Below are 72,089 nucleotides of genomic sequence, written 5' to 3'. Positions count from 1 at the left end.
ATAGTACACACTTTTAAATGCACACATTTTATCATAGCACACATTGTTAGACTCTCATCTGAGCACACAATTTAAATCACACATGTCCGTCTATTATACTGCAGACTACACACTGCTACCAGAGTATACTATCGTTATCTTGAATGTTATGTGCACAATCACATTCAAATTACACGTGTCTTAACACAAAAACATAGGAACACAGAACGTGAATATGTGTGAATATAATCCCACGTGCACAATCACATGCAAAATATACACATGCAGACACAGACACAATACAGTATATTTATGTAGAGGTAGCTCTTGACAGTGATCAGAAGCACATGTCCTTGGTCTCCAGCCAACTGGAGGGAGAGTGGAAGTGAAGGCACAGGGGCCCCCTGAAGGGGTCTACTGAGCCGGGGTGACCGGGTGGGGAGACCCCCCTCCTATCACCGTACCACTCACTCAAAATACACACACACAAAGCACACAAGCATATTTGCCACAGCAACATAGATCACAAATTCCATTACTAATGTATAACCTATGCCGCATGTTTGCCTCCCCCTCCTCAACCTCTTCCTACCCCTCAAGATGAGGCTAATAATCTCCCCACATTCAAATTTCCTCGCAGTTTGGCTGTCATCAAACAAGTCTAAAAGGTTTAGTCTCGTGGTGGGTCACGTTCTGACTTCTAGCCCCCTCCCCAGTCCGGACCTTGTACCCTCCACCCCACTGCGGTGTTTCCCCGTCGTGCTCTAGAAGTTGTGCCGATTACTAGAGACAGAGAGACACTAGAAACTATGCTGGGATGCATTGCGTGTAATGTAGGTGGCAAATAGAGACCATATGCTTTAATAGTAAGTCGACATATTTGATCGTGTAGAAAAGAGGCAACTGTATTATTGAACAGAGTAGAAGGGATGGCATATAATTTGTTTTGCTGACACATAGGGTAGCCATGCTATTGCTTGTTATATTATATTGTTATATCATTGTATCAGTCAATTTATTTTGCAATGCATCAGAGCCCTACTGCAGTGAGCGATCGCACTAATGCTTGTGCATAGTATTTCTCTGGCTTCTCTAGTTATCTACTTAGTAATTCATGTACTTAATAAAACTGGCACATATGTCAGGACAGAATAGGCTACTGTCAGGAATCAATAGTATTGAATATGTGCATTAATGAAAAGTAGGTGCAAATAGCAATTCATTTTTGCAAGGGATAAAGATAGACAGTGATAGACAAACAGAAGAATGTAGAACGACAGATGGTCAGAGAAAGTGTTGGTCGGATAGAGATTGACCGATGTGAAATCCTCATTGTCACCACAGAACGCGGGAAGTGACCCCGCAGTTAGCAGCACCGTCAACCCCATGATCACAAAGAGGTCGAAAGTCAAGACAGAGGCAGAGGGATCCCTGCCTATATCTCCGTCATCTCAGGTACAGTGAATACTATTAACGCTGTACTCAAAGTAATCTGACATTTTGGTTTTTAATGCCATGTACAAAGGTTACCATAGTGGTGGTGTAATGTTTGGTCTTTATCTTGAAACGAGCCTCATGGTTACCAAGCTTCATCAAACATATGTGTTAAATATACACATATAATATTAATATATACATATAATATAAAACAAAAGCAGTACCTGAACGTAGTACAACGCTCCAACTTCTTCAGAACAAGAAACCCACTACCCCTCTGATTAATGTGTCGGATTGGGCCCTGATTGATGTTCAATAAGGAATATCTTGCACCACGCCCAGTGAGTGGGATGAATGTGTTGAGATAGCAATGATCCAGTAACAGTTTACTTGGGTCAAGATAAGCAAAATGCAAAACAGTGTGACTTTATGTAGCGAATTGACAATAGATAGAGGTGATAGATTCAGCATTGGTTTGGGGTGTCTTTGTGTGTGCGTATGCAAGTCATATCTGTACACACAACCGTTCGCCACTCGTTTTTTTTCTCGTTTTTCGTGTGAAAAACACTTAAGTTAAAACAGTCAGTGTGCAATTCTAATTTTAAAGCCCCATTCCTGTGGCACATTCAACCATTTCTGATCCCTTACATAACATGTCACTCTCTTTCCCTCTTCTGACCATATCCCTGTGTCCAATAGTAAGGGTTGTAATGTTTTGTCCACTATTAAGTGTTTTCAAGGAACTGCTGTAATGTCCAAAAGTAACATGTCTAGTAACTGCTGTAATGTCTCCATAGTAACTGCTGTCTAGTAACTGCTGTAAAGCAACTGCTGTCATGTCTCAATCGTAACTGCTGTCTAGTAACAGCTGTGATGTCTCCATAGTAACATGTAGAGTAAATGTTGTCATGCCTCAATAGTAACTGCTGTGTAGTAACTGCTGTGATGGCTCAATAGTAACTGCTGTCTAGTAACTGTTTTAAGGTCTCAATAGTAACTGCTGTCTAGTAACTGTTGTCATGTCTCAATAGTAACCGCTGTTAGTAACTGTATTGTATTGGCCCCTCAGGAGGCGTGTGGAGGGATCCTGGACCTGAACGAGGAGCTGGATAAAGACGAGAGCAAACAGGAGCCAGAGGCCGTATATGAGACCAACTGCCACTGGGAAGGGTGCGTCCAGGAGTACGACACGCAGGATCAACTAGTGCACGTGAGTACTGAGCGCGGGGGGGGGGGGGGGGGGGGGGGGGGGGGTACATTGTTCCATTGTCAAATGTACTTCTTATGCCAGTTAACTGAAAGCCATTTCTGAAATCTGCAACATATCCTTCTTGAAAAAAGCGAAGGAGTGGAAAGAGTTTCACCAAAATGCTTCTGCTAATCATTATGGCCCTTGCTGACGGAGTCCCGGTACCAAAGCAACCCAGTAACCGATCTTTCACTGTCTGGCTTGACATGCGGCAGGTTAATGAGCCTGCCGGCTCTCCCCAAGCCTCAGCCCTGATCCCTGCAGCTGTGCACACCCCAGCCCTTTAACCCTTCCTCCCCCCGACCTCTCACCCCTAACCCCCCCTTCCCCGGCTCTCAGCAACACCCCTACCTTGTCCTCCACCTCCAAAGCCCCCCGAGGTCCGGCCGTAAATCCATCTTTATGCCAGCCACTCTAAAGCTCTGAAGAGACTCACGCTCCATTCTTTTTTACTGGCTGGCGTAGTCCATCCCCGTTTATGCATTCTACTCCTTGAAGCACCACATCGGCTGTTTGGTGATGATGGGGGGGGTTTCCAGCCCAGCTTTCAGGGTTTAGTCGAGGCTGACTTAAAACTCAGTCCAAGGTGAATTAAAAAATCAGGGTTGGAGATGAAAGGGTTTTTGATCCATTCTCGTTAGTCACTATACACTAGTCTCATCCAAGACTGCGCAATCCTTGACAGTTAAACTCCCCCTTCACCCACTCCAGCCATAAGCACAGACTTCATGACTACTCTGAGGACTGGGGTCCGGGACCACGTGCTAGACTACCTCTCCAGAAAGCACTAGACTCAACTTGTGGGGTAGTTCGGGAGATGGACTAGGTGAGACCACAAAAGTACCTCCCTCACCCCTTCCCACCTGGCTACAGGGAAGGCAGCCAACCAAACAACATAAATTGCCAAAAAATAAAGCCTGCTGTGACTATAATGTTGACAAATCGCTCCAATTCACGCTTTGTGAGCCAGAAGCACAACCACGTAATAGCGGACTGCTAACAGCCAGAATATCCCGCCCCCCAAAAAATAGTTCCTGATTGTGTCCAGAGTTAGACACAAGAGATTCACACCAGAAAATCAGCAAACTAACATACCTTAGCCACTGCTCTGGCTTTTACTTATCCACAATATAACGATTCCCCAACTGGCCCAAAATGATGGAGCCCCTTCAGTAGTGCGAGTGTAAAAACTGAAAATAGATGCTTGTTGCAAGGCCACACACTCCCTGTTGCCCTTGGATAAATAGATGGTTAGGATTCCACTTCTAAGCCAGTGGTGGAGGAAAGATGAATATGGCGGCCAGCTCACATTTGCATTGGTGAAGATCCGGTGCACATAAGTGGGGAATTGTGGGAGTTGGTGTCCTTAAGAGGACAATGCGCCCTCCGGATACAGAGAATATTTGCGTGTGGTGTTGGAGAATTCATGAGTGTGTGGTGGGTGTCAGCCATGGGATTTGAGGTAAAACCTGTAGTGCCTAAGGGCATAATTAAAGGCTCAGTGAAGATACAATGGCACTATGTGTAAGCTGCAATTGCCTTACATGCCTAGACTATGTCACTAAAGTGATTCACTCCCTTCGCTGTGAAACAACACATCTTTAAAGTATGTTGTCATATAAAACAATATTACAACAGGGTGAGTAAATATCACTTGTTTAACCCAACAAATGCACGCTTATGCACACACAGATAGACATACACACCAAAGTAATTCACACATTCAGACTATGTGAAGACTAATACAACTCCTTGTTAGTCTTCAGGAAACACCAGAGATGAGAATAGTTCAACTAGTGTTCAACCTGCTTGAGCATTGCCATCAACAGGAAGTAGATTCACTGACCCCAGACTGGTTTACAGATTGAAGAAAAGACAATAAAAAGGTAATAAATCTTAGAAGCATTTGTCTCAGGGAAGCCTCAGTCTCAGGATACAAGGAAGTACCATTTCCTTGTGAAACAACACACACACAGTCTGAATAAACAAACACATTATTGTTCTTTGTTAGTTGGATATTAACTAGTCAGCCTTGATGAATGGCACCGTCACTCACAGTATGTGTGTGTGTGTGTGTGTGTGTGTGTGTGTGTGTGTGTGTGTGTGTGTGTGTGTGTGTGTGTGTGTGTGTGTGTGTGTGTGTGTGTGTGTGTGTGTGTGTGCGTGCGTGTGTCGGCCTCACTCACTTTTCAGTGGTGGGAAGTTTCAAGCTTTTTTCCGATTCACTGCCTACACATGCAAAACCACAGGAATAAACAACAAGTGTGCAATGCCATTAACAAAAACAACAAGTGTGTTTCTGTTAGGCTTTGGGTCAATGTAGTTAAACACTTCCTGATACAACACTATCCAAACACACACAGAAGACTACATTAAAAGTTACCCTGATCAAAGTGGAAGAACCCGTGAAAAACAACCTTAAATCTTGACCTTCATGCTACACTTTTTCTATGTTCTAAAAATTCACATTTACCTCCAAGTCATTTTTCAGATGATTTGCATATTTCTGATTTTCAAGTGATTCTATGAGTCTAAACAAACTAGACATGCAGGCTAGGCCCTTTGGTTTGCCACACAATTCCCAACATATTGCCCTGTAACGCCCGGACAGATATAAAACAGTGTAGTATTCAGGGTGTTGGACTCCCAGTCCAAATTAACCGGAATGTCTGCAGTCTACCTGTAGGCGTCCTTTAGCTCTTATACAAAGATAATACAAATTGCTTTGGATTGAAGCATTGGTCGAATGGTTCAATAGAAATAGGAAAATAGTAAGTAATGCTTTGGCCTGTTCCTGTCCTCTCCGCAGCACATCAACAACGACCACATCCACGGAGAGAAGAAGGAGTTTGTGTGTCGCTGGGACGAGTGTTCGCGCGAACAGAAGCCCTTCAAGGCCCAGTACATGCTGGTGGTCCACATGCGCAGACACACCGGGGAGAAGCCGCACAAGTGCACGGTAAGCCCCACATGAGTGTACAGTGTGGCCTTATAACTAGTCTTCCCCCTTGAAATTGATTTTAATCATTCCTTACAGTCTGTGTGCATTCATCATCTCTGATAGCTTCCATGTTGATAGATCCAATGAATCTTTTGGGGGTTTGAAATGAGGCATTCATCTGCTGTTTGAAGATGAAATCCCGTGCCTGTTTTCTGGCGCTTCAAAGTCTTGACCATGTGAGCTCGTGGGGTCTATTAAAGTAAAGATGCGCGTTGCGAAGTGAGTTCAGGAAGCTGAGCGACGGCATGGGTTCATGATTAACATCTGAAGGGGAGAAGGGGGAGGGAGGGTACTTATTAACACCATACTGTATTGTCTGTGATCAAATCCCATGTGTATTATCTCACAGCATTCAAAGTCTTCTCACTCTCTCTCCCTTTATTGTCTCTCCCCTTACCGCTGTCTTATATATTCTAAGAAGAGTGGTGTTCAGAAGAAATTATATTTTACTTTCATCGCCACTTTCTGAACTAATCGGAGTTGATCCCCTTTCTCTTTCAATAGCAATTACATTCACAAAGCCCACACTAATGGAATGCCAAATTACAGCTTGTTCAGCGTGGCAGAAAACAAAGGCTAAGCAGACAACAGTGCACCACTCTGTCTGCCAGACAACAGGCCCTCTCCACACCTCACCCTTTGTTGGATATTTCATTAAATAAAAGGTGTTTTTTGGAAATATAACAGCACTTTGCTTTTTTTGTGTGGCCTGCCACAGTGTGTGGGCACGACTTAGAGACCCCGAAATTAAAACATTAGACCTTGATGCTTTCCCTTTCTGGTTCTGGAAAAAACAATACCACCATATGGTTGATGGGTTCAAATGACGGTGTTCCTCTGTCTGTCTCTCTGTCCGTCCCAGTTTGAGGGATGTGCCAAGGCCTACTCTCGTCTGGAGAACCTCAAAACCCATCTCAGGTCCCACACCGGGGAGAAGCCATATGTGTGTGAGCATGAGAGCTGCAACAAGGCCTTCTCCAACGCCTCGGACCGGGCCAAGCACCAGAACCGAACACACTCTAATGAGGTACGTTTTAAACTCAAATTCAATATCATCACCATTTTAATAATGACTTTACTATTTTGTTTATGGTGGAATTTTGCATGTAATGTTATCTAACATAAATGATTGTGTGAAATCCTAAATTGATACGCTAACTGGTGGTCTTTAGTCACTAACGTAAGTGAGATAAACAAAAGCTAAACATGGTACCATTGAGGTAAAAACTGCAACCCTTCCTTTATATAGAAACCGTACGTGTGCAAGATCTCCGGCTGCACCAAACGCTACACAGACCCCAGCTCACTCAGGAAGCATGTGAAGACTGTCCACGGACCAGAAGCCCACGTCACCAAGAAGCAGCGGGGAGATGCACCACCCAGACCCCAGCCACCCAGGGGGGCCGGAGAGAATGAGACAAACACCAAGTTTGGCGGCCGGGGCTTGGACGGCAGGGCCGAGGGCAACAACACCTCCAGAGGTGTTGAGGACTGTCTGCAGCTCAAGTCCATTAAGATGGAGAACTCCATGGTGAGAATCAACCAATGGGAGTGGGAGAGATCTCACTTAACAATCCATCTTCACTTATTTGGTTGCACCACCAAATGTTCTGCATTCTGGTGAAGTAAATTCAGTTATTACAATTTAGGTCCTAAATAGATTATGATCAGGAAAAGAAATCCAATAAATAATGAATACAACAATTCAGCCATGAATTTGTTGAATGGATCTGCATGTTAATTTTTCACCAAAGGTATCTGAATATATTTCCCTTTTTTACTAACCCATGTTTTAACAAAGAATATTGATGCAAACACAATCTTTGGTTTCTGCTTGAATGTACTCCTCTCTCTCTTTCTAACCTTCTTAATGGACAGACTTCTCTAAGGTGAGACTTTCAACTGCATATTTAAAAAAGCATGCAGGAGATGCTGTCATTTTCTTTTGTTTCATCATTGCTGTCGCATGAAAATCTTAATTTCTTTCTCAAAGGAAGATTCTTGTTTATTTTGCATGAGACTAAATGCAATTGTGCATGCAAACAGACACCTAGGGAGAAAGTATTTCATGAGGTTCTCCGACAGGACCAGATCTGACTGCAGGCGCCAGAACAGAGCTGATAAAAGCTATTGTCACATAAATATTGAAAGCCTGTGAAATGTATGTGCAATGAACAAATAGGGCCAATCCCACGCTGTGATCTATGCACTCTAGTTAATTTTAGGCCGGTTTGAATTGTTGTCGCTGGGCTTCGCAGAATTCATCCATTATCTACCCGTTTCCAACCGTCCATAAATCAGAGCCATCTGTGATCAGTGATGTTATAGTGCTTTTGATATTGCAAAAACCCTCCATTATGACAATCATAATTTGATGCCAGCTAAATGTATTAGTCAGGAGAGTGCTTTACACTTCACAAGCAAAGAAAAGAGAAGATAAGTTATTTGTTTTATAGCGTAGTGGTTTTCAGAATGGAAATCGTTGAACTGTTGAAAATGGTGTCTTTGAAGCTTTTCTTTAATTGTTTTACCGCTGGCCACTCTCAAATGTACTGAGTAGCAATACATCAGTTATTTTTACTTTTTTTAATTTCCTTTACACTGGTGCAAAGAAATGCATATTTTCTGTTTATTCTGAAAAACTTCATCATTGTCATCATCATCATAGCGACATATGACCCAAGTTTCACACACAGCTCATCCTGTCATCCTATAATCACTTGATTTCCTTTACCTACTCCCCCATTTTTTTAATGTTTGGTTACACATATTATGCAGACGTTCTGCATCTACGTCCTGCGTTCACCTTATTGTGCCACAGGTCCTCAATCCATTGTTTTGCAAACACAAAAGCACAAGAGAACACGAGATGAGATTTTCATTCTGCTTGTGATCCTCCTCCTACCCCCAGACATATCAGTCCAGTCCTGGTGGCCACTCGTCGTGTAGCAGCGAGCCGTCGCCTCTCAGCAGTAACAACAACAACGACAGTGGGGTAGAGATGGCCCTCCACAGCGGGGGCAGCTTCGGGGACCTGAGTGCGCTGGAGGACAGCCCCATGGCGGAGTCCAGGGTCCCCGGCCTCGGCGGGCACCAGGCCGGGGTGGGGCTCCAGCTGAGAAAGGCCGGCGGCCTTGGAGGTGGGGTCCACTTTAAGTTAGAGAACATCAAGAAGGAGAGGCTGAAGACCGTCCGGGACGAGTGCCCCTGGGCCAACTCAGCACCGCAGCCACCGCAAGGTCACCGTAGCAACAGCACCAAGCTGCTGCCAATGCCTGCCATTGGTAAGTCTGCGAGAGGCGAGGAAACGGATTTACTTTATACCCTACAGATGTTTGTAAGGAAGGCTATTATTATTTCAAAGCTCTTATTAAAGAGGAACCATGGCTAGTTCTTTTTTTCCTGTGTTCCTCACACATAAAATGTGTTTAAGGAGTATGCAACATTCGATTTGCTTAATATATATATATATATATATATATATATATATATATATATATATATACAGTGGGGCAAAAAAGTATTTAGTCAGCCACCAATTGTGCAAGTTCTCCCACTTAAAAAGACGAGAGAGGCCTGTAATTTTCATCATAGGTAAACCTCAGCTATGAGAGACAAAATGAAAATAAAAAATCCAGAAAATCACATTGTCAGATTTTTTAAGAATTTATTTGCAAATTATGGTGGAAAATAAGTATTTGGTCACCTACAAACCAGCAAGATTTCTGGCTGTCACAGACCTGTAACTTCTTCTTTAAGATGCTCCTCTGTCCTCCACTTGTTACCTGTATTAATGGCACCTGTTTGAACTCCTTATCAGTATAAAAGACACCTGTCCACAACCTCAAACAATCACACACCAAACTCCACTATGGCCAAGACCAAAGAGCTGTCAAAGGACACCAGAAACACAATTGTAGACCTGCACCAGGCTGGGAAGTCTGAATCTGCAATAAGTAAGCAGCTTGGTGTGAAGAAATCAACTGTGGGAGCAATTATTAGGAAATGAATACATACAAGACCACTGATAATCTCCCTCGATCTGGGGCTCCACGCAAGATTCCACCCTGTGGGGTCAAAATGATCACAAGAACGGTGAACAAAAATCCCAGAACCACATGGGGGGACCTAGTGAATGACCTCCAGAGAGCTGGGACCAAAGTAACAAAGGCTACCATCACTAACACACTACGCCGCCAGGGACTCAAATCCTGCAGTGCCAGACATGTCCCCCTGCTAAAGCCAGTGCATGTCCGGGCCCGTTTGAAGTTTGCTAGAGAGCATTTGGATGATCCAGAACAGGATTGGGAGAATGTCATATGGTCAGATGAAACCAAAATATAACTTTTTGGTAAAAACTCAACTCGTCGTGTTTGGAGGAGAAAGAATGCTGAGTTGCATCCAAAGAACACCATACCTACAGTGAAGCATGGGGGTGGAAACATCATGCTTTGGGGCTGTTTTTCTGCCAAGGGACCAGGACGTCTGATCCGTGTGACGGAAAGAATGAATGGGGCCATGTATCGTGAGATTTTGAGTGAAAACCTTCTTCCATCAGCAAGGGCACTGAAGATGAAACGTGGCTGGGTCTTTCAGCATGACAATGACCCCAAACACACCGCCCGGGCAACGAAGGAGTGGCTTCGTAAGAAGCATTTCAAGGTCCTGGAGTGGCCTACCCAGTCTCCAGATCTCAACCCCATAGAAAATCTTTGGAGGGAGTTGAAAGTCCGTGTTGCCCAGCGAAGGCCCAAAAACATCACTGCTCTAGAGGAGATCTGCATGGAGGAATGCTGGCCAAAATACCAGCAGCAGTGTGTGAAAACCTTGTAAAGACTTGCAGAAAACGTTTGACCTCTGTCATTGCCAACAAAGGGCATGTAACAAAGTATTGAGATGACCTTTTGTTATTGACCAAATACTTATTTTCCACCATAATTTGCAAATAAATTCTTTAAAAATCAGACTGTGATTTTCTAGATTTTTTTTTTTTTCATTTTGTCTCTCATAGCTGAGGTATACCTATGATGAAAATTACAGGCCTCTCTCATCTTTTTAAGTGGGAGAACTTGCACAATTGGTGGCTGACTAAATACTTTTTTGCCCCACTGTATATACAGTATGAATAAATACAGTTGATAGGACAATGTGGGTGATTTGCAATATCTCATATTTTCTTCCCCTGCTAGGTTCCCTGTTGGAGAGCTCCAATCTAAACGGCTCCTACCCTGGCCAACGCATCATCGACCCATCGTCATGCGAGGTGACCTTGTTGAACCAGCTGAATGAGCGCCGCGATAGCACAACCAGCACCATGAGCTCCGTCTACACACTGAGTCGTCGCTCCTCGGGTATCTCGCCGTGCTATTCCAGCCGCCGGTCCAGCGAGGCCTCCCAGTTTGGCGGCAGCAGGCACAACAACATTAGCTCAGCAGATTCCTACGACCCCATCTCCACGGACATGTCTCGGCGTTCCAGCGAGGCCAGCCAGTGTGGAGGGGGTGGTGTTAGTGGCGGAGGAGGAGGTCTGCCTAGCTTGCTCAGCCTGACCCCGGCGCAGCACTACCGTCTCAAGGCAAAGTATGCAGCTGCTGTTGGCGGCGCGCCACCAACCCCTCTACCTAACATGGACCAGATGAGCCTGAGGACACGCATGGCGCTGTACGGGGATCCACAGGACGCCCCGCCTTACCAGTTCAACCACCCACCTGCAGGAACCGCCCCGCGGCGTCGCAGTGACTTCAGCCATGGGTCCCAGAGCATGATGCCCCATGAGGTGCCTATGAGCCTTCCCCGACGCGCCAGTGATCCCGTGCGCAGGCCAACCCTGGAACCCCTGTCTTTACCCAGAGGGCAACGCTACAACAGCATGAACAGCATGAACCCCATGAACCCTCCCACCATGCAGGAGCACTACCGAGGCCTGGGATCGCAAGTCTACACACGGTCCGACGGGAGCCTGCAACGTCACCCATTCGCACCCAGGCCCCCCAGTATCTCTGAGAACGTGGCGATGGAGAACATGGCTGTAGACGGAATGATGGTGGGTGGAGATCAGCCAGCAGAGGATGACATTGTACTCCCCGATGATGTAGTGCAATACCTTCGGTCACAGAACAGTGTTCCCTCAGGTCAGAATGTCGGCCAGACCCAGGGCTATCAGCCAAGCACAGCCCATCAGCAACAGACCTTATATGGGCAACGGAGAATTGCCATGGTGAGTGCCAACATGCCCCTGACAGGACAGGATTTCCAGTCCTGCCAGTTGAGTCCTGGAAGTTCCCAGCAGCCCTTCCAAACACCATCAGACCGCATGAGCAAGAACAATATGCCGGTGCAGTGGAACGAGGTGAGTTCTGGCACCATGGAAACATCAGCTAAGCTCAGCAAACAGCCACATCCTATTAGGGGGAACCTAGCGGTCGTACAACAACGACCGAATTTTGGTTCATTCCAGGGACATGGTCAAGGCCTTGGAAGCAACCAGCAAGTGATGCCTATGAGTCAGAATATGGCCATTCAGGGTTATACACACCGCAACAACCAGAGGATGATCAACAGCTCATTACAGCAGCACCAGAGGCAGTACAACAATGTGAACTTGAATGAGCAGATGAGTCCCCAGCAAGGCTTTGGCCAAGAGGGGGCACCAAATTCTGTACCTGGAAATGCCAGCATGAGACCGCCATTTAATGGTATGATGGATCAGAACAATCCAGAAATACTGGGGTTCAGATCATCAAGGACTCAGTTTGAGGGCTATCCTCATGGGAATCTGGCTGAGCCGCAGCAGAGCTTCCATGGTATTCACCAGCAACAAGCAGGCCTTCAAAACGGAGGTAGGGGAGCGCTCCAGCCCAGGCCTCCGATGGAACCTAAATCCGTTGGCAGACAGCATTCCGCGTCTGGTGCCGTCATGCAAAGCCGGTTCCCCCAGTCCTCTGAATTCATTTCAAGCAATGCTAACAACACTTCCGAGGCAAGCCCAAAGAGGCCCATCGTCAGCTCATCTGAGAACCCCAACTCTACAATGTGTTACACAGGCCAGATCCACATGTTCAAACCCAATTCAGGCAATTTTGACATCCCAATGTCTCCCTGTGCCAGTCAAGTTGCCAACACCACCAGTACTGCAGTTGCCAACATGGCGTCTCCCGGAGTCAACCAGGTCACCAGCAGCACAGTAGATTCATCCACTGGTGGACAGGGTGCCGCAGAGCATGCCCAGATCGACTTTGATGCCATGCTGGACGATGGGGATCACTCAAGCCTCATGTCGGGCACACTGAGCCCCGGGCTGCTCCAGAGCCTTTCTCAGAGCTCTTCGCGCCTCACTACCCCACGCAACTCTGTAACTCTGGCCTCCGTACCGGCAGGCATCAGCAACATGGCAATCGGGGACATGACCTCAATGCTCACCGCCTTGGCCGAAGAGAGCAAGTTCCTCAACATGATGAGCTGAGAGGGCTCAAGAATGCTAGGCCTTCGATGCATTTCTTACATAAATTCATCCACCTCTCATTTTGACATCAGCAATATCATGACATTTCTTAAAAAAAGGCACTGAATCAGCAAAGCATAAGTTGTAACATAAATTAAACTTTTTTTTTAACAATCTGTATCTTATGCTTATCCTATAATATTTGCTTGCGATGATAGTATTTGCATTTTTGTTTTGAATACACAGGGGGTACTGAGATTATTATATTGCTGTTTGAAAGCCATACTTTAAACAATAAATACTTCGATAGACCAGAGTATGAAATGCATAGTGAAGCAAAGGTAATGGATCATGATTGTGTTAATGGTGTTGAACAAATAAATCCTCTTGAAAGCAGTGCACTGAAAGCAGTTCTCATAGTGCTTTACTGAAATCAAGTTTGTGCATTCAAAACCTAATGAACTGAACTCTGAATGACCACAACACCACCAATGCTGAACGGAAATATTACATAATCAGTTTTTTATCAGTATCTTAATGTCATTTAGATTATGTTGTATGGTCCCCGCTTTAAATTATGTAAAAGACATGAGCTTCATGTTTTACATTGATGTAAAACATGGAACCAAGATTCTCGATGCCGTGAACATTGACTATCGAATGCTTGCCGGGCACTTACTGATTGCACAGTGCACTGCAAAACCAGATCTCCTTGGGTTGCCCTCTGAAATAGAGGAGATTTCTATTAACATACCCCTTTTATAACATCACTGACTGAATGAGAATGCCCCAATGCTCTGTGTCAAATCTGTTGTGACGCATGGAATCCCTTTAAAGACTGGAAAGCATCAGAAGGAATATACAAGTACCTCCTTTTTTTCTCAATGGACATCCAACTCTTTATTAATTCATTTGTTGGAAAAAATAATGTTCCTCTTTAGCTCAGCAGTGCAGGGAGCTTGGGATAACGTGCAGAAGGGGTTAGCAACTAAACTGGTATGGTATGTTTAGGGACAGAGCATCAGTCCTGGTGTCCTTTCAGTTTTATTGTGTTTCTTTAAATCCGATAGTATCCTTTAAAAAAAATAATGTTAAAGAGTTTGTTACCATTGATGTTTACTACTCTTGGTGTATGTGACCTTGTGTATGTGTGAGTCTGTGTATATAGCTTTTGTACATTTCAAATACAGTATCTCTTCTTTTTACCTGTTTAAATTCAATGACTTGTGTTGTTTCTTCTTTTAAATCCTGAGGGCTTCGGTGGACCACCAGGTCAACATAAAAGTTTGGGAGAAGGGGTTCAATCCCTCCAACAGGCAACGAAAATATCTTGGCCGTAGGGAGAAGAACATCTAGTCAAATGGTAGAATGTTCACATGGGTACAGAGGTTGTGGGATCGCTGTTATAAAACAGACCTAATCCTCCACATTTAATATTTATTGATACTTTTACACAAAAAAGCACTTATGCCTCTCTGCCACAAATAACGACAGCACACAGAACAATGAAGTAATAGAAGAGTAGCATTACATTTCTTGTTTTTACACTTGTCATCCTGAGACTATCCGTTACGGCATGGACAACTTTTCCTCTTCATAGCCAACTTCAGTGTATTCCTTCATGAAGATAATTTCCTGAAAAAGGAATGTACATTGTTGGAGGTCTGTGTAGTTGAGGTTATAATATCATAATGTATTTGCTCTACTTGCAAGTTTATCAAAGATGGGGGAGGAACTATGCCCCTGTCTAAAAACCCATCAAAAACGGAAATGCATACGGATAACAGCCAAAAAGCCTACATAGCTGTTTCTAAAGTTAGCGGACATGTAGTCCAAAATTAACAATGTCAGACGATCTCTAATGAAACCAAGCGAGAATAACAACCAGTGTGTGTGTGTGTGTGTGTTGGTTTGAGATTCTGCAAGAGCGTGCGTGAATGTATTTTGAATAGCACGTGTGTGTCCAAGCCACCCGCACATATTAGAGAGAGGGGGGAGGGTGGGAGGACTTTGGGGTAAGACGCCCCAATGAGTGCTTCAAGAAAAATATAAATATGTTTTTAATTGGACAGCAACACCAGTGGAGGTCCCCGTGTGAAGTGCATCCCGCTGGAACTCCCAGTTCACCCAAAGTGGAGGGGCCCGCATATAGCCTGAGGGCCCCTGAATGGCCTGAGGGCCCAGAGACCCAACCAAAGGGAGAAAGAGAACACAGCCCAACTGATTAGAAACAGAAATGTTGGTTATTATTAAAGGAGCGCATGTGATTTGATGCGATAAACTAACAGAACAGATGAGCTAGCTGATGGCTAAATTAGTCAGAGGAATAAATTCAAACAGTTTTAGTAAAAGTAAAATCATATACTCTGCAAGTATGATGTTGTTGCTGCCTACGTCCTAATAACTTGCAGTTTAGCCTGGCATCAAGTGCATATTTGCCCATCTCCATTTCTTCCCTGTGCTGCTCTAACCATCCCTAGTTTTAGCCTTGTTTTCTAACAAAGTTTAAGGAGCTGTAGGTACGCTTTGAAAGCGGAGAAGCAAAAACAACCCAAAAAACGTCCACTCCCTCTGTGATCCCTCCGTCCCTTAATTTCTCTGCCATGGATTTCCTGTTGCATTCACGCACCTGTGACCAATCCCTGTCCCAACCAGAGAAAATAACCCCGGATTGGTCAGAAATTCAGCCAGGAGCGAATGGGCCAGTCTAAAATCTAGATTCTCTCATGCGGAGGCAGTCAACTCAAAATTGACTCAAGATATGTTCACTGATAGCTGAGAAATAACACAAAGAGCTTTAGAATTTAAGAGCTTTTCTTATGTCCCTTATGCCTCATTTCCATCGAGCGGTGCGGTTCGCTTCAGTGCGGCTTGGTGGAGTAGTGAAGGTGCGGTTTGATGCAGCTCAGTTACGGCTCACGTTTCCACCGCCGACAGTACCCTTATGGTAGGGCGGGGTTAAAGCCGGATGGCGATAGCCGCGGTAGCTACGTAAGCATTGTAACCTTATAGCAGGCCGACACTGTGTAGCCTGCTAATAAATCCAAGGAAAAAGAAAAACGCGACACAATGAACAAAGAGCAACAATGTAGGACCTCCAAGAAGGACGGCAAAGTTTTTCCTCAATAAACAAAGGTACAGTGTTTGTTTGTTATTATCCCCCTGACGCCCGGGAGTGACGATTCTGTCAACCAATCAACCGACGGCGACGGTGTGTGTAGCTCGAACTTGCCGGCAGCATTTCGGGCATCTCAGTACCCCAACGGAGGAGTACTGCTAGACGAGTACGGCTTAATATGGCTCAGTCCGGATCACACCCACTTCTCGCGGTGGAAACTGAACCTTGCCGCACCTTTGCATACTAAACCGACCCACACCCTCAGATGGAAATGCTCCATTAGTCATTTGGAGGCCTGAAGTGTTTAATGCCAATTACCCAACCCTTGGACTCAGCGTCAAGACAGAGCAGCAAGATAAGGAGGGAGGACCATCCTATTCTCAACTCCGTCCTTGGAATCTTCCCTGGCCAGCTGTCATCTCTCAAAGCAAAGCTGTAAAAGCAAAGCCGTCTCTATGGCAACAGTGACCCTGGTCAGCTGTTGCATGTTGAAGTATGCCTGCTACAATATTAAACCAGTAGACAAAACAACACACAGTGTGCACTGGCAGAGAGGGGTCCGGTTGTATGAGATTTACATTTTCCAACAAGAGCCTCCCCCTTTAACAGCCATGTTTGTTATACCATTAATTCTACCTGTGGCTTTCAGATTCTACAATATAAACACAAGGCATACACTAAATGGCGGAGTATTAATACATACATTTGTCTACAAGAAAACAATTGTTTAATGGATGAGCCATCGGCAGGGCTGTAGGAAGTGAAAAACAAATAATCTCTATAGAACAAAAAATCTAAGACATTTTAAGTCTCATGTTGTCAACGACCGAAGTGTGTCATGTTCTGCTCTTTGACCTCTAGGTCGTCATAATGAAGCCATTCACAACACTGAAGGGCCCTCTCTCCTTGTCCCTTTCCTCACATTGGGCTCCACTCACTTTCTGTCATCGAAGACTTCAAATGAAGCCCCCATTCCCTGACACCAGAGGGGCTGTAACCCGTCCCGTCCATGCCAAGGTTACTTTCTCTCTCTCCCCCTCAGAGTTATAGGCCCCTATCCTCCTGCGGGCCCCGGAAGAACTAGGGTTATGATCCACCCACGCACCGCCCGGAGCAACGCTCTTCTATGAAGGGCCCTATTGTGGCCCTGGCGAGGGTTAGAGGGACCCCGGAACTGCAACCTTTTCCAATAGCCCCCTCCCCCCACTTCCATCAACCAGCCTCACCCTTCATCACCCAGGCTAGGGTGGAGGTCAGAAGCTCAGGGCAGAGCGAGCCCTGAGGAATGCCATTAAAGTCGTGCCCGCGAGAGCAAGTGAGATGTTTCTGATGTTCTCAAGAAGGGCTTTATGAGTCAGTGGGAGTTTGGATCGACTGACCTCTGAGCAGTTGGTCAGTCGGGGGGAGCTCCTCTTTTCATTCTCATTCCTTTTTCCTGTTTCCTGTAACTGGCATAAGAATGTACAGGGCGTACATTCTTGCCTCCCTCCTCCCTCTGCATTCTCCTTTTTGAAATTAATGGTGTGTCACTCTTCTATAAGCAGGGATGGATCACAATGTCCCCGGTAACAAATGTTCACCACTGAATCCCTTAATGCCATTACTAATCATAGCTATCAGACATCAATCTTATTTAATAAATAAAAGTATTGCTTTCTTCAGTACATTCCAGCTTTTCCGTCTAAATCCTTTTTTGGTACATCTGCTTGTGTGGTAAAGTAAATGTACTGGGCAAAAGACCACAGAGTCAGCACAGGTTCTGTTTCAGACTTGTGGGTTTGGCTTGTCTTTCTCTCTGGACTCCTGGCCTTCCAAGAAACCTCCCAAAACCTTGAGAAAATAAATCAATGTTGCATGTACCATGATGAACCCATGCATGCTGGAGAGCCGCTGCACTTGCATCTTCAAGCTCCTGGACGAAGGGGTAATGGAGCTGGTTCTAAGTCGAGGGAGATAAATGAAGAGAAAGAGAGAGACACTGGTATATGGATAGATAAATATGAAGAGGTAACGATAGATATATGGATAGATTTATATGGGTAGGTCGAGGGATAGATAAACAATAATGGATGAACGATAATGAAATATAAGAAAGAAACAAGGTCACAAGGTTGTTTGATACCATCACGACTTTCAATCAGATGCAGACTTTGTTTGGGGAAAATCTTGAATGAAATGAAAACATGTCACAACGCATCACACACCAACATATACAAACACCTGGTTATGAAGCATGCATCTTAGCTCTGCAATGGGCTTACACAGATACTGTGTGCCTGCTTTGTCTATCTCATTGTGCACCAAGCTCACATAGCACGCTTTAGAAGGAATGCTAAATGAAGCTGCACAGCCACCGCTGCACATTAAACCAAGAGGGCTCCAGCTGGAGTGCTGTGCTTCCCAGCTGCAGAGCCTTGCTCTTTGGCACTACGGACAACCCCTAGCTGAGCTGACAAATCCTCTGAAGACCAGAGAGTCAAGTCCCCCCAACAGACCCCAACCTAAGGGTAAGCCTGGCACTGAACCAAGGCTTCACAGAGCTGGCACTGAGCCAAGTTAAAGGTTAGCCTGAATTTAACCAAGATTGTGAGTAAGCCTTGCATTGAGCAACAAAAGGTTAGGGAGAAAACCTTGAATTCAATTCAATTTTAATTGCAAAGCACTTAATCACAGGTGCAGTCTCAAAGGTTTTAACTGGCCATATATTTATGACACTATTCATTAACAGTTTACTGAGGCATAGGTCGGCGCCTGCAGTGAAGAACATTGACATTCACAAATAACTATTATTTGGAAATATATATATTATACAAGATACACATGTCAAATGGGTCATTGCAATGAGAATGAAAGAAACTCTTCCACACCAGGCGATCTGGTCGTCAAAAAAGAAAAAAGTCAATATTACTCATCAGCAAATTCATGCCATGTCACATGCACACATTCCCAGATGCTTGACGTGGGTCACATGGCCTGCTGGTCTAAGAGGCTCTTCGCAAGGTATAGTGGCCTTCACAACAACAGCTGTTTCTCAGAACCATCTGGTCAGCAATTGTTGTGGGGATTTTGTACAAAGAAAATATGCTTTGTTGAAAGCTTTATTGTGAAGATTATTCAAGGGCCCATGACTACCATCTTTGAATTTAGACAAATCTATCATGACTATTCAATAGAACAAATCAATTATTGCCACAATTGCCATTTCTGTACGAAGGAAGCAAAGTATACGTTGTTACTGCATGACCCAACACAACAGTTTATGCATCTACACAGCAGAAGTCATGAACAAAACTGATTTGCAAATTTTTCAATCCTTCACAGGATCTGTTCACTGTCCATGCTGTTTACAGCATCTGACGTAAGACAAACATGGCATTGCAATTGGTGATGCTGTGTTATAACAGATGAGCCAAGTGGCAATGTTATAACACTTAATTTAAAAGGGGATCCTTTGCATCTCACAGCGACCAGCACCCCCACAGCCTCGGCCTAACCGCACATCTTTTACTTTCAGCGCTCAGGGTGTCGAGATAAGACTCTGCAACCAGGTCAACGTCAACGTTGAGATCTCTGCTTTTAGCACCTGTGGAAGTGACAAAATGTCCCATTTTAGGTGGCAAAGCATTAGCACCCATGGCATCTCCCGCTACATGGGTTGGGGCGTGGGGCCGTGACACTTGTGCTACAACACGCTTTCTCTATTAAAGTTCTTTGATAGATGGTGTCCACCCCTGGCAAGCCCAAGAGCGACCATGGCAAAAAACTAAAACACAAATATATACACCCACACAGATATCATTCAAAAATAACGTTTTCCAGATATCATTCTGAAAGTTCATATTTTTAGCAGACACAAACACAGCCTCATGTCCTTTTGACCAGTGGCCAGAGTGGAGCACCAACCCCATGATTAGTGGACCTGAGAGTAGGAGAAAGTGTGACTGGGACTGTTTAAACTCTGTCCCAAGCGGGAGAGGAAAGGGCTCTCTGAATCACAGATTTTTTCAAACTCTTTTTCAAACAAACGTTCCATTCTCACATAGACTTCTGCTACAGTTGTTTCTGGAACCGCAATACAGCCACCTCCCTAGATGTTGTGCCATTGCAAGCATGGATAGGGATTTCCTGTAGCTCCAAACAGGCAAGCAACCAACAAAAGCACTAGAGATCCATCTTTGAGCCCTGGGTGGTGTGGGTTGAGCCGGGGCGAGGGGGGGGGGGCTTTGGGGAGAACTACTGCGTGAAATAATTGCGAGGGAAACAATTTCCAGCAGATGCCTGTTTGGACTTGGCTCCGGACTCGTGTCCCTTTTAAATACAGTGATTTGATTGGAAAACAAGCAGCATGACATGGGCCGGCGGCCAGCGGGACCATTCAGCCTGGGAGGGGGCCCTCTGTAATGACCCCCAGGGGTCGGTGGGTCAGTGGAGTAAAAGCAGATCAGAGAGGACGCCGGACCTCGGGGGCCAGGACAGGCCTCATAAATCCAACCCCAGTCTCACAGGAACACATCTTTTATTTTTTTTCTCTTGTTTTGCCATCAGAAATGAAACACTATCACAGCCGCCGCATTGTGCCCGGGGCCGGCGTGCGAGAGGTCGTAACTCACTGCTGCTGGCAGAGGCGGAGTAAGGACATGGGTCCGGACCGCGGGCAGGAAGGTCGTCGGGTCATGTATTTTAAGTCCCGCCGACCACTGCGTCATGGGAGGGTTGTGGGAAGCTGTGCTAGTAAAGCAGCCGTCCATACATTCAAATACAAACTCAAGCCTTGACATGGAGACCATCCCCTTGTGTCTTTTTTCTCTGACTTCATCGGGTGAACGCAGGAGTTTCTTCTTTTCTTTGACTATGAAAGCAAAAAAATAAATAAATGTGCTTCTCATGTAGACATTTGTAGTCAGAGTTAAAAAAATAAATGTACACAACAGGGCCAGGATTGATAGGTTAATATGAATCCCAGATGGCGATGTCTCAGCAGAAAACGATATTAGCAATATACATTTGTCACAAGATATATATATATATATATATATATGTATATATTTTATAAAACAAATGAAGTATAATGTCATCATTAGTTTATAGGCAAAGATAATCAAATCATCAAATAATCATTCAGAGTACAGGATAAGGGAGAGACAGGAAATAATGCAGTTAGTTCTGGGGGTTTAGGGTATGAATGAAGCTTAAAAGATCTCATAAATAAAAATCGGTTAACATTTCATCCACAGCAGGCTAAACTGAATACTGTTTGCCCTAGTCTAGTGCGCCCTCTGCTGGAGAGATATTAACAGAACTGTCAAGATAGATTTTTTAATTTTTTGTTGTAAAATAGGTTCCGCTGTCTAGGAAATGTATAGATATTCCTAGTTTACTTTTGACAGTTAACAGAGTTCAATTGTATTAATAATTTACTTTTGTAATCAACGTGTTTCATTGGGGTTTTTTTTTAGCATGTCTGGGGGCTAGTTACGTCACTCTGAGAGTTGAGCATTGACAGATTTGGTAGCGACACAGCCTATAACGTATTTGTGAAAACCAAATCTCACACATGATAAGTTATGTGTGAGAGGTAATTCTTCCTCCTGAGTGTGTATTGACTATTTCTGTTCATTATAATGCTCATTGCAAGCCACATATTTATGTCTATACGACTCTTAAGCAGAGATTATATCAACAGGTGTATCACATTCAACAGGGGACTAAAAGTTACTTTAAATCGCATCCAGAATATCCAGAATGCAGCGCATCCAGAATGCAGCGCATCCAGAATGCGGCAGCGCGCCTCGTGTACAATGAGGTAACCTTTCCCTGCCCCTCTTCTAACCATAAACTTTCCATACCCTTCTCCTAACCATAACCTTTCCCTCCCCCACTCCTAACCATGACCCTTCCCTCCCCTCTCCTAACCATAACCTCTCCCTTCCCCCTTTCCTTACCATAACCTTTCCCTCCCCCTTTCCTAACCATCACCTCTCCTTTCCTTGAAGTGCTTTTATCCCCCTTCCATTTTTTACATTTATTAAAATAAATTATTTTTAGAGTATGTTTTTTGGTTACGCATTTATCTCTGGTTACGTATTTTGCAAAAGATACACGTTTATTCGAGTTGCTTGTGCCCGTGCCCTTCTCCTCTGTCGCCACTAGACAGCGTCAAGAGGCCATCCTTTATCCCTAACCCTAACCCTTTAATATACATTCTTACAAAGACCTACCATTACACAGCCTTCTATATCACACCCCTCTTACACATAACCTCCTCCCTCTACACACTATCACCCACCTTCATTACATAGACATCCTTATCACATCTTACACACCTCATTACACAAAGTCCTCGATCACCCAACTACACCACAGACCTAGTATTGATCACACACACCTTATTAGTGTGGTTACAAAGCAAGCCACACTATTGATATCATGTGACTTATATTTCTTACTATTCTTCCTTCCTATTTTGCGTAATTATCTAATCCAACATTTATTTTTGGATTTAGACCAAACCCCTACCAACAAGTCGGGCATATATCATTGTAGTGCGCTGTTACTTTCAGAGACAAATTATTGAAGACTTTTCTTATAATAAATTTATAATATTATATAATATTTGGCTGGTTCAATCCCCATAAGAAAGAACCAGCAAATACTCTAAGTGTCTCACAGCCTCTGAGCCTACGCTCATTGACCCAGCGCATCGTCAGCCTCAGCAAGGTAATCCTGCTGCCTTTAACAGTGCCACTCTAGACCTCTTCAATGGTGGTCTCAACAGGACGAGATCACATATCACAACACCCAGCTAGTGAAGCCAGACCCTGATGGTAACCCTCAGGGTTTCTACCCCATGAGGTTGTATCAACCAGTCTCGTCCACTCTCCACAGACAAGCTCCTCATACCGCTCCTCTGACCGTACAGGGTTTGGCGATATCGCTAGATTCCTTGCTGAGCTCAACCGATCAACCTGAAAGCTACTGAGGATGGAGGTGAAGCTTCCTTTACGCCATTGAAGGAACAGAACTTACCTGCAGTGAAGAGCTCGATCTGCTAACTAAGTGGTTAGGCCCGCAGTGTTCAGCACAGATAAAGAGGAGCTGTCCACGTCAACAACTCTGAAAATGGCGTTGTCTCGTCTTCAGGATTGTTATGGGTTGCCAGGGATGATCGAGAAGGCTCTCTTTGACAGGGTGGAGAAATTTCCTAAGATCAACAACAAGTATCCTGAGAATCTCAGAGAGCCCGGTGACCTGCCTAAAGAGCTAGAAGCAGCACAGCTACAGGGCAATTTACCTAGGCTTACTTGCCTAGACACCGCTAGAGGCCTGAACCCCATAGGGGAGAAGTTGCCATCCAGTCTCCAAGAAAAATGGATCCCTAATGGAAGTAAGTACAAGCAACACCACAAGGTGCATTTCTCAACATTTGCCTACTTTGCCGAATTTGTCTGCAGAGAGGCCCACATCCGCAATTTTCCAGTTTTCTGTCTTCTGCAGCTGCATCAACTACGAGGCCAGACAATGCAGTAAATATGATGAGTAGCTCCAGAAACATTATCTCCTAGCACAGGACAGAGGTCTCGTCTATGTCTGACTCTGAGACTACATAGACTCACGGTGCTAGGCTGGATGTCAGTAGGCAATGCCCTATCACAATAAGCCTCCCCCTTAAACATTACAGAGGCTTTAGAAAGCTGGGATATGTTTGAGATGTTTTTCTTGAAGAAAACATCTCGCCAAAGATTGTAATATCACAGCTCAGTGTAAAGAGTGCAACAGCGACAGGAACACATCAGCTCTTCCCCCTGAACAAGCTCCATGGAATAGCTGGACCCCTGAGTCAGAGAACGGCAGGGAGGAGGAGCGTGACCCATCTGCTTCAAGTGTGCAGAGTTCTGTGGAGAAAACAACGGCCCACACTCCTGCTCTAAAATCTGCCTCATCACAGTGCATCCCAAAGGAACAACCGGACAGGTCAGAGAGACTCTACTCTATCTTAAACAACCAGAGCAACCGATCACTCGCCAGATCTGAGTTCTTCGACCTCTTTGGCCTTGAAGGCACAGATGCTCTCTACACACTCTGGACGTGTGGTAGTCTCACTGAGATGTCTGGAAGGAGAGCCAGAAGCTTCATTGTGCAACTGTTCGATGCAAGTCTCAGCATAAATTTCCCAACTCTCATAGAGTGCAACTACATCCCTGAAGACAGGCCAGAGATACCTACTCCAGAAGTGGCGAAGTATCACACTCACCTCAACTCCATTGCGCGGCATATTCCTACACTGGACCCAGAGGCTCAGATCCTACTTCTCCTTTTCCGTGATGTCCTACAGGCCCACAAGGTGAAAGATCAGCACCATATGTCCAACACTTGGATCTCGGGTGGGTCATCATCATTGAAACCTGTCTTGGCACAGCTCATAAAACCAAAGGTGCAAGCGTGTTCCGCACTCACATTCTCGAGAATGGGCGCCACTCTCACTTCACGCCCTGTGTGGCGCAATAAGTCTGTTGACGCTCATTAAATGAGTATCTCTTTAATTCAATGTGTGTATACATTTTCCACCTGTTCATATGTGTTTACGGATAGAGAGTCATTATTTTGAGTTCAAATACAGTGTACAGTGCAAATGCGCTACAGTAGCAGCAGAGTTGCTGGAAAGTAACAGGGTGAAAATCTCGCGTGATTACGTCAGACAATGAGATTCCCTGCAGATGAGTACAACTGAAGTACTGTGTAGTCATTGTCACTGACAAGTTCATTTTCTTGCATTTTGCAGGTAAGCTGGTGATATTAGGCTAGAACGGGGAGTGGAGAGAATGGTTGCACTGTATGATGATAACACTGTGTTATGTTATAAGGTGTTTATGAGTGGCTCACCGCATCACCGTCTTGATTAGCCAGTTAGCAGCTAATGTGGTGTTGCGGCCGCCATGTTAGGATGGTGGTACGGGCACGTGGCGGATGCCTTGACAATGAGCCCTTACGAGGGAGCCCGCTGCTCATGTTATGATTCTGGAAACTGTTATGGCCGTTTATGAAGGTTCATTAAGAAACTGGTGTTTTACTGTTATAATATCTGTCTGTAAATACGAATGGGTCTAAACTGCATTTCACCATTGTGTCCTATTGTATTGATTTTGTGGGCAATAGCATAATGTTATGGATTTATTTTTATGCATTGTTATTTTTGTTATTTTGATTACGTCAGACAATGAGATTCCCTGCAGATGAGTACAACTGAAGTACTGTGTAGTCATTGTCACTGACAAGTTCATTTTCTTGCATTTTGCAGGAACCCAAATAATAAATGTGTAGCACCAGACTGAGCCTTTGGGTTTGCATTCTGTGGCACGCTACACCTGCCCGAAATATCTTACCCTGATAGCTCCTTGTGAACAGCCAAAGGTCTTGCATGACCTTCAAAGCTTACAGGTGGCATGCGTTCCAGCTCGACGCACTGAAGATGGGAAGTAAATCTTCCAACGCACAGTTGATGACAACAAGGTTGCCCCCTCTGTCGAGGACAAGCAGTTCATCGAGAAAATGGATAAGGAGACATTCATCGATGAAGGAAACAGCTTGGTAGTCCCACTCCCCTTTCGCACATCAAGATCACGTCTGCCTTACAACAGAGAGCAAGCTCAGAATCACTTTAACTCTCTTTGTCATACTCTTGAAAGAAAGGCTGAGATGGAGAAACACTTTGTCACCTTCATGCAACGGATCTTCGATCAAGATCATACAGAGCTGGATCGACCATTGGCAGATGTAGAAGAGTGCTGGTACCTCCCCACATTCGGAGTGTATCACCCCTGAAAGCCAGGTCAACTCCATATTGTATTCGACTCCAGTGCCAAACATCATGGAGTGTCCCTTTAAGGATGTGTTTCTGATCTGAACAACGGTTTGCTGGGAGTTCTGATGTGGTTTTGACGTGAACAGATTGTTGTCACTGCAGACATCAAACAGATGTTTCATAATTTCATAATTAGGGAGGATCACAGGAATTTTCTCTGATTCTTATGGTCAGGGACGTGCACAGGGGGGTTGCTCAGGTAACCCGGGCAACTGCCCATATGCCCTCCTCGACTCACGTTGCCCTTCCGAGGAAAAAGAAAAAAAAAAAATTAAATCGTACAATGGATGCAGAATTTCATGTAGGCCTTTCGCCACACGAAACAATTCATAAGTAAACGTAGCCTCATTCACTTCCATTCCGGAACAGCGAGTGAAAGTCAGTAGGGGGAGGGCAAACTCTGTTTACATAGCTGCAGCGCTGCACACGACCGGCACCTGAGCCTGCATGATATGCCTGCCTACTTCCTAGACCAAAGAGATTGTTGCAGTTGTCTTGTGAGACGACTGCCTTGACGTTGTCAGAAAAGGTGAGTTTAAGATGTATAACAAACAAAGTTTTATGAAATTAATTAAAATCATCATAAATCCAGTCTCAGTTTGCTACGTAACGTTTAGCCTAATAATCAGACAGCTAGCTAGCTTGCAGACAAGCTACTTTTTTCTTTTTTTTACTACTTTTTTGGTAGGCAAACTAAGCTACATGTCTGCTGATAGTTAGTTTCTAACATTTCGTTTTAGCAAGAAGAATGAATGATGGAAGTAATGCATCAACATGATTCTTTCATTCAAAAGGTTAAATGCCTAAATCTTATCACTATTTTGGGTATTGTTTGTTATCGTTAAGTGAAGCCGAAATGCCCACAGGAGAGAGAGAGACAACTCAAGGAGGCAGCAAAGAGGAGCATGTCACTGCAGGGTTGGCTACGAAAAAGCCAACCAGGTGAGACAGAGACTTTGCATTGTGATAAAGATGACACTGTAGTCTAATTGATTAATTAATCAGACTCATATTTTAGCCTACTAATGGCAATTTTTCATAATTACATTACATTTAAGATGAGGAGCAGCCACAAGCTTCCAGACACGAGGAAAATGTGGACCAAGAGGCACATAGGGCAGGTAGGCCTAAGTGCTGATCACCAAATTCTAGATGAGAGGACCATGCTAGAAAGTACAGGGTTAAAGAGCCTTCTCAGTCCTTCATATAGCCTGTGAGATGGGGGGGGGGGCTTTTTTCAGGTCAGAGCAACTGCCCCTCAAAATTCCTGTGCACGTCCCTGGAGACAATAACGCAGCGATATCAACATGAGCAGTTCTAACTGGAGAGACGGTAAAATCCGCAAGCTGCTGACCATCATGGGAGAGAAGGTGATGCAGTTTCATTAGTTGAAATATGGTGCGATCTATGAGAAAGACGCAGAGGAACGTTCCTTCGTGCCAAGCCACGACCGAACCGGCTGGGCAGTGTTAAAAGGCCTAAGGAGCGATCGCGGATAGGTCCGTCCTATGAACCCAGGCCCGCCGCTCCCTATACGCAGAGTGCGTAGGGCACAAAGTACCTGGGGGGGGGCACCAAAAATTAAGGTTGCTAAAAAAATGAAATAATAATAATTACATTATTGAATTACAAAAATATATAAATTAGTTATGAAGAGGACCACCGTTGTTTTTTCTTAATTGTATAAGCTATCACTCAATTTCGGCAAATTAGATGTTTTTACCTAAAATATAAAATGAGGGTCCGCATATGGCATCTTCACTTTTGGTCATTTACAAAATGTCACCATTGTTTTGTTTAATGTGTATAATTGGAGTATATAGATATTTAATGTTTTGTTGATGTTCCACTTATTAATATAATATGATAGTTTAATATACTTCCAAAGCGACTAGATAGCAATGGAATAATTAAGTGCTTTACAGATAAACAGCAGATTTAGGATTATGCATAATATGATGATGTTTTTGAGTGACTTTTTATCCTAATATGAACAGTAGACATGATATTTTTGTTATCAGAAAATCCTAATGTTTTGTTATTTTTATTTAGCTTTTTCTTATCACATTTTTTGTATTTCAAAAATATTCACAGGGTCAATGCTAAAATATGTTCAAGGAGCAACACGTAGCCAGGAGGAAGATTCAGACGATGAGCAACCATTTGCAAGCAGTGAAGCAAGCAGCCAACAACCCCAGCATCCTGAACAACTCCAGCAACCGTCCACGGTGTCTGAAGGCTCCAGTTCAGTACAAAGCTGTGAAGGACCATCCTCAAGTTCCGGTACACAGACACAACACACAACTGTATCCACAGAAGGTATTGTACCCACACCCATCACTGAAAGCCTTCCAGCAGATGATGAAGAGACAAATGTGCCACCTCCAACAGACCCCGCACTTTGGCCCGCACATATTTCAGACACTGACAGGATAGAGATTGTGAGAAGAGGACAATTTAAAGTTCCAGCTTTCTTTTCCAAAGGGCCCAGATGGAAGGGCATTTCACACAAACCTCCTATTGAGAAAAAAAAGAGAGAAAATCCAAGAAGCTGGCTTGACTACTCTCCAAAGAACAATGCTGTGTTGTGTTTTGCATGCAAGCTGTTTGGGTCAAAGAGTATAAAGCTGACAGAACAAGGCTGTGGCGACTGGTCCAAAATTATCATCTGCTTGAGCAGCCATGAAGGTAGCCCAGACCATACCAAGTGCATGTTGAATTGGAAGGAACTGGATATGCGACTGAGGAAGAATCTAGCTATAGACCAGCAGGAGGTGGCCTTAATTGAGGCAGAGAAGAAAAGATGGCGAGATGTCCTGGAACCCTTGTTCTCAATAAGCCTGTCTCTAGCCACCAGAAATTTGGCTTATAGGGGCTCTTCGCAAAGTCTATATGAAGAAGACAATGGCAATTTTCTGAAAGAGGTGGAGCTGCTGGCTGAATTTGATTCAGTTACAGAGAGACATATGGCCAAAAGTAAAGATGAGGCTTCCAGAACGCACTATCTTGGGCAACAGACTCAAAATGAAAATATAACCGCGAGCGGTGATTAACAGGGTCCGAGCAAAATTAAAAGTCAAGAACACACTAATGGAAGATATATAAATATGACATATAATTATGAAGGAAATATGTTGATGAAGATGTTCCACTTAATGCAATACTGTGCCTCGGCTTTCAAGTGAGCTGCAAAGCAATGGCCGAATGTCATGTTCAGCTTGTTCATGGTGCTATGATCGGGATTCGAACACTCAACCTAAGGATCACCTGTACAAGGCGAAAATGTTGATTGATAAGCACACAACATCAGGAAAACTCCAAGCACACATTTCACAAAAGAATTAAGGGCTTTCTTAAAAGATTACAGATCTGAAAATTTGCACTGTTAATGGTATCCACCTAATGATAGCCGTATGGTAGTTATACAATAACAAAATGGTCATATAGGCAAAATGGGTTGAGACTGTGGACGTTTGGATTCTCTATGAAATTGTGGGAAAAGTAAACATTTTTAGAGCAGAAGACCAGGGTGAAAAAGATGCATCTGATTTTAGAGATTAATATGATGAAAGAATTTTGAGTCCAGGTCAATCTGGTGAGGAAAAATAAGCCTAATTCATGATTTTTTACAATAGCGCCACCTTTGGGTGCAGTACCAGGAATTTGGGTTTTATGGGTAGAGGGGGTTATTGGTAACCATACCTAAAAAATTTCAAGAGTTTTCGACTCACGGTGTAGGCTGCAGTATGACTTTTACAGAATTTGCGGGAAAAAAAAAAGTTACAGAAACAATAGGGGACCAAGCAGCACAATATTATGCCATCATCCTTGACTGCACCCCAGACATCAGCCACAAGGAAAAAATGTCCCTTGTTGTGCGCATTGTTGAATTGGTGACTAAGCCAGACATCAAAGAGTACTTCCTTGGATATATGAACGTGGTGGAAACAACAGGCCTCAATCTGTCAAATGTTGTTCTGGAAATGTTGAGGGAACTGGGCATTTCCTTCGACGATTGCAGAAGACAGTCCTATGATAATGGAACCAATATGAAGGGAAAGAGGCAAGGAGTGCAGGCCAGACTGCTACAACTGAATTCAAGGGCAGGCAGTCTTTATCCCTTGTGCTGCACATACGATGAATCTGGTCATATCAGATGCTGCTATGTCATCTACGGATGCAAATGGCTATTTTGGATACATTCAGAGGCTGTTTTGTTTTTTTCTCAGCAGTCATACAGCGGTGGTACATTTTACTCAAACATGTCAAGTTGACTCTGAAACCATGGAGTGAAGTAAAATGGGAGAGTAGGCTTCAGAGTGAGCTGTCCGAAGTCAAGTTAAAGAAGTCAGAGAAGCTCTCTTGGAAGCAAGACAAGCTATCACTGATCCTGTTGAGGCTCAAAGCCTGGCAGAAGAGGTTGGCTCATTCAGATTTCTGATCTGCACCATTGTTTTGGCTGAAGTTCTTTCAGTCACCAACCAGGTGAACAAGCTGCTGCAGTCATCATCAATGCAGCTTGACGTTGCAGCCGGGCTCATTGAGACTGCAAAAGCCTCCCATACAAAATACAGGCAGTCTTGGTTTGCTGAGGCCATAGCAACTGCCAAGGAGCTGTGTGAGGCTCTAAACCTCAAACCCGAGCTCAAACAGAAGAGGTTGAGGAGCACAAAAAGGCAGTTTGGCTACGAAGCTCCTGACGAGCCCTTCAGTGATGCGCAGAAGAGGCTTGTGGTTGAATTTTTCAACCGAGTCGTGGACTCCGCTCTGACGTCGCTACAGGAACGGTTCGAGACCCTGAGCCATGTGAGAGACACATTTGGGCTGTTAGTCGATTTTCAGAGAGTACATGGGATATCCAAGGAGGACCTGCGAAAATACTGTCTCGATGTGGATGTTGATGGACTGGAGATGAATCAGGAGATAATCAACCTCCCTCAACTGCCATCAAAGACGACTGCCATGGAGATGCTGACCATTCTGCATGACAATAACCTGCAAGAAGTCTATCCAAATCTCTGGATTGCTCTAAGAATTTATTTGACTCTTCCATTTACAGTTGCCTCTGCTGAGCGCATTTTTTCTGTCATATGATGACTTGATTGGTGATTTTGCTGCCAGGAAAAATCGTCGTGCACCTTTGTAAAGTCTCCTGCAGCTGCTGAGAATGCACACGCAATTTAGGATTGCAGACTATTTTGATAAGGACAATTCACTTTTTTTTTTGTGAAAGAACCAGGGATATTTCAAAATCTTGACAGTGCCAGAGCCTTGGCAAAAAAACTGCATTTTGTTAACGTGAATATCAGCATAAAAGTGCAGTGGTGAACAAAATCTAACAATATAACCAAGAACTTTTCAAAAACATATTCCATCATTTATGAAGCATGGTTGGCTACACAAACATTTTTCATGCCTACATAACAATATGTTTGATATCAATACGTATGTGTCCAACTGTTGACCTATGAACAGCTTGCACTGTGTAGCAGATCATTATTTCAGAATTCACATATTTCCAGTTGTCTTCAGAGCATCACAGAGAAACAGACTAACAGTCTCAGACAGTGATGTGAAGTTTTTTTTGTTGCCCTTTAATAGTTTCTAGTGTTGAGATCCTGTGACTGCGGGGATAAAGCCCCGATTGGCACTCTCTGCTCCTCCTTCAGGTTTCACAGTCCTATTATAATTTCCAACCATGGGGGCCGGGTCCTCCTGGAAAGCTGGAGAACCCCTCTTCATAGCAACTTAAAACAAGGTCTGTTTATGACTACGCAGTAGTGAAGTAAATTAGTCCTTCGATTATGTTCAAATGTAGCTACTGTTTTGTCCAAGTATAGCTGTTTGTCATTACTCTTTTTTTTCACTTACATTTTTATTGTAAAACTTAGACAGTCCACAGACAATACTGCACTTTAAGGACGTTTTTGGGTGTGTGAAAAATAGTTGTCTTTTGATATTTTGTTTTGATGATGCTACTTCAATATATACCTTATTTGTGTTCAGAATTCTTTTCGTTCATCTTTGGAGCCTGCACTTCTTATTATGTTATGTTGTAATGCTGCTATTAAGAACGTTTTATATATTACTTATATATTACTGATGGTGCTGCTGTTGTGGCTGTTTTGTTTTATATATTACTTAATATATACATGTTCATATTTATATGTATATTTAATCCTCACTTAAGCCTCCCCGACCAGTTGAGCTTAGGGCACCCAAAAGCTTAGCAGCGGCCCTGTATGCACCAAAACTTTTACAATGCAACAAAATATTTAAAAAGCATTAAGCTATTATGCACAGATAATACAACAGTATATTAGTCAGTCATTTGTATTAGGTTAAACAAGGATTTCATAACGTTTTTAATTTAAGGACCACCCACAATTGGTCTGGCCCATCCACAAATGGAATCCTGGCGCCGTGCCTGGTGTGTGTTTATTCAAACAAATATCTGCATTCTCCCATTAGTTATTTGTTGTTTATCCATATATTAAAAAAATAACTCTTGTTGGTCTCTTGATTATTCATGATGATACATGATGATTCAAGATTGTATCATATATCATGTCATGAATTGGTTGGCCTACTGCGTGTTCTTTCTGAATGAATAAAACTTTGATTAAATTTGTTAATTAAGTTAAAGCTTAACTAATCATTGAAAAGCCCCTGGACCGTTTCAATCTGAGAGCTGCTGGGGCTTCATGAGGAAGTGGTTTGTTGTCTTTCAGAACAATCAACTTTAGATTGAAGTCCCTTTTTATTAATGTATATCCAATTGTGGAAATAAGAACAAAACTAATTTTGGACTTGTTTTAATGATTTCCATTATTTCATTTAATTCTATTCCTGAGTATTATGTAGGATATACAGGATATCCTGAAGGGATCTGGACGTCCCTCTGAGGTGGAGCCCACTAGAGTTTGAAGAAGACTCCACATACAAAGGTTATTAAACAAGAATCTAACCATGATTAAGCATATTCAAGAAACACGTTTCTGGTAACGTAAATGGTTTATTGAAGCTTTCAGGAATAGGTCATTTTAATCAAATTTAGATCAGATGGAAGCATTTGCATTCTAAACCTTGATTAAAGAACAATTTGAAACAATCGTCACCATTAACATTATCAATACAACAGTTATTGAATCTAGGTTTAAACTTCATATATTTACTACAAGGGCACAACACACAGTTTGAGCCTGTAGAGACGAAGGGGTAGTTTGCAAGAGATCTTCACCAGATTTGACATGTGTTTTCAACAATAATCTCAGAGAATTGGTGTCAGAGTGTATTAGTTTACATTACTATGGATAATGTTGTGAATCATGTTTGATGATATAATTACACAGGCTAGTAATTGTAAAGAAAGTAGGTACACATGGCAGTTTTAGATATGTTAGATTCATTTGCATATTAACCTTCTAGTGTTGTTTAAAATGATTGTCTACATCACATATGCTGTATGCAGACTGATAAAAACATCTTACTTTGCATAAAAAAATTGAAATCGGTTCACAAGGCCTGATGACATGCATAATTAATCTGCAAACCATTCGTTTTTACGATGGTTGTGGTATACTGGAATTGTTAGTATGTGTGAAGTCGTGTTCAAAAAGGGTGAGATGGGCATATTCAAACTCACCCGTGTGAGTTTGCAGTGAGCCAGTGAAATAGAAAATGACAGACATAAAAACTCAAATCCTTTAGCATCCTGTCTTCACTGGACCTCCAGGAGGGGCGAGGCCCTCCAGGGAATGACCCCGCTGAGGGGTGAGGCGGCTGGGGGCTGCTCATAGCCGAGGAGCTGGCGCGTGGACGACTCCCAGCTCCGTCCAAACTCAAGCCGGCTGTAGATGCATGGGTACTGGTGGTCGGCCCAGCGCACCCAGTCCACTGCTCGCTTCATCGCACGCCAGCGCTCGCCACATCTGCAACAACATTCTTATTGAGCCTTTGCCTGCACACACCAATAACACACCTTCTAATACGTATGTGTGGAGTGCGTATGCTTCAACCAGGTACCTCCGCGGCCCTTGGCATCACTGCTCAGCTGGGAGTCGGCCAACCGATCTTCATGAGGTTATGTGTTCTTTTCCCTTTCATTTGTTGAAGGTCCCATATTATACCCCCAGGTGTGCGTGTGATTAGCCCGCATGTGATGTCACGAGAGGCCGATTTTCAAAACGGCTTGTAATGGCAATATCACACTCACACCTGGTGGTACAATATTGGACCGTTAAGATACTTTCTATCCATTTTCTAGTGTATATTTTCAGTTTGAAGTATTTACTTACCTCTATTCATTTGGGTGAAGTACCTGGTAGCTGTATGAGCCCCTTGTTTTGTTTTGTTTGTTATGTTTATGCCTGTCTACTTATTTTGAACAATGTTGTTTTGCCGAAAATAAGCTCAACCACAGAAACTGGCGATGGGGCTGGGGTCTGGACAGTAGTGGAGGGCCCTGTAGTGTCGGGGTGGACAGTAGTGGAGGGCCCTGTAGTGTCGGGGTGGACAGTAGTGGAGGGCCCTGTAGTGTCGGGGTGGACAGTAGTGGAGGGCCCTGTAGTGTCGGGGTGGAGAGGAGTGGAGGGCCCTGTAGTGTCGGGGTGGACAGTAGTGGAGGGCCCTGTAGTGTCGGGGTGGACAGTAGTGGAGGGCCCTGTAGTGTCGGGGTGGAGAGGGCCCTGTAGTGTCGGGGTGGAGGGCCCTGTAGTGTCGGGGTGGACAGTAGTGCAGGGCCCTGTAGTGTCGGGGTGGACAGTAGTGGAGGGCCCTGTAGTGTCGGGGTGGACAGCAGTGGAGGGCCCTGTAGTGTCGGGGTGGACAGGAGTGCAGGGCCCTGTAGTGTCGGGGTGGACAGCAGTGGAGGGCCCTGTAGTGTCGGGGTGGACAGGAGTGCAGGGCCCTGTAGTGTCGGGGTGGACAGCAGTGGAGGGCCCTGTAGTGTCGGGGTGCTCGGTGAGGGCAGAGACCTGGTCTCCGGGGGCGTGTCCAGGCTGAACAGGCTCCTCAGCAGCCGCCCCTCAGCCACACCCTCCAGACGCATCAACTGCAGCACCAGCAGGGACGCCAGCAGCCTCAGGATGTCCGCACGAGCCCGCACGCCTACACTCATGCGCACGCACACACACATCATCACAAGGGTAAGCCTCCAGCTAACAGCCACAGATTTCCTTAACCCAAGTCAAATGGACCGCATTCTCTAGAGGACTGGCAGCTGCAGTTAGTCTGGTTTGCCACTTTCTGCAGAATATGACATTGTTTAACGTACTCGCATTGTTTTTTCTTGGCTTTTAAAAGTAATCTTGATTCTATAGTAGTATACAGTAGCTAATTTAGATTGGGCAGTGATTTGGGGGCTTGGGGTGGATGGGTAGGAGGAGGTTTTACTGGAAAACAATAGAATGGAATAAAAAAAGATTTATTTTGTAAACCATGGACGTGAACTAGTTAATTTGAATCTATGTGAACTGAACTTTGAGCTAGCTCTTGTGAAGTGTGAACTTTCAAAACACTGAATCCCCCCCCCCCCCCCCCCAACACACACACACACACACCTAGTGAGCAGATGCCCTTGCTCTTCAGGAATACGCTGGCAAAGGATTTGATTTTCATCTTTAGGAGCACTCCCAGTGCAGCAGAACACTCCCAGTAGCCCTCCTTGAACACAGAAATTCAACACATTGTGGTCAGACCAGAAACAACCCACACAGAGTACAATCATACACAGTACTTTACCCACTATGTGGCGTGTCTAATCACGCTATACTAACGTCCAACAAAATGTCTGCCAAGTTCAAATGGAAAAATATGATCATGATATATAGTTAAATTACAGAATACATATAAACAGAGGTACATAGATACACATATGTAGCATTTCATTGGCAATAACAAGGAATGCTTAAAAAGGGTGTCACAAACCAGCCAGGTTAAGAGCGGTCGAATTAAATCACTTGTTAATGTCAATTAGAACCCTAAACTAGAATCAGCAATGAGTCAATAATTAAGGCATTTAATAGTTTAATAGTTTACTAATTCAATTTAGTCACCTAAATTGAATTCCATACATTTTCTTACTTTCCAGACCTATAAATGTAGGAACCCTATATCGTGATGTCAAACGTTATTCACCTTACTGATTTAGATGATGTTCTGATTTGCTTATTTGTGATGAAGGTTTGAGGTAGATGTAACATTAGTTAAATTAATAATTCAACTTCATTAAGAGTATGATTATGCTTTCCATAGGAAAAATATATATAGTTACAAATCCTGGTAATTCTGTGGTGGTCCTAAAATAAGAATTACTTACTGAACATTGCATTTGAAAGATGTTGTTCCACTTGGTGGTTGATTTGTCAGCCTCCATTGTGATTATCTCATCATCCAGATCCACCCCAGCATATTCAAAATGATCCCATATCGCTGTCCTTTAGACAAACAACATGAAAAAATATATGGAATACAGGAATAACAAAATCATTTGATCATTAGGTCAGAATGTTTCTAATTGTTAGCCCAAAAACTGACCAGGTTTAAAAGGGGAAGAAAATATAAATGTTAACCATAAAAAACATCAGCTTACAAACATAAACTGACAAGGCATCAGCTAACGACACATTAGCTAATGAGATATCAGCTAACCAAACATTGGCTAACGATACATCACCTATCAAGGCATTAGCTAACTAGACATTAGCTGAGTGATGGGTGAATTGGACACAAAGATGGACGCGGTTCACCATTACTTGGTGAACATGGAATCTTCTACAACGCTCAAAACAGCAGAATGGTTGCAACTCACTCAGCATATCCATGAGAACTGATTGCACTTTGATCCATTCTCTTCTTCTCCAGGCAGATTAAGGAACCATCTACATGTAACTTATTTTGGGGAGGACAACTGCTAAATCCAAAACTACTACCAACGACGGGTTCAAGACCTTTACTTGCCCTGCACTTCATAGAAAACGACCCCCTCCTAGGTGAAGCGCATACTTTCATTGCGGCATTTGCTCCAAATAGAACCCCACTGTTTGAGGGAGGGGCAGAGAAAGACTGGGGTTTGAGTCCAGGAGATGCGTCACGCTGCAGGCCAAAGGAGCTTCTGAAGGGAGCACCTAGTGGGAGACCAGAGAGTTCACCTTGCTGCAGGCCAAAGGAGCTTCTGAAGGGAGCACCTAGTGGGAGACCAGGAGGTGCACCTTGCTGCAGGCCAAAGGAGCTTCTGAAGGGAGCACCTGGTGGGAGACCAGGAGGTGCACCTTGCTGCAGGCCAAAGGAAATTCTTAAGGGAGCACATAGTGGGAGAATAGTAGGTGCACAAAGCTGCGTGCCAAAGGGGCTGCTGAAGGGAGCACCTGGTGGGAGACCAGGAGGTGCACCTTGCTGCAGGCCAAAGGAGCTTCTGAAGGGAGCACCTGATGGGAGACCAGGAGGTGCACCTTGCTGCAGGCCAAAGGAGCTTCTGAAGGGAGCACCTAGTGGGAGACTAGTAGGTGCACAAAGCTGTGTGCCAAAGGGGCTGCTGAAGGGAGCACCTGGTGGGAGACCAGGAGGTGCATAATACTGCCTAAGGTCTAATGGAGCGCTAGAGAAAGGTTGCGATGGGATAGGAGAAGGTGCACCACTGTGCCTGCATTGCATAATACGAGGTCTACTATGCTTCCCCATGTAAAAGTCGGGGATAGGAGGAGGGCCAGCATTCTCACTGCATAAGGGGACGATCGAGGAGCTAAGTTGAAATTCTGTAGTAGTAGGTGCAACAATCAAATAATCTGCTATGGGAGCTGGTGGGGGGGGGGGGGAGAGGGGCAGCACTCTGCGTGAGGAGTGCAAGAGGAGAAGATTGAAGAGAATAGGGGCATTGCATCGTGACAGGACAGCCAATATCGGATTCAAAGTCACTAGAATCCAACGAGTCGCACTCCTCGGCCATCTCCTCATAATCCATCTCATCCTCCGCCTTTTCCATCCCCCTACTCTCGGCCCACCCTTCTTCCCCATCCTCCTCTGCCATCTCCTCATAATCATTCTCATCCTCCGCCTTCTTCATCTTCCTCCTCTCGGCCTCCTCTTCTTCCTCGTCTTCCTCCTCCATGATCCAACCCCTGTCCTTCTCTTCTCCCCCGTCCTCCTCCTCCTCCTCCTCCTCGTTCCAACCCATGTACGGCAGGAAGTCCACATCTTCTTCTGCAATTATTTTAGAGATATCTGTGAGCTCTGGCTCCTCTGGACGTTGTGGATCCTGGGGGAGACAAGAGGATCAAGGATCATTAACATTATATCCACGGAACTATAGTGCAGCTGCACCAACCCCAATCTCTACGTGTAGTCTACGTGTAGACAAGGACATCGCAGCCATTGTATGAGGGTGGGACAAGTCCCACACACTTATTTAAATGATAAGTTTAGACCCCCCCTAGCTTTCACCATGTTGAAAATGTGTGCATCGGCCTATTCACTTGGTGCTTTTTTCAGTGCGCTGTGTCAGTGGTTCATTATTACATCCATTCCGCCTGCTTATTGAGAGAATGCCCAAATCATGAAGTTCCATACCACGTTTGCACTGCTATCTTGCACCCAGGTAGATTCTCTCTTAGCACCCACACAAACAGATGAGAGCCTGCTAATGTTAGTCATTGATATGAGATGCTGTTGATGAACAGTTGACCAAGCTCTTTGACCAGAGCAGCTTCGATATGCTAGTTACGAGTTAAAAAGGGTGCTAGTCTCTGGAAAGGTGGAAAGAAAAACCTGTGTAAACAAAGCCACCAAGATAACTGACAAACAACATAACATAATAGCTTTGGTGATTCTTCACAGTAGTAGAAATGATTGGAAGATGATTGTAGTTTATTGGAGAATGCATAGGGGCACTTTGGCTACAGTGGCCCTCTCCACTTTACTCATTGATTTGATAACATGAAAGAAATGAATTAAACAGAAATTGCAATTGCATGCAAGCATAAAGATATCCTCAAGTTTAAATAAACAATGCGTTGTCATTGTTAGAGATATTGTTAAAGATGGCTCTGAGTTGGTAATTGAATCAATTTCTGTACTTTTAGCTTTTAATATTTTCATAAATGTGATCTGTGAAAATATTGGGTGCTCATCTAATCTAAGACTTCCTTCGACAATCATTCGACTTGTCTTACACAATACCACGGTGCTTAAGTACACTGCGTGCATTGCTTGTATTTGCAAAGGAGTGATGGACTGTCTGCGTGTTTATAGTACCCTGTGTAGGTCCTTGTTTGTGTTAATAGTACCTTGTGCCAGTCCTTGTTTGTGTTTAAAGTACCCTGTGTAGGTCTTTGTTTGTGTGTTTAAAGTACAACGCGCAGCTCCTTGTTTATTTGTTTGTGTTTTGTTTTTTTGTAGAATATGTTTTGTTTTTTTCTTGTAGGAGGTATTTTGTGGTATTTTGTCGATTGTGTGTATGTTTTATGTAGTACGTGTTATGTGTGTGTGTGACTGCAGCACATAGGCTCAGGTGTCTTGCAAAAGAGAAAAAAAAGAGTTGCTTTACCTCAATGAGAGTGCCTCTATAAATAAAGGTTGGTTACAGTGGTTGGAGTAGTATGCTTGACCAGCAGTATGTGTGTAGTTACCCTCTTTTCGATGGCCACAAAGCTGGTGAACTGGGACAGGATGGAGAACTCTTTGCTCAGCTCAACGATGAACGACTTAAGCTCCGCCTTCTTGCCCTGGAAAAGCAACGATAAAAGAAAGCTGAACAAACCCTCCACAGGTTAATATCCATGCCATACATCTGTACACATGCATGCCAGACTCACGCACACAGCACTACAATACATGTAGTACTTTGATTGACAAAGCAACAAAGTGCCTATAGAAGTACTATTTATATGCAGTCCACACACACACCCAGACCCAGACTCACCCACAGCCACCCACCCAACCACACCAACAGCCACACACACACCCACACCTCATGCTCAGCTTGACTGATGGACAGCGTTCCGTTCTCATAGTCTCTGATGACCGCTCTCGCCGTCAGTTGGTGGAGGAACTGTAAAAGCAAACACACAGATGATGCCATGACTATATGAATGGATATATTTATATATGTATGCTTATGTAACATTGACACGGGGTAGGTGCTGGTGATATTGGTGTCTTGATGATTCATCTTGATGTGTAGACCTTCTGCATGTTCTTTCTCAGTTTGTCAATGAGGTAGCAACTTGTGGTTGTTATTTTCACAACCATCTGCAGTCTCACAATTTCCTTTATCTTTTCTGTTCATCGGTTTGTACAAGAACAATAAAACCCCTGTTGGTGCCTTGTCTGAGTTTCTACAAATGTAACTTACTCTTTATCTTTACACCATATTCTGAAAATGCTCCTTGTTTCCTTGAAGGAAATGTTTTATGTCAGGGTAAGGTGCAGAACAGTGAGGGACACTGGATGGATGAAATTAGAGGACTGTGTTTTGAAAAAACAGCCATGTCCACATCATATCTCATAATTATGAGATAATGTGATGATTTTAGTAATGCGTTACTCTAATCTGACCACTTTTTTCAGTAACGAGTAATCTAACGCCTTACTATTTCCAAACCAGTAATCAGATTAAAGTTACCTCTTCTTGCCTCTCGTGAATGACAAGTATGCGACAAGTGTCACGCAGACGCGCAGGATGATTTTCGCCAGGGTGTGTTGGGGGCCGGGGGAGGTTACGGTCCACGTAGAGTTTATAGAATTCTAAAGATACCATGTTACACAGGCTCTGCATTCTGCAGACCACTCTAGAACTTTCATCGTTGTTGTGTCTGGCTGTGAGTGTGCGTGCATGCTATGCGTAGGCTGAATGCCAAATCGCTTCAAGACAAATCTGATTGGCCAATACACATTGAAGATAAAAAAAACAAAAAAAAACGTATTATTTTTAAGATAGACTTAAATTGTCAAGAGATACATTGTTGACGTTGCACTTCCAATAAAGTGAGTAATGGCAAAACATTTTTATTTTGATGCAGCAGGGGGTGTTGTCGGCAGCTGCTGAATCTAACGAATACAGTAACTTGTAATCTAATTTAGATACTTTTAAAATCAAGTAATCAGTAAAGTAACTAAGTTAATTTTTAAAGGAGTAATCAGTATCAGTAATCAGATTACTTTTTCAAGGAAACTGTGGAAACACTGCTCACAATTTATGAGATAAGGATAGGATCTGGGCTGAGGATCTAAAAAGCCTTTTGAAAAAAAGCAAGCACACATTCTCTACTTATTTCCTACCTTGAATGACTTTCCTACTTTGAGAGATTAACATGTCATTAGGTGGCATAAAAAATAAGCCTGTCAAATCGCCAACAACCAAATAATTGTTGCACATTCACAGTCCAAACCAGTAGGTGGAGGTATGCGTTTAGGTGTAATTCGCCTGAACCAACATCTTTCACTGAACCGACACAGAAATTAACAGAAAAGACTGAATGCAATGAGCTTCCGTAGGAAAGTCATTCAAAGTAGGAAATACGTAGGAGGTGTGTGTGTTTGCTTTTATTGAAAGGCTGTTTAGATCCTCAGCATGGATCCTATCCTTATCTCATAATAGCTTCTGTACTATTCAGCTCCATGATGTGCAATTATTTTATTAACGTGGGAAAAAGACAATAGATGGAAAATACCTTAACCCTGGGAAAACCCTGCTGTATATATTAGGGTTAAGGTTAATATGTAACACACAAGCACACTGTGTGTGTTTGTGTCCGTCTGGGTGTCTGTGAGCATCGTACCGTGCCCCTGGTCTTCTGCAGCTCGCTGGTGGAAACCATGGTGACCACCTTCATCCCACTCAGGTTCCCATGGAGACGGGCCTGTCCCACAGAGAAGACAGGTTCATTTCACACACAGAGACACACACACACACACACACACACACACACACACACACACACACACACACACAGACAGACAGACAGACAGACAGAGTAAGCTGACGTGTTGCCGTGGTCACCTGTGTGCAGTGCGGGACAAAGCCATACACCAGCGTGTGGTGGTCGTTGAAGAGGGAGTGGATCTGCTGGGGGGCCTGGACAGGGGGGGGCGCTGTGGGGTTGAACTGCTGCCACTTTACAGACACCGAGCTGCAGCCCGGGGAGCCCATGCGCTTCACCTGAGACGCCACCTAGACACACACACACACACACACACACACACGCACACGCACACACAAACATAGACTTATGTGCGTGAACACATACACACATACACACACTCACACCATTTTGATTCTAAACATGGTATTTACAATTAATGTATAGTAGCGAGTTTAAGAGGAAATAGCTAAATTGTTTCCATCACAACATATGTTCTTCATCGCCATCTGATGGCCGTATGGGGCATGTGCTATTGTTTGGCTTGGCGTCATTCAATTATATCCGCCAAAAGCTTTTTTTGTTGAGCTCCTTCCTGAGTTTCGAGAGGTAAGAACCACAACACTATTAACATTAGCTTAAGGCTCACCTTTTCTTTCCAGTTGTGTTCGGTTTTCGTGTCAAACATTTCATAGGCTCCGCCCCCTGCTTGTGCAAGGGTTCTCAACATGTGCTGATTGGCTGTTGAGCTAAGATGACACACAAACACAAACACACACACACACTCAAACATTTCTAAATGTGACAACACATCGTAGAGATATGTTGTTGTTGACCATGAATTTTGGGTCAGCTTAGCTCAGTAGCTGGAGTGGGTTGACTCGCAACCGGAAGGTGGCTAGCTTCCACCTAGCTGAATGTCGAGGTGTCCCTGAGCAAGGCACCTCACCTTACCTGCTTCTGACCAGCTGGCTGGGCCGCCTTTCATGGTAAGTAAGACGCTCTGGATGGAAGCGTCTGCTAAATGCCCTAAATGTAAGGTCAATGTAAATCTATCCTATATCAGATCTGTTTTAGCAATACACAAGGTAACGCCAGACCACAATGCCCCTCGCTATGGAACTCCAGCTGCCTTACTTAATAATAACAATAATAATAAATCAGTTTTTTAAAGCGCTTTTCTAAACACTCAAAGACGCTTTACAAATAAGAAAGGAATACATACAGACAATCAAACAAAAGGGAAAAAATAAACAACACCACAACAATAGGCAACACATTAAGAGAGCGGGAGAGAGTGGAAGAGGGCGGAGGATTATTTGTCAAATGTTGTAGGTGGTCCTGAAGAGATAGGTTTTAATAGGTTTTAGACGTTTTACTTCCAGGGACTTTGTCCCCAAAACCAAAAACAGTATAGCTGATTAGTGATGAGGAAGCATTAGTTAAGAACTGTGAACAGGTACAGTGAAATGGGACAGTTGGGATCAAACCCAGATCAAACCCCTTCAGCTGGGACTCTAGCCTCCCAACCACCACTCCCTATGCAGCTCTGGGAATGTCTTAACCCTCCTGTTATGTCCGTTTGTCATGTACAACAAAAATGGTTCCGGCTCAGTTTGACCCGGTGCATGTTTAAATGTCTTAAGATCATTACGAACAATTAAATTGATATTTAATGCATAGGATCATTAACCTCTCACAGATCATTGTTCAATTTGGATATTACACTTGTTTTCCATCAGAAAAACAACAAACTTTTTGTTATGTACATTAGAAACACTTTGATATAATAAACACTCGATGATGTATCAGGATTCTTTTCTGATAAGCCTAGAGGGGACGTAGGGGGGCTGACCTGAGGCCACAGGTGAAGAGGCGGGTGTGTTGGTTGTTGTCCCGGAGCAGCTGGAGGCAGAGGCCGGGGTTTTGGATGTGGCCGTCTGACAGCAGCAGCAGGTTCCGGGGTCCGGGGGAGGGAGGCAGCAGGCTGAGGGCCCTAAGGGGCCGCCACAGCTCAGTGCTGCCCCCTGTTGGTGGCGGAGCCTGTAACAAGATGGTGCTGTTGTTCTAAAATGCAAACTGAGCGGGCTGCATGATATTGGATTTTGATTGTGGCGGTTTTGTAGTGGATGCATCTGCATAGATCTGTTCGGTTGCCTTTTTTTGTGGCAACAATTTCAAGGCACTCTCGACAAAGTACCTGTTTTTGGTCAACGTCGTCTTTTCTGTCACCAAAATAATTCCATTCAACTGACTTTGTTCTCTAAGGAGTTAAATCTTCTTTTTGCAGGCTCATTTTAAAGTTTTGCTTTACGACTAGCAGGGGCTGTCTAGGACTGCTTTGGTTGTCTCGCTGTGCATGCAGAGCCTGCATGTCCTTCCCTAGCAACAAACAAGCTGCCGAGCACGAGGAGCCGGAGCACGCCGGAGTGAACTGGTGGTGTACCTGTTTGCTCTGTTTGCCTATGGACAGTAACATAGAGTCCCTGTGCTGCAGCGAATTTCAGCGATGCCAGTTTCTTCTAGAATAAATGGCTGAATCTGGCGTGGACAGGGCCATGTGTGTAACCTCTCACCCAGGCTGTACGCCTCATCTGAACAGTTGGGTATTGGATACATATTTCCGGACCCAGAAAGTGAACTGGAAACGCCAACCAAAGCCCACCAGGAGAAACAGACGTCTGAGCATAGAGTAAGTGTTAGATTTTTTTACTAACACATTGGCTAGAATAGTTTTGAGTCCCGGGGAACGTGACAATTTAGTTATCCGAAAGTAGCCGATCTTATTGGCAGAGCATAGGCTACGTTACGTTAGCTTGAAGCCTGTGTAATGCTGTATAGCAGTGGTATTCACTATTTTTTTCAGGAGAGCCGCACTGACAGGACGACGTCAACAGGTAAGCCATTTTTACCGCAAAGTATCAAAAGCTATAAATCCAGTAATAAATAAGTATGCCTGCTTAATAATATGTCCTCCCTGAAGCAGTGTTTCCCACAGAATTTTGTGAAACTGTGGAGGGAACCCGGTCCTTAGCGGGGTCCGGGGGCATGCTCCCCCGGAAGAAAATTTGGTACCTTTTAACCTGGTATGCATCAATCTGTTGCACTTTGAGAGGAAAATTAAGACTTGTGTGACTGTGTGCTATTTTCTGGAATAATGTGGAGACACTGGGTCACATAACATGGAAGCTATTGAAGAATAAGTTAATAAGAATAAGTCCATCCAAAGAGCACATTCTCTCTTGTTATGCAGGAAAACCGCCAATCTGGCAACCCCGCTGTCAGCGTAGAGCCGAGCAAGTTTAAAAATATTTTCTAGACAAGGCTATATTTCCACCTTTTAATGCCGCTGTTGATTTATTTTTTAAATAATTGTTTGTATTGTTTTTTTAAATATCTGTATTCACTGCATGATCATATCACTGCATATTTTTACCGCCATGCGAGCCGCAAATAGAGGCTTGGCGAGCCGCATGTGGCTTGCGAGCCGCGCAATGAGTAATGCTGCTGTATAGGCTAATCAAGGCATAATTTATCTTGCTTTGCAAATGTTGTTCTCTTTCTTTCTTAGACAGTATCGGCTTCCTGTGTTGTCTTGGCCATCAGAGCTAATTACCCAGCACCAGATGGGCAGTACCGTGGCTACCAGGAGACAGTAGATGCTCAAGATGAGCTGTTACTATTTTGACTCTAGCAAACGCACCCTACACGTTTTATTTTTGTAATTGTATTTTTTTTTTCACAAATAAAACTTCAAATTTATGTTGGTTGTTGCGATTTGTTTACTAACACAAGTGCTCTTATACTAAAGTATGCCTACTATATAAGATAAAGTTATTTCAACTGGGGAGAAAAGGTTGAGTACAAATGCTTGATATGCTGAGCTACTGTAATTAGCAAATGTTTTTATGCTGTACTGTAATTTACAAATGATGCATTTGAAAAAACAAGAGCAGAAGTCTAAACTAGTCAACGTATCACAAGGATATGTTTACGCAAAGTTTGCTTGCGCTGCTACGCGCGCTAGTATAATGGGTCCTTCCCCTTCCAAACGGAAACAGGCGGCTGGTGCAGCGAGTGGTAGTTGAAGGATTTGTTACTTTGAGAGACCACTTTCTGCCTTTTCTCGGGCTAGGATGAACCGATTTGAATTTTTTTGCGCATTTATAATACATAGAATTATTTACTTCATATAACCTTCATATCTCCACCAGTGAAGTATCCCTTTAACCCATTTGTACCGGCTGCTGCGCGGCACAGCAGCCAGCACAAATGGGTTAAAGACTTCACTGGGAGATTAAAGAACCCTTAAATCTTAAGGATTTCTCTTGTAGATTAAAGAAACCTTAACTCTTAAAGACTTATTTTGTAGATTAGTCATGGAAGATGAGAACCGTACAAGGTTATTTATAATATATACATGTATATCTATATATATATAAATGTATTATTTTATATCGCACATGCGCGTATCATGATGTCGATATGAAAACAATATATCATGAAGCCCTTCTTTTTACCTGCAAGCTTATTTCCCAGCCACACATAGCATGGCTCTTTGAAACAAAGAATGAAACACTATTACATATATCCTACATATTATGCATATGTATACATTATGTATTTGTTTTTAAACAAAGAATTTGACAAAGCAATGAATAAAACATGCAATGGCGATGGAGGGATAGCTCCATCGGTTGTCCCTCCCTTTCTCTGGCCTCTCTCAGAGGCTATTCTGAGGCAGTGATTGCCAGCCTCAACTCAGAGGCTATTCTGAGGCAGTGATTGGCAGCCTGAACTCAGAGCGTATTATGAGGCAGTGATTGGCTGCCTGAACTCAGAGGCTATTCTGAGGCAGTGATTGGCAGCCTGAACGAGTTTATTCTGAGGCAGTGATTGGCTGCCTGAACTCAGAGGCTATTCTGAGGCAGTGATTGGCTGCCTGAACTCGGAGGGTTTTCTGAGGCAGTGATTGGCTGTAATCTCACCAGGATGAACTTCCTGGCTGGTTGGATGGCGTGGCTGAGCGGCTTGGCAGAGATGAAGAGCTCAGTTTGTTCTGATGAAGGTCAAACAAAAGGTTAACCCCAACTCAAAACAATAATGTTAATCCCAAACTACCAATCAATGAGAATTGCTAAACTTTTGGATGTCCCGTGCCAGATCGGATAGTGTGGACCACACCTGTCCCAAAGAACACCACGTTGACCCTGGTGCTGGGCGGCAGAGCCTTCAGAACCTCCAGGGCGATCCTCCTGGCGTTCACCGCCCCGTCCTCCACCATGGATTCAGAGGCATCCAGCAGGAGCACCACCTCGTCCACACCCCCATCCCCCACCGGGAAGTCTGGGTAGAATACCAGCATGCAGGCCTGGCAGAGAGGGAGAGAGACAGAGAGAGAGGGAGAGAGACACAGAGAGAGGGAGGGAGACACAGAGAGAGGGAGGGAGACAGAGAGAGGGAGAGAGACAGAGAGAGGGAGGGAGACACAGAGAGAGGGAGGGAGACACAGAGAGGGAGGGAGACACAGAGAGAGGGAGGGAGACACAGAGAGAGGGAGGGAGACACAGAGAGAGGGAGGGAGACACAGAGAGAGGGAGGGAGACAGAGAGTGGGAGAGAGACAGAGAGAGGGAGGGAGACACAGAGAGAGGGAGGGAGACACAGAGAGAGAGAGGGAGAGAGACAAAGAGATAGGGAGCGATAGAAATGGATGGGACAAAAAGATGGGGAGACAGACAGACAGACAGACAAACAGACAGAAAGACAGGTTAACAGACAGAAAGACAGGTAAACAGACAGGAAGACAGAAAAACAAACAGACAGAAAGACAAGTAACCATCACTCACCTGACTGTCCTTGTCGGGATGATTCTCCACCCACATCCTGGGGAGGTGGAGCTTAGAAAGAGTGATTGACAGCTGGAAGCCGTCAGCCCCCACCACCTCACCTGGGAGCACGTTAACTACCGCCTTACAGGCTGTTGTCTACACACACACACACACACACACACACACACACGTCAGATAAAACAGTGCTCTGAAAGTGCATGAGGAAGTGTCAGGAGTGCATAGGACCAACAGAGGGGAGTTTAGGCAATACCCTGCTGAGCAGAGAGACACTACCTTGATCTGAACTCTGTGAGTGCTGCACTGCAACCTCAGGATCTCATAGGGCATCTCTACGGACATCTGCAGGCTAAACTCACTACACACACACACACACACACACACACACACACACACACACACACACACACACACACACACACACACACACACACACACACACACACACACACACCTTTAGGATTAGATGTGCGATAGTGGGAGTAACCAGAGTATGTTGAGGTTATCAGTGCTATTTAAACTATCGGTCCACCCTGTCTTGAGTCTCAACTCACCGGGAACTGGCGGCATCATTAGTCACACATGTCTTTTCCACACTGGCCTGGAGAGATACACATTACACACAGATACATTACACAGACACATTACACACAGATATACACATGACAAACAGAAACAGTAGACACATTACCCACAAAGATATGCAAATAACATACATATATACAAAGTACAGACACATAAACAGTTTTCATGGTTATAGCACGGCTTACATTCATTCAATTTAATTTGGACAGAGGCTGTGGTTCAGAAAGGCAACTTCAGACAAATGCATCCAAAATGAAATTTGGCAGGGGTATACTATATCTCTGCCGTCTTTGGACTTATTTCTATGTATTGATCACCATATAGTCCTACAGTCACCTGTTATATGTGTGCCAAGTTTGCAGCTTTTATCACCTCCAGCAGTTTATGTGTAGGTGTTTGGTCGTGTTGTAGCCATTGCATTAAGTCTATATGGTCTGACCATATGGGTTGCGACTTGCGAATAGAAAGTTGTTCATCATGAGGAATGTTTCATGTATAGCAAGTTTCATGCATATTGTACTTTCCTAGTGGTAAGGCCTTATTATAGCGCCACATATGGGTTATTTTATCCCATCCTTTGATTCTCATTCTACGATTTCTACAATCCTGCCATATTTTGAAACTTTTTTTTTTTTGTTTTTTTCTACTTACAAACCTGGATACATGCACGCACCCACGCACACAAACGCACAACCATTCCCGTACACAAGCACACATACATCAAGTGTTCCTGTCCTCTCTCCTTACCTGCGTGGTCTGGTTGAGTGCCGCACTCTGTTGCCATGGCGCCACGCTACCAGGAAGTGTGAAGAGGACACAGCCGTCACTGACGATGAGCTCGGAGACGAAGGTGACCTTGATGAGGACGGTGGCCCCGGGGGGCAGGTTCCCCACGCTGATGGTGAACACGTCCTGGGGATGACATCACCAACGTCAGAGAGCAGAGCATTGATGGGCTGATTGTTGTTAGTGATCATGTGACTCCCTGTGGGGGGTCCTGACTGGCTTCTGAAATAGACTGGAGCTGGAATGGATTTGTTTCTCTGGGGAATTAGTTGCGAATTTTCACAACAACGTCATAACGTGCCACTTTGGATGATCAATCCAAAACCAAATGATTGTAGACTTCAGATCAACTGTGTTCTTCTTTTTAAGTTTACTATTAAAGGGGACATATCATACCACCAGGTGTGAGTGTGATTAGCCATTACAAGCCATTTTCAAAATGTGCAGCATTGTGACATCACAGGTGGGCGTGTCCATCTAGATGTGTGACGGATAGATGGACACGCCAACCTGTGATGTCACAATGCTGCACATTTTCAAACCTGCTTGTAATGGCTAATCACACTCACACCTGGTGGTATGATATGTCCCCTTTAAGTTTGAGTAAATAGTTTAATGAAAGCCTTCCTCTTCTCTACCCCCACCCTGTGGCGCCCTGAGGCCAGCACGCCCCACTTAAAGTCTGAGCAGAGCTTCTCCTTCCTGTCTGAAGAGAGATCCCCTTGAGCTGCTCTAGTGATCCACTAACAAAACGTCATCAGGTCTCATCATGTCCTCTGAGCCCCAGGGCAGGCAGGGTTGGTGTGATGGGGTGCGGTTGCTGTGCGTTACCGGGGCGTCCTGGTCCATGAGGTAGGCTCCGTGTCCTTGCTGTATGGCCTGCTTGTACTCCTTCCGAGCCTGCTCTTTCTCCTTCACCTGGGATTTAAACATTCACAAAACACCACAACATAGCCACTTTAATTCTGTTTCAAAAAATACCCACCAATGCTACTTAAATGTACTTACTAAAATATAGTAAGTACACTTAGGAGTATGCTCATGAGTATGCTTATAAGCCTGAACTTTCAAGGGTAACTTAATTTGCATAGTGCAGAAGGTTTTTGGATGACTCCTCTACTTTAGTTTTTTCTCTATTCACGTCATCACATGTAATCCTATTCCATCATGACAGGCGGCAAACAGATGGGATACACTTGATACAGACAGACACACAGGGAGACAGACAGGCAGATCAGACAGAGATGCTGTAGATACTAGATGGATGGATAAACAGATAGATACAGTACTTTATCCATCTCAGAGGCAGAATGCAGGTGACTTAAACATGAGCACAAAGGTGAGTAATAAAAAAACAAATAACAGTAAAATCTAAAACCTGAATATGAAATAATAAGAGTTTCTAAAAAGATAAGCTGACAAAGGCACTCTTCTTAAAGTTAAAAATGCTTTAATAAATAGGCTAATTCATAATAGAATTCTTAAAAAGTTGCCAACATATTTCGGCCATTTTAGGCCTTCATCAGGGCATGAATTTAGAAGAGACAAGAAAGAATAAAAAGGTATTATGGGTACTGGAGCTTTGTCCAGGCACATGAGCCGTGTGTAGCAGTATAACCAGCAGTATTAACAACCGTACCTGTCCCACCACATGCTTCCCGTTGATGAAGGCCTCGAAGCCACACACCGCCGCGCGCTCCTCCAATGGGAACACGTACTTGGCCTCAATGGGAACGCTGCTCTGATTGGTGTATTTCTGGAAGATGATCACCTGACAGCCAAAAAAAGACACAGTTGTGTTTTCAGATCAGAGCTTGTTTGCAAATAAAATAAGCTGAAATTATATTGCTATCGGATCAACAGCAAAGCATTTGTGCGTTCAAATGCGTTCTCAGTCTTGTGATTGGTTGATTGCTCCACATGAAAGCGACTCACTTCAGACAGTCCTAACTCTTTTTTTTTTGTCCTGACTCTCCTGGAAATGTGACTGCTTTCATTACAAAACAGTGTACTGTGATCGTAGGGTTATTATAGATCTGCTGTTCCATGAGTGGTCTCTGGTACCCGAGAGAGCAGGTCCATCAGCTTGCACTTCACATGGACTTCCTGCAGGGGGAGCTGTTGGCCCGAGGCGTCCTGCAGCCCAGCCTTGACATCATCCAGTGGGTTCTTCTTACTCTCCAACTCCATCCCCTCTGGGTGAAACTCTGAACAGACAGGCAGCTAATCATCTTATTATCCAATACGGACACAACACACGCACAAAATCAAATGGATGTGAAAGTCAAAATAGATATGATCTTTTGTATACGTTAGTGGTAACCATTTTTTAAGCATGGTGGTTGATGGGTGTTGTTTGTTACCATGGTGAGTGTTGAGGTGTGTTGTTACCACGGTGAGTGCTGAGGTGTTTTGTTACCATGGTGAGTGCTGAGATGTACTGTTACCATGGTGATTGCTGAGGTGTATTATTACCATGGTGAGTTCTTAGGTGCACTGTTACCATGGTGAGTGCTGAGGTGATTGTTACCATGGTGAGTACTGAGGTGTACTGTTACCATGGAGAGTGCTGAGGTGTATCGTTAAGGTGTGCGGTTACCATGGAAACCCCTGTCTGTAGTTACCTTGGCTGGTGTCGTATTGAGCCGGTGTAAAGGAGGTCTCAATGGACGGGGTGAACTCTCGGAGCCGGTCCTCCTCTACAGTGAACTGGACCACGTACCTGAGCATCACCTGCCCAGTGCTGTACACCACGTACTCATCATCCTGCAGGACACCATCCCACACAGTTACTGTAGCTGACACATCCGCGCACACATACATTCGTGAACACACACTCACAAATGATGCACACGCACGCATGCCCGCACACACACACACAACGTACCACAAACTGGGAGTGGGTGGTGGGGGTGTGTCGGAGCCCATGGACACTGTGGTAGGTGACGGGGGGCTGGGTCAGAAGGGGGTCCTTCTCCCTGACCTCCAGGCAGCGCCCCAGAGCCACGTCACACACCAGGAGCAGCCTGGAGCCGCTGGCCTCGCTGGGCTTGGAGTACTTCAGACTGGTGCTGTCGGGCACCACATGAAATGCACACAGGGACTTTACAAAGCTACTAACGCACGCTCTTTCGTTGGTGTTGAGACATGGCAGGTATGTCTATATACCAACCTTCAAACACAGGGCCATTCAGTGCTTTGCAAAGGCAGGAGTAACATTTTAAAGACAATGAAAGACAATAGAGAAGAAGGAATTCATGGATTAGCTAAAAACGCTCAATCTATGAATGAATAACATAATTGTTAAAGGTCCCATGGCATGCCACCAGGTGTGGTGTGATTAGCCGTTACAAGCCGTTTTCAAAACGGCTTGTACCGGCAAATCACACCACACCTGGTGGCATGCCATGGGACCTTAAAACATTATTAAAATTATTTTCATACTTTTATGGTTAACTACTGGGGAGATAGCACCCCTTAATGGAAATAAATAGTATTATGACTGTGTGCAGAAGACATACGGGAGTGGTGCATTGTGGGTGGTGCTCACCGCATGGAGTCGGTGAAGTAGATTCCACTGCCGAGGTTCCCGATGTCCGTCCGCTCTATTCCATGATCCTCTGATCCAACACGCGGAAGCAGCAGACCGCTACACCCAACAGATCAATCAAACGTACGGATTTATGAACATGGATACGATTGCTTCCTAGTTGAATGGAATTTACTTTATTAAAATCATGTCTGTGATATATCTGTTTGCGTATATGTATCTGTGTGTGAGTGGGGGGATGTGTGTCTGTGTGTGAGTGTATATGTGTGTTTTTGTGCATGTGATCTCACCGAGACAGTATTCCCATAAAGTTGCTTGGTGCCGAGGAATGAAGGAGGGGCTTAATATTGCCAACGTTTTTCTGGAACGTCTGTTGGTCCTCCCACCGACTGACACGCAGAACCTGCAGTACTTCTACCTTCCTACAGAGAGAGAGAGAGAGAGAGAGTGAGAGAGAGAGAGAGAGAGAGAGAGAGAAAAGACATCATCTCAGATAAACAACGTGATTGGTAGCAGCTTCTCTGCTTTTAAGGTTGCTATTGCAAACCATCTAGCTAGCAGACATACAATAACAATGCAACAAATCAACCAAAAAAGTCCCCTACAATATCTAGCACAGATGAAAAAAACCTAGTCCAAAGCCTGCCGCTCCTTTTATACAGGAATGTGAACAGAAACAGAACAAAGTACACATGTTGAAGCAATACCTGTCTGATAGCTGGGCCACCACCCTGCGGAACTCTGGTGTTTTCGGGGGAACCACTTCGATGCCACACCTCAGGGAGCGGTACTTCCCCACACTGAGGGACACGGGCGACCTCAGGTTAATCTCGCTGACGTTGAGCATGTCTCGGATCAGCTGCACACACACACAAGATCCTCCATTCAGAACTCTGCTGGGCTCAACTCTTAACTTAGTAATAAGTAATAGCTAATAAAAAAATAGCAAGCAATAAATGTAATAGCTTGCGCGCGCGTGCGTGCGTGCGTGCGTGCGTGCGTGCGTGTGTGTGTGTGTCTAGATGTATATATCTGTGTGTGTGTCACCTGGCATAGGTCCAGCTTCAGGGAGAGGTGGCGGGCGTTGGGGAAAGGGGGGGCAGTCTCCCGGTGGGGCAGCAGGGCGTAGACCTCCTTGAGAGCAGAGGAGGCGTCTGTCCAGTGGCCCTCCTTCATCAGCCTCTGGGCCTGCAGAAGGTGGCCCTCCGCCCTGCTCACCTGGACACACACAGCGACCATAGACCCTCTTTACCTCTGTGAACCACAGCTAACAAGGCTAACACAGCTCACACAGCTAACACAGCTAACAGGCTAAAACAGCAAACACAGCAAAACTAGGCTATCTCGGCTAACTCAGCAAACTCGGCTCACACAGCTAACTAAGCTAACTTGGCTAACTCGGCTAACACAGCTAGCACAGCTAACACAGCTAACTCAGCTAACAAAACTAACACAGCTAACTCAGCTAGCACAGCTAGCACAGCTAACTCAGCTAACACAGCTAAATCAGCTAAAACCCAAATACACAGAGAATCACAAAAATAACTCAACAAGTGACAATCTGGGGACTTCGATAAGAACTGACTAACTAGCTAACTGACTAACTAACTAACTAGCTAACTTGACAAGTAACTGACTACTTAACAGACAGACTGAGAGTCTGACAGGTGAGCTTAAGGCCAAAGGGGCCTGCATGCTTCATGAGTTGGTGTGGACAAAGTTATGTGATTGCAGTTAAGAGGAATCCCATCACTAAACTTATTCTTCAGCACCTTCAAGATTCTGTAACTTGGCAAAATCAACTTATTTTGAATAATGATCCCTTCTTAATAAACCGACTCACTAACTGACTGAAATAACAAACCAACAAACTGATGGACAGACAGACAGACAGACAGACAGACAGACAGACAGGTAGTAGTAAAAAAAAAGTAAAATGTGTGAATAACGCTTTGGTCACCTGACACACAGCCTTACGTCGTTGAGGCTGAGGTCGGTGACCGGGACACTGAGGACATTGTCGAGGCAACCAAGGGCCTCGGCCCAGAGCAGCTCCACAAACACCGCCACTTCCTGTGGCAGACTTGCTTTGTTCAGTCTCTCCTCCAGCAACAGCTGCCAACGCCAAGGAGCAAACGTCAGTCCAATCAAATCAGGGCAACTTTATTCCCCAACACACACACACACACACACACACACACAACAGAACATGGCTTCTTCTTTTTGTGTTCATCTCACTGAGGTGTAGTGATTGTGTAGAGTGATTGTGTTGTGAATGTTATAATATACTGTAGTCAACGTAATAACCGTAGTGTACTGAACGTAATTATTAACTATATTGTAGTGAATGTTATAACTGTACTGAATGTAATTATTTACTGTATTGTGGTGAATGTTATAACTGTACCGAATGTAATTATTTACAGTACTGTAGCGCATGTTAATGTGTGATGTGCCACAGTGAATGTAACGCTGGGTGTAGTGAATGTTACACACAGATCTGTGTGTGTGTGTGTGTGTGTGTGTGTGTGTGTGTGTGTGTGTGTGTGTGTGTGTGTGTGTGTGTGTGTGTGTGTGTGTGTGTGCGTGTGCGTGTGCGTGTGCGTGTGTGCACGCGTGTGCGTCCGTGTGTCTGACCAGCCTCAGGGCTGTGGAGCCCAGCTCCTCTGGGGCGTCCACAGGGAGGAGGAGCTGGGGCTGGAGCCCCTCGGCCTGCAGCTCCTCCCTCAGGGACAGGTACGTGTCCACAGCCTCCGTGGAGCTCTTGGGGAAGGCCAGCCGCTGGATCACCCGGCCAGTCACCTGTCACCAAGGCTCAGCGGGTTAGAGCCGGTGCACAGCTAACACAGCTAACTCAGCTAACACAGCTCACTCAGCTAACACAGCTCACTCAACTCACACAGCTAACTCAGCTAACACAGCTCACTCAGCTAACACAGCTCACTCAGCTAACACAGCTCACTCAGCTAACACAGCTAAATCAGCTAACACAGCTAACTCAGCTCACTCAGCTAACTCAGCTAACACAGCTCACTCAGCTAACACAGCTCACTCAGCTCACTCAGCTAAGACAGATAACTCAGCTCACTCAGCTAACACAGCTAACACAGCTAACTCAGCTAACACAGCTAACACAGCTAACTCGGCTAACACAGCTATCACAGCAAACTCAGCTAACTCAGCTAACACATCTCCCTTGGCTCACTCGGCTAACACGGCTAACTCGGCTAACTCGGCTAACCCGGCTAACCGCCCGCCTGTCAGCAGGGCTCAGCAGGTTAGGGCGCGGCCGTACAGACCGCTACATGGTGATCCATGTAGCGGTCTGTTCTTCCAATACCATACTTTATCAAAGAAAACTCCTTAGTGTTTTTACTGGAGCTGGAGTTGATGTTACCTGGCTCTCCATCCTGGAGCGGACCACCCGGTACCGCTGCACCCCCTCCACTCTGACGCTCTGCAGCTCCACCACACACCAGGCGTCGCCCGTCACCTACGATCACATTGTATTGATCTGGCTGGCTCCCATCTCATATCACTGTATGGTACTATCTTCACTATTTAGTCGTTTAGAGATTTTATTTTTTCCCAAAGGCGATTAAAGATTATTTTTGTTCTTAATGAGCCGGTGGGTGCAGGCATCTTACTCAAGGATGCTTTCAGGTAGACTATGGTTTAGATTGGTTGCACCCAATTGAAACCAGCTTTGACACCATTATAAATCATGTGGTACCAACGATACTAGGATGAGACAATCAGAAGTCGCAAAAAGCAACATAGTTATGATGGGTTGGCCTCGATTCCTTCTCCCTGGACCTCTACCTGTCAGTGGTTCTGTTGAGCGTTAAATAGATAAATGTCTGTTGGCTGGAACAATAGAGTTTAAAGCAGGGCCTGGGTTTGGCAGAAAACTGACCCTCCCTGTGGGGAAAGCCTGGTACTGATGAGAGACGCTATTCGACTTACTGGGTTAGGCGCCTCAATTATGTCAGAAGCATAGATCGATTTCTTAGCCAGGCTAACAAGCTTAATCCAACCAGTGTTCGTGACTCTGCAACATTGGCTAGTATTTTGCCAGCAGGTTTGCTAATCGCTTGCATCCCAGCCGGCATCCAATACTGGCCAATGTTGCAGTCTAGAAGTTAACTTGGGTGATGTAGCAGGCAATGCTGACACTGGGGCCCTTTAATGTTTTACCCTGGTTACACCAGCAACTTCAAGCTGGAGGTTAATAATACACCTGCACCTGGTAGTATTGTGGCACTGCCACATGCCGTCTCCAGGTGTAAAAACCGCAACCGCAAATCAACTTAAATCTCATTGTTATTGTTAACTTCCTCTTTCTCAGAGCTGAGCGGACACTCAACTCCATTTTTTATTGACAGAGCTATAAAGAGGATGCCAGAATGTAAGATTGCTTTCAACCAAAGCGCTCTGGCTCCAGGATCGAATTGTTGAAAATAAGATAATAATCTGGGCCATGTGAAACCTGTCTTAAAGCAGATTTATATCTACAATTTAAAGAGGCTACCAAACCAATTATGGTAGCTCACGATTATCTCAACAATCAAAGAAAGGTGGTTCCTCAGAGTTTCCTTCAGCTCTCCTTACAGTGACATCATCATGTTAGCCAGTAGGTACCAGATTAGAGGTTCTCTTCACGGCCCTTTCCACCCCTGCCCGGTGCTGTGATTGGACGCCTGCCACCTGAGGGCTACCAGCTCGCTCACCAGCCACTGTGGACAATCCTCATTTACTATTTATTTTACATATGTACATATGTTTGCTTGTAATACTTCAATGATGGCAGCCATTACATTCCTGACGCTGTTTTATTCTCCATATTTTTTCCATGTTAATTAAGGGTTCTCTTTTTTGTTTGCCCTTCGGGGGGCTAGGGTAAGGGGTCATATATGTTTGACTGGTAGAGCCTTCTGAGTAACATATAGGGCTAAACTAACACACACTGTCACTACTAAATACATTGTGAAAATATACATTACCTTTTTAAAGATTGAATACTTGGCCACTTGAAAGTCTTCTGGATATGTTGGAAGGTCACTATCCTTCTCAGTGTAAAATCTGTAAATATTGTTTTGTTATTTGATACTGTTGATCATAGTGGCCTGGTTATTATTGGTGGTTGGCATATTAGCCGCGTTTACATGGATACTTCTGATCCGATAAGAAGAGGAAGAACAGCTCAATCAGAATAAAAAATGGTCATATATACGCCTCAATCAGAATACAATTCTCTGATCGGAATAGAATTCCATGCGGAATTGAAAAAGTGGTGTAGTCCGCTAAAATCTACATGCATACACTTATTCCGATTGGTTTGGGGTGGTTGCGGCTACTTTTTAACTTAGAGAGATGACATCAGCAGCTGCAGTAGTTCGCAATTGGTCCGTCGGTACATTAACCGAACTTCACCGCTGTCAAGGAAAGTGGATTTTTTGCCTGATTCACAAGTAGTCCGGTAACTTGTCAACCCCAGCGTGTCCGGTTGCTAAGCGACGTCCACGTCTTTGGCAGACTATTTCTCTGCTGATCAACACTACGAATGGTAATTGTAAAAAGACACACAGTGTGAAGATATTGTTTTGTTTCAGCAAGTAGCCGTGCAATAAGCGGGATAATGTACAGAACGTCGCCGGTCATTATCGAAAATAACACCCTTTAGGGCGAAGCAAGACACTTCTGCTTCGCGTCGGGGTCCGGTTCGCCCTGTCTGGCTTTTTTTTCCCGATAATGAGCCGCGTTCTGTACAACATTTTCCCTTACATATAATACAAGTACAGAACAACATAACGGTTGTGCGCGAGAGACATACAAACGTATGCTTACCACTTTTGTAAATGCCATATATACAGTACATTCGGATTGCATGATAGGAATAGATCTATTCTGATTAGAAATCTAATCGGATCAGAAGTGTCCATGTAAACGCGGCTACTGATGCGTCAATAAGTCTTCCCCACCTTCCATCTGGTTCAGGCTGCCCCGTCTCCTCAGTCTGACAGACAGCTTTGAGAACTGGGGGCGGGTCTACACACTGCACGGCCAATGGTCTGGCTTCTGTCAGGAAAATATTCAACATATTAACATAATTAGAATCCATACAAGACAGAAGAAAAATTCACTCAATTTATTCACAACGGAATTTGACTTGATAAAAACTACTGTTATTTAGTTACTACAACTGTTATCCAGAAATTGCCAGACCTATTTGTAAATGCGTAGTTTTGATTTCCAAGGGCTGTTATCTAGGTTGCGACCAAAATGTTTTTAGACGCAAATTCAAACTATTCGATTTTATTGTAAAATATTATTTTCGATAGATTTTTGTAGGCTACTTGGATATTGGATTCAGAGTATTCGTGTTTAACAGTTGCTTCATTTTCGTCAAGTAACTCACAAGCAAACAACATCCATCATTGAGAGTGAATGTTGCCTTTAAGGAAATATACATATGAAATATGTGGCATACATCACTGATCGAAGGAATTCTACAACACAGCTAAACAACGCTAAAGATAGTAAGATAGGAGAGTTACCTTTCTCAGTGCAATGAGGAGGATAGGGTGGAGGAGAAATGCGATGAGGAGGGGGGTAGGACGGTCCGGGAGCGGGTACCTCCAGCCTGTACATATCAAGGGGCAGGAGGACTCCCTGTTCCAGGCACTGGGAGACATAGTCCGGCCCGACAACGGGCGTGCCAAGCTTCTGCACACTGCGGAGCCGGTTGGAGCTCAGGGACGCAACGTCGCTACTGACCACTAGAGAGCACTGTGGAGCAGAGGAGAGCCAAGCAGGGAGAGGAGAATAACCTGTAATCTGAACTAGATCACCTAATACCAGAATTTAACCACCAGAAAACCAATACGTAACTATCAATTAATACCTGTTTATTAACCACATAGGACATGCAGCCGCCATTCTCTTTGATCGCAGATTGGAGTTTCTTCCTCTCTTTAAAAGGCAGACTTTTCAGGTCAAGCAGAACGGACCAGTTCTGAAACAGAGCCATGCCTACACACACACACACACACACACACACGCACGCACACACGCACGCATATACACACGCACGCGCGCACGTGCACCCACACTGGCACACACGCGGAAGGACAGTCAGAATACAGGACGTATAAAGGTCTATCACAGACCTAAACTGTTTAGGTCTGTTTAAAAGGCAACTAAAATTGCCTTTAAAACAGTTTAAAGGCAATTTTGATACCTGTTTGGAGCTGACAATTATACATTAGGCTGCATTCTAACACATAGACCATCGATGTGTTAGAATTATACATTAAACATTTTATCAATATACTTTTGGCTGCATTCTAACACATCGACCGTCTATGTGTTAGAATGGAGCCTAATGTATAATGGTCAGCTCCAAACGGTGTCAAAATTGGTCATATGGGCTCAAAGTGTTTTGTAAGGCCTACGATGTGACCTACTTGCACATCGGCCAGTTTCATTAAACTTGGTTTTAAGGATAATTTTTGTTTTGTTTTAATGATCATAGCCTGATCAGGGCCTGCCATACGAGATAGGAATATGGCAAAACATGACCCTTAATCCAGGAAGATTACTAGTAAGTAAACCAACAATTGATACTAATATTGTCGCCTGACATACTCAAGTCAGCAGTCGAAGTTATAGTTATATGTAAGCACATATAGTTAACATTACCTTACTGGTTTCCTGGGCGTTCTTTTCTGGTGTGGGCTATGTGAGATTATTTTTTTCCAGTGAAGGAAATGCTTCGCCTTCCTGGTTGACAGCGTTCATAAACGCCCACCTCTTCACGCGTTTCTGTTTACTTCGAGCCCTCCAGCGGCCTCGAAGGGAACTACAAGAAATGACAACAATAACCTTCCATTCAGTAGGCCTGTCATATCAACATAACCCCAAGCAAAAAGAGGTGGTATCTGAAAATACACAGTTAATATGCATGTCATATAAAATTGTGTGAATGATTGACGGTCACATATTTTAGTAAATGTAAATGGAGTAAAACAGGGTGCATCGGGTAATTTATCAAGAATAAATAAGTAGGATTTTAATAATTAATGCCCATTTTTTGCATTCTGAACTATGCAACCAAACATACAGAGTACATTTTTTTTGGGGGGGGGATATATATTATGTATTTATTTTAACAGCTGTATAATACCAACCTGTATGGATGTGATATGATTGATATCATTGCTGTATATAGTCTGGCTCAGGTTAACACTTTGTAAAACACAAACAATTACATACAGCAGCATCTAGCATTGTATAAGGCTGAATCTCGATTAATCTTGATTACTAATAGCGGATCTGAATCTGCTATTAGTACTAATAGCACTTGTTCCTATTGAAGGGTTCTCTTACGATGAGAGGAATCTATAGTTAGTTCACTTAATAGTGTCATTGTAAGTTTGACTGAAAAAATATGTTTTTTTTAGTCTAACTATATCATTTATATTTATACTTTTATAATACATTTACTCTTGTTTTCTGACTTGGTAGCTCGAACGCACATGGGTCAGAGATGATCCGACTTCCCACCTCTGACCGTTAACGAATGCAGCATAACATGAGTTTGAGATGTTCTTTGCCCGTGTAGTAAGTGAGCTAGTCACATGATCCTATCGGATCGGCCATAGACTCGCCGATACCTGACACTGGATTTCAGGATTAGAGGCATTTCCGATACTGGTATCGGTTCTGGGACAACTCTAATTAAGTCCACGTAACGGTAGACAGCCGTTACCTAGCCAGGAAATCCAACAGATCCAGCACCAGGTTCTTTCTCTCCCACATCTCCTCAGCCCCTCTGCGTATTAGAATGGGTTGGGCCATCATGTGCTGTCATGTATCGGTGCTGGTTATTCCTTGCTTTAGTGATAGACATTTCTTATTTCATATCTCAAACTTTCTTACTGTTTTTTAAAAGAGACTTGCTTTTAACAAACCATATTAAGAACCACTTCTAAAGGTGATGGGTATGTATGACCATCTGTGTGGGTGGCCTGACTGGTGCCAGCAGGTAAGCAGGAACACAAGGGATAGGACCCAAAGGCAAACACAAACTCAGAAGAACACAAAAAAAGATTTAATAAAGAAAATTCAAATCACAGTTCCACAAACTGGCACAGAAAAGACCAACAACGTCAGAATGATACAAAAGGTGACAAAGGTACATGACAATATAACAAACCAGTAGGAGAACAAAGGAAGTGAACAGGTATATAACGGGAGAGCCTGATCAGGGGCTGAGGTGCAGGTGTGAAGATTGACATGGAAGCTCAGAGGAGGGGAATGAAGTGACTGCAGATGGCTGATGGGCGTGGCAGGATCTGTATAGCACAGGGAAGAGTCCGAGAAAATCTGCTGGACAGGTGCAGAAAGGACCTAAAGGACAGACTGTTTGTTTGTGTTTGTGTGCGTGTGCGTGTGTGTGTGTCTGTGTGTGTGTGTGTGTGTGTGGGTGTGTGGGTGTGTGGGTGTCCATGATGATTGCAGAGGAGGATGTCCAGTCGCACTATGTAGCTTCTGTGTACTTGTGAACTAGGAATCCGCTTTAACCTGCTCAAAATAGTGGAGCGTCATTATAAGGCCATGTCTCCTCAGCGCTTTGCCACCGGTGTGCGACCCAAATCCAGCTCCTTTAAAACCGCTCCATCGTTCCGTTGAACACCGGGTTTATTTTCTGCCCGGTGTGTGTGTATTTGGGCAGCACATTGACGCACTGTGTGTGCGTCGGAAATCGCTGAGCTCCTTCTTTTGGTGTGCGGGGGGCCAGCTGCGCGGTGGATTAATGATCCTGGGACGCATGTTCTTCTGGACCCGCGCTGTCCTCGTTGATTAATCGCTGAGCGTTGGAAACAACAACCTGCAGCCTGGGGTCCGGCTGCGGCCCCCACGTCCCTCCACTCTTGGTGGGTAGATATGTTCTTGTCTCTCATTCAGCCGGACCCTGAACACAAAGAGGTCTGTCGGTGTCTGCACACACTGGTCGTGTTCGGGCTCGGCACTGACAAAAGGCCGTCTGGTCGTGCTATTCCTGTCCCCAGTGGTTCTGGTTCTATTCTGTATGGTTCTTTGTCTCTCTAAGGGTTTAAAGGGAAAGGTGGGCTGCACAAGAAGACGCAAACTAATAAGAGTACCAAAGAAAAGGAGCAGTAAAGGACACAACACCTAAGAGCAGCGATCAGCCTTGTACATGCTGGTCCCACAGCAAGGCGAGCCCCCTATGGATAGAGTTTAGTCGACTAACTATGTCTAGAACCAGTTTATTGGTGAACCCACATCAACATCAAGTAAATGACGTTGTTTTAAAATCAAATGCTCAATATTCATGATTAAAAGAGTGGCATGAACACAATAGCAGACACAATGCACAGGTCATGCTAACTATTACTATGTGTGTACAGTTCACTTCCTGAGCCTTTTCAACACAGTATTCACCAGTTGGTTTAAAAGCCACTCAGTGTCTATGTGATTATTTGCAATGCATTAAAACTGAAAAAATATACTATGAACTACAGAAAATACTTAATTGCTCTAAAGAAATAATATTAATTATACTCTAACAGATCTGTCGCTACATGCTGCTAAAAACACTGATATAGGACAAACTGTGCAAACTGATTCAAGTGAAAGCAATAACAACAAATGTTGTTTAAGAGAGCACCCCACAGCCTCTCTGTTTTGTCCTAACCATCATGAATGTTTTGTTGCACCGGCCGTTGAAGGAGAAACATATGACGAGTACGTTTCTCCTTTCAATATTCAACCAACTCAATGCACATTCATGATTTAGATTTAGCAGACGCTTTGATTCGTGGTGACTTGCAATGAATTCAGACACGTCATTAAGGAGTAGGTGGAGGATAAGCAGTCTGCTCAAGAAGGCTTGCAGGTAGGCTGCAGACAATGGACATCAAACTAACAACCCTTTGGCTGGGAGTGGACCACTGAGTAGACCCTACTGCCCCAATAAAGGCAAAGACAACATTTGAACTGGGAATGCCAGCTGTCTCTTGCCTGCTGCCGTCTCCAGGTAGCGTCTTATGAAACTGACCCACACCTGTGGTCTCATTTTTTACCCTATATCTGAGGGGAGTAGGCCGGCGTGGAAACATCATCACAAAGAGCTGATTGGGGAAAATCAGTAGCACCTTGCCAAGATCCAAAGACGAGTGGCTATGGGGGGCTCGGTCCTCCGGGACAGGACCCCTCTGACCAGCTTCAACTGGTTCGGTCCATATCACATCATCCGGATCCGGCCACATCAGCAAAACAAGAAGCAAATACCATTGCACTGTGGAATTTCAATAGGGAACGCAAGGAGGCATTATGTTGCTCTGAATATTGTAGGGCTTGTTGTTGCACCTGTGTTGCTATTTTTGCAAGCTGCCTAGATTATCATAGAGAGAGACCGTGTTTGCCATATGTTTACTGGAGTAAGCAACAGTATTACATAATATGGGTGAGTGAGAAGGAACTGCAAATACTCACAATTTGATCTCTGCCTCTGTGGTTACAAGCAGCAGCATAACATCATGGTGATAGGCCCTGGTGCAAATTTTTTTTTTGGGGGGGGGTGATATTTACGCCACTGGTTACAAGTGTCCTGACCAATGGCTCCAGAGACTCTTGGGTTTCTGACAGCTAGACTAGAATTCATGAAGTGACTCAAGAGACAATGGACAATTCTCCTGCCTCAAAGCTTTATAATGTCTTTGTCAACAGTCACTCTGCTGCTGTAGTCTTTCCAGTCAAGCTTGTCCGAAAACATTATCCATAAAAGGATATCTATGTGAAATCACTATGTGAAATTTACAGCATGAACTTGATTATTCAACTACAAATAAAGAATTACTATATTTACTATTTTCACCCAAGAGTCACCAGTCCAGACGAAACAATACTAGCCATATAGAATATATGGCAGCAAGCCAATCAGCCACATAGGAATCAGAATGGTGAACATTATAAAACACTCCAGTTCATCTACCAACAAAACAGTCTCTAGTTTCTCTCACACAAACAATCCCCCCCCCCCGCCCCATACACACACACACACAAAGTGTAAACAATTGTCATTGTGATTTTATATGACCCCAAAGTTCAAGTACAACAAATAATAAATCCAATCATTTCGCTTAGTTTGACAAACTTAACCTTTATCCCACCAGCTTCCAGGAAAATGGATAACAAAACAAATCACATTAATAGGATTTATCTGGTTGATCTAGAAAGATCAGGAGGATCACAATATTGAATCTTAATTCCTCTAGCTTCTCCTAAATCCGTCTAGTATTTTATTTTTAACTTGATGGGGTACTTAACCGATATTCTACGAGAAATACAGTCAACTAGACACGATGACGCATGTGCATTTTCTGAAGAAAATGTGTTTTGCTAACTCGTTATGTCCGCAATGTTCCGTGAACATGCTGACATGCTTTTGAGTGAGAACACCGAGTTTAAAGTCCCTGGGCCGGTCCGAAGCGGACTTCCGATTGATCGAACAATGAGGCTCGTTTAATTGCGTAATATGGCGCCCCCTCTTGCCAAAGCGGTACTTTACCTTTTGGAGGCCTGCTTACATGCTGTTTCCATACATGTACCAACTTGTAAACCCTAAGTTTTTCGCCTTCAGAATGTCAGTGTTTTTTTCGACTTCCTTTAGAAAGAATTGCTCAGTGAGCAACTGCAGCATTGGTAATTTGAAATTGATCCTGTGACACGATTTTTGTTAGCTATCAAAACAAAACTTTCCCAATTACCTAAGGGGGTTGTCCTTGATGGCACACCAAATGTTTACCTCCGGGGTTCTCTAAAGCTGACTTTTGATTTGTTGAACAATGGGTGCTCATTTGCATAATCAGAAAAATAATCGAATCAAAACCAAAAACAATACTGTGGCGAGCAGCACGGGAAGGACGAGACGGGAGCCCAGGTTGAACAATTATGCAGTTCCGTAGCCCATACACCGAGCAGTATTAAGGAGAATGTTGTCCAAAACAGGGATGCGGCTCAAGGTCATTTAGGCTTGACCACAAGTTATAGGGCCCACTGTAGTCACAGTGGTACCAAACTTTTTGGAGACATCCGTACTTCCGGTCTACATATGTTAATTTAATTTGACTCCCAGGTTTATATGAAGGGGGCAATATTATTTTGAAAAAATTGAATTGAAAAAAAAGTGTAAATCCGTGCAAACGGATTTGTAAACCGTGCTCTCGGGTTCAGAATCTGTGTGCATGGTTTACAACTACACAGCAGAGATTCCCCATGAGCGTTGTTACGGTTTACTGGTAACAAGCCTCATGCATGAGTATAAGGTATATTCAAGATGAGGCAAACATGGTGTTTCAGTCGGGCTCTAACATAATGGTAAAGCCAACGTAACAGGACAGTAAAATGTAAAAAGATTAACCCTACATTCAGTCATAGATGCCGGTCTGAATCAGATGTGTGTTCAATGTCACAATGCCTGATGGGGAATCCCTGCTTCGAGGGAAAGGTTTACAAAACCGTCCGCACAGATTTACACATCAAGGCATTTCTTTCTACCATGTGACCCCAGAGGGGCTCCGTAGGTTTACTCCAAATAGGAGAGAAAATAATAATAAGCCACAAGTTTACAATAGTGTGGTTTGCTTTGTTACCATTCTGATTATCTTGGTTGAGGTACAGACCAAAAACACAAACAACATGTTATGATCAGCAACATCAGTATCATTCATCATAAATTTTATTTACAATATGATTATTCTAATTATAATGTTACTGTTGTTAACGTAATAATAATACTAACATTAATAATCTTAATAGAAATAACATTAATAATAATACAAATGTATTATTATATTATATATTATATGACAATGATCCGGTATGAGTAACGATGGATGGCTGAGAGTGTGAGGGATTTAATTAGGAGCTTGTTATAGACTGGCCTGCTCTGAACTTGTCCTCACCTCCCTGGCCAGATGTCTTATTCACAAGAGGATAATTGTGATATTTAACCCCACTCACCACACACACACACACACACACTCTCTCTCACACACACACACACACACACACACACACACACACACATGCAACTCCATTGTGCTTCTGTGTCCTTGACGTGGCTTATTCATGTGGGAAAGAGACAGACATACTGAATACTTGATGAGAGAGAGAGAGAGAGAGAGAGAGAGAGAGAGAGAGAGAGAAACAGAGAGCCAGAGGTAAAAAAGAGATGGAAAAAAGAGAGGGAGTGAGTGGGATAGAGATAGAGAGATAACCAGCAGGACCAGAGAGAGGGAGGGATGGATGAGGGAGGGAGGGAGGGAAGGAGATTGGGAAAGGGAGGGAGGGAGGCAGGAAGGGAGGGATTGGTGTAGGAGGGAGGGAGGGAGGGAGGGAGGGAGGGAGGGAGGGAGGGATTGTTGAGGGTGGGAGGGAGAGAATAAGGGGATAGGGTGGGAGATGGAGAGGTTGGGATGGGTGAGGGAGGGAGGGAGGGAGGGAGGGAGGGGGATCAGTGTGACTCAGCCGTCCTATAAGATCACGGACTGGGAGCCGGGACGGGACGTCACCTTAGGAGGAGAAGGAGAGCTGGTCTACAGCGGCTCACAGACAAGTTGAACATCGCTCGCCCAGAGAAAGAGAGGAAGCTGGACCTCCAGCTTTCAGTCAAGCCCAACCTTGCTCTCCCAGAGAGCGAGAAGAATCAGGAGCAGCTGCAGCTGCTGAGGACCAGCTGGGAGGAAATGGTGCGTGTGGCTGTGCAGTAGTGTGTGTGTGTGTGTGTGTGTGGGATGGAGAAGCCGAGGGCCACGGGGGGGTCAGGGGGCGTGGGGGCCCTCGGGACCAGCGGGTGGCGGGCCCTGCTGCTGCCCCAGCTCAACCGCCAGTCGCTGTACGTGTACGGCAGTGAGATTGCCGTGGAGGAGGAGTGCACTCGCCAGCTGCAGAGCGGAGTCCTGGTCATCCACCCCTTCAGCCTCATAAGGTACTATCTACTACTACTGCTGCTACCGAGTACTTTATGTAGTACAATAACTCATCACCCCTTCAGCCTCATCAGGTACTATCTACTACTACTACTGCTGATACTGAGTACTTGATCTAGTCGAATAACTAGCTACAACTACAATAACTCATCCACCCCTTCAGCCTCATAAGGTATCATCTACTACTACTACTAATACTGCCACTGAGTACTTTATCTAGTAGATAGACTAGCTACTGCGAGTTCAGTAGTCTCATGAATCAGACGTGGGACTAATACCTAAAGTCTAATGGCAAGACAAGATCAAGATCAAATCTGGGTAATTCATCTTTTGATTAATTTCGCTTTGTTACAACCAATCATGTTGCTCAAGGCGAGGATCTGTAAACGTTCAACTAGCAACCACAAACTGGGCCAGCAGGAGTAGACTGTGAAAGAGTGTCTGCATAGGTCTCAAATCAACACAATGGCCACTGTGGAAATACCCTTCTTAAAGTCCCCTTCTGAACCATTAGTCTACCTTTGTTACTGGTAGAATATCCCAGTAAGGATACAGGAAATGAGGTGTAGCTCCGTCCCCCCGCCCCGGCTCTGTGCCATCTCAGCCCAGATAGCAAAACTGGATCCAAGTTTAATAGCTCTACTACGATGAAGTACTCTAAAATAACTTCATAGTTGAGGAGTTATCATCCTTCCCTCCAGCCCCATAAGATATTGTACTACCACTACTACTAATAATAATAATAATATCAATACTTCTACAACTACTATCTTGTACTTTATCTTCTACAACAACTACAGACTGGAGTCCTGAAGTCTACTATATGCAGTATATTTTGATTACCCATTGCAGTAAGGTATTACCCTGAACACATAGTACAAAGTGTCTATACTCTGATAATAGAGGCTATTATTTTGTTATTTAAGTTATCACAATAAAGTACTTCTTTGATTACCAGAACACTAAATAACTGTTGTGTCTTCAAATAATAAGGAATTGCGGTCAATACAATTGGAAGAAAGTATGCATATTTTATGAGCGCTGGATAGATGTCATTTATAAATATCCACAGACAGTTCAAGAAGTCTGGGCGGCCTTCATCTCTAATCCAATATCTTAAAACCTGTGTAATCCCTGACTTTATTCAGTGTGATGTAACATCACTCCCTCACCCCCCCTGACATCTGAGTCGTCTGCACCAAAAACGTTAAATATTATCAGCAGACTGCCCCCCTGACCACATAGCACCTTTCACAGTGACACTGAATATCTCTGGATAGGGTTATCCAACCGTAAAGTGTCAAATCCAGTACAGCGTGATCCAAGATGGCCAAGAGTAAACAAGCTAGACAAGAGTTTATAGAGAAAAAAACCCTGGATGGATTGACTCATGGGCACGTTCTATTTCTGAGAAATCTTCTAGTTCCGATTTTAACTATTACATCTGCAACAAAAAGAGACAGGTTTAAACGTGTAAACACAATTCCAACCATGGAAGCTGGGGTGGCAGTAACTCAGGAGGTAGAGTGGGTTGACTGGTAGCCAGAAGTGCATCCGACGCACCCGACGAGCGGGCCCTAATGGCCCTGGGTCGTTTATCTCCGCCATCGGTGGTGTGAATGTGTGAATGAATGGTTGTAAGAATTTGAATAAAAGCGTCAGATAACTACCAATGTAAATGAATCAGGCATGTACGTGTTGCCACATGTCCAGGAGCTACTACATCATGTGCATGATGGCGATCACGTTCCTCAACCTGATCGGCATCCCCATGGAGATCGCCTTCCTGGACGGGGCGAATGGCCTGGGCTGGGAACGCTTCAACGTCTTCTCTGACACGCTCTTCCTCATCGACGTGGCACTCAACTTTCGCATGGGCATCATCCCAGAGGACAGCGAGGTCCCCACACACACTCCACATAAACACACCGAGAACCATAATCCCATCATAGACAAACACCGTCCCCATCTGTAATCCACCTCAATACACATACAAACAGGATTAAGATCCAGCAGCCCCATCCCAAAGTCCACTGGGAGCCCCTGTGGAGTTATGTTGTCAAAGCACGACAAAGGCCTTGGGTCAGATTACAAATACCTAGAGGCGTGACGTTGTCCAATTAGGCTGTGATAGATGATATGTGGTTGTCCTCTGCTCTGGTGGGATGGACTCTTGCCAGCTTAGAAAATCATCTGAATTGTTTGGCTCTACCTTTCCTCAGGACCGTAGCTGTTGATTTGTGTGTGTGTTTGTGTGTGTGTGTGTGTGTGTGTGTGCATATTGCGTGTCCTCATGTGCCATGATGTTTGGAGCTGTAGTGTTGTGTGTGTTTGTGTCAGTGTGTGTGTTTGTATGTGTGTGTGTATGTGTGTGTGTGTGTGTGTGTGTGTGTGTGTGTGTGTGTTTGTGTGTGTGTGTGCATGTGTGTATGTGTGTGTGTGTGGGTGTGTGTGTGTGTGTGTGTGATCAGTATATGTTCATTTGCAGTTCAGCAAGACATTCTAAAATACAAATCTACGGACCGTCGATCGTTTTAACCGTGTCATTTAATGTTTTCTTTTTTGTCATGTGTTGCCTGGTCCTGTGTGACAGGTCGCCATTTTGGACCTCAAGCAGATCCGGATGAGCTATTTGAGGAGTTGGTTCATACCGGACGTGATCGCAGCATTCCCCATCGGATACATCCTCTTCTTTGCGGTACAATTTGAACGAACTGACCGTATCTGGTCTGGAGTGAATTATAATGAATGAAAAACATTGTGAATCTTATTCATCCATAAAGTGAGTTTTCTGTGTTTTCTTGCCACAGGACTTACAGTACAATAATGAGGACAACCCCTCCAAGGCAAACAGAATGATGAGAATCCTCATGTTTGTTCGGATCCTCAGCCTCATACGTCTGGTGCGGGTGTCTCGACTTGTGCGCTTCTTCAACGAAGTGGAGAAAGTGAGTTTGGAAGTGCGGCCGTCAGATTAGAAACCCAATCACGCTCCTATTCTTCTCAGCCGTCTCAAGTTGCACACACCTTCATTGAGCCTCCAGCTCGGGTGACTGCATGCTTTTGACTGATGACGCAAAAAAGATCACTACAAGGTTGAGTCTTGAAGAAAGAGTTGGAAGAATCGCTGTGTTACCCAATGATAAGACGTAGAGTTCTGGAATGCTAGAAAAGTTCTATTTATTCATGTCAGGTGTACCTTGGTCTTCTGAATGACTTATATACGAGTTTCAAATTTAAGCTATTTCCTCTGATGGCAGTCAAAGAAACCTAGATCTACCGAATAGTTAGGCATATCTAATAGCTGGACAGTAAGATTGGAATTAGAAGTACTTGATTATCCCAGAAGGGGAATTAGAGTGTCACATCAGAAAGTACAGCCATAGCAGTAATCCAGTAATCCCCCCCCCCCCCCCCCCCCTTGCTCTCTCAGGTGTCCAACGCTAACCTGGAGGTGGTGCGGCTCTTCTTCCGCATCCTGTCCCTGTTCATGATGATCTTCCTGCTCTGCCACTGGAACGGCTGCATCCAGTACTTTGTCCCAATGCTGGAAGAGTTCCCCGCTGACTGCTGGGTCCGCAAGGAGAACCTCATGGTGAGCCATGGAACCCGTCTTTTATGGAACCATGGGACCATGCAATCATAACATGGAACCATCCAATCACGTCATGGAATCAAAGAATTATGGAATCATAGGACTGAACCAAGCAACCATGCATGTGACGGACTATGTAATAGAATAATGTAATGGAAGCATATGATGAAATATTAATATAATAAGAATTTGAATTCTAGCATTCATTCTGGAACTATCCCAGGTGTAAACAATAATATAAGGCGTGATCCGAGATGGCGTCATTATAGAGTGATCTTTGCGGTCAATCCTGTGTTTGCAGAATGCCACGGTGAGCGTGAAATACTCTTGGGGGGTGTTCCGTGCTCTGTCCCAGATGATCGCCCTCTCCTATGGCTCTATGGATGCCCCTACAAGTAGGCTTCATATTAATATATTTCACACTGTATGTTTTCTATAAACCGGGAAGAACCTAAGACTACGGTTTACCTCATTGTTTGGTGATCAATTGTAATTTAAAATGCATCCCAAACGCTGTGATCTTCTTACCTCCAGACTATGTGGAGTTGTGGATTGTGATGGTCAGCATGATTTCCGGCTGCATGATGTACACGGTGCTGGTGGCCAACGCTACGACCATGATAGCCAACACAGACCCCACCGCCAAGGAGTACAAGAGCAAGGTCCTCATGGCTCTTTAAAGTACAATGGCACCAAAACACATTCACTTATTACTTGCTTAGAGTCTATTTATGTAATACAGTAATTGACAATAAAGCCTAGGATGGCCG

General features: G+C 44.3%; 3 protein-coding genes across 3 annotated transcripts in view; 1 reads left to right on the top strand and 2 right to left on the bottom strand.

Moving 5' to 3' along the window:
• The window catches only part of gli2a (GLI family zinc finger 2a), a 79,108-nt gene extending 64,887 nt beyond the window's left edge, over positions 1 to 14,221 (top strand). The window contains exons 8-14 of the mRNA XM_079731241.1: positions 1,324 to 1,434; positions 2,486 to 2,626; positions 5,475 to 5,624; positions 6,529 to 6,693; positions 6,916 to 7,197; positions 8,578 to 8,950; positions 10,856 to 14,221. Coding sequence (XP_079587367.1) covers positions 1,324 to 1,434; positions 2,486 to 2,626; positions 5,475 to 5,624; positions 6,529 to 6,693; positions 6,916 to 7,197; positions 8,578 to 8,950; positions 10,856 to 13,128 — 3,495 coding nt within the window. The 3' untranslated portion in view covers positions 13,129 to 14,221. The remainder of the gene's footprint in view (positions 1 to 1,323; positions 1,435 to 2,485; positions 2,627 to 5,474; positions 5,625 to 6,528; positions 6,694 to 6,915; positions 7,198 to 8,577; positions 8,951 to 10,855) is intronic.
• Positions 14,222 to 33,086: 18,865 nt separating this feature from the next.
• Positions 33,087 to 36,514, bottom strand: LOC307072965 (protein mono-ADP-ribosyltransferase PARP4-like). Its single transcript, XM_079732569.1, has 4 exons — positions 36,403 to 36,514; positions 35,645 to 35,747; positions 35,060 to 35,192; positions 33,087 to 34,015 (listed from the first exon to the last, which is right to left on the bottom strand). The coding sequence occupies exons 1-4, from the start codon at positions 36,457 to 36,459 to the stop codon at positions 33,805 to 33,807; spliced, it is 504 nt and encodes a 167-aa protein (XP_079588695.1). The 5' UTR covers positions 36,460 to 36,514; the 3' UTR covers positions 33,087 to 33,804.
• A 1,310-nt stretch (positions 36,515 to 37,824) lies between these two features.
• Positions 37,825 to 60,487, bottom strand: LOC307072964 (protein mono-ADP-ribosyltransferase PARP4-like; the record flags this gene model as incomplete). Its single annotated transcript, XM_079732568.1, has 30 exons — positions 60,409 to 60,487; positions 59,612 to 59,739; positions 59,265 to 59,496; positions 58,689 to 58,785; positions 57,711 to 57,789; positions 56,105 to 56,200; positions 55,345 to 55,509; positions 54,685 to 54,822; positions 53,755 to 53,925; positions 53,415 to 53,566; positions 52,998 to 53,129; positions 52,708 to 52,806; positions 52,045 to 52,228; positions 51,782 to 51,923; positions 51,222 to 51,364; positions 50,797 to 50,928; positions 49,989 to 50,075; positions 49,119 to 49,283; positions 48,341 to 48,387; positions 48,063 to 48,144; positions 47,787 to 47,924; positions 47,123 to 47,309; positions 46,927 to 46,997; positions 43,794 to 43,981; positions 42,588 to 42,687; positions 42,079 to 42,249; positions 41,858 to 41,938; positions 40,048 to 40,128; positions 39,707 to 39,802; positions 37,825 to 38,337 (listed from the first exon to the last, which is right to left on the bottom strand). The coding sequence occupies exons 2-30, from the start codon at positions 59,735 to 59,737 to the stop codon at positions 37,825 to 37,827; spliced, it is 4,095 nt and encodes a 1,364-aa protein (XP_079588694.1). The 5' UTR covers positions 59,738 to 59,739; positions 60,409 to 60,487.
• Positions 60,488 to 72,089: the final 11,602 nt, after the last annotated feature.

This window comes from Pollachius pollachius (assembly GCF_949987615.1).
Source record: "Pollachius pollachius genome assembly, chromosome: 3".
Lineage (NCBI taxonomy): Eukaryota > Metazoa > Chordata > Actinopteri > Gadiformes > Gadidae > Pollachius > Pollachius pollachius.
This window is presented reverse-complemented; position numbering and strand designations above follow the sequence as displayed.

Excerpts from the sequence above, each read along its gene's own strand:
- LOC307072965 (XM_079732569.1), bottom strand. The coding sequence starts at position 36,459 with ATGGAGGCTGACAAATCAACCACCAAGTGGAACAACATCTTTCAAATG. Across the intron at positions 35,748-36,402 it reads TCTTTCAAATGCAATGTTCA|GAGGGCTACTGGGAGTGTTC; the intron begins GTAAGTAATTCT and ends TCTGTGTTCAAG. Across the intron at positions 35,193-35,644 it reads CAAGGGCATCTGCTCACTAG|GCGTGCGGGCTCGTGCGGAC; the intron begins GTGTGTGTGTGT and ends GCATGAGTGTAG.